Raw genomic sequence first — 72,089 nt, 5'->3', positions numbered from 1 at the left:
TGAAAATGCACAGTACCCACCACATATAATGGCTATTGCATCTCTGCAGTAATTGAAACAGAGAAAGAAAACACGAGTGGACCCAGAGCTGTAACACGTTGCTGGCAGAAGAGTTGAGGCCACACAATTTTAGCCTTGGAGAAGCCAAAATCCATCCCAGGCTACCACTGAAGTCTACTTTGATTCACATAGAAGGTATGTTACCCAGTATTGTCTTCAGACTGTTTTTTCCCCTGACTATAGCAACTCACATTAGGACACTTTCCCCGCTGTTCTTTGGTGGTTACTTACTTATAAGCTGAAGGGTCTCCTGATGAGCACATGTAGTCTATCTTGGAAGAGGTGATATACGTGTCTCTAGCCTGGATTAAACAAGCTATGCCTATCCCCCATGTTCATTCCTTTCACACTCTTCGTTAGAAACCTCTGCTGTCGCAATTATTAAGCCAAAGTAGTCCGTTTAGTTTAAGCTAATTGCACTGGCACATGAGTTCTTTTAATTTTTTTTTAATTTTTTGAGTTTAGTATATCAACATCTTGTGTGCAGAAACAGCCAAAATTAAAAAAGATTTAGCAAACCTCAGATACACCCAAGAATGGCAGAAAACATCTACAATAAGACATAAGTAGGGAACTTTCAAGCCAGAAGGGCTCTTGGAGGAGCATGACATATTGATTCAGAGCCCAGAGAGGTAAACTTATGGAAATACATTATAGTAAGTAACTATACATAGCTACTCAGCATTGCAAAGTTCCTTATGTTCCGTGAGTGCAAGGCCAAGTGGTTCACATTGCAAGGAGAGAGTCTACTTTCACGCAAGGGAAGCGTTAGTGGTTTCTGAGGTCTCCTTCAACCTTTTGGGCTTTTCATAGTCAAACAGACAAGAAAAGGTTAAAAAAAAAAAAGCGCTAATATTCTGAGGAAATCTGTTTCAGAGGATGAGACACAACACAGAAACACTTTTTCTGCAGGGTACATGGAATTAAGCATTGCAAGAACCTGCGGAGGCATGAAAGCGTTGGCTTTTGACACAAATTTAGCAACTCCTCCTGTGTCAACTTGTACTGAAAAGTGCCAATGGGCAACTTTGAGGCTTTGGGCAACGTGGTCCAGTGGAGGGTGTCCCTGCCCGCAGCAGGGGGGTTGGAACTAGATGATCTTTAAGGTCCCTTCCAAACCAAACCATTCTGTGATTCTATGATTCTATGATGCTATGAAACATTTCGAGATCCATGGAGCAGACAGACAGACTCCAGTGCTGCTTCAGGCTTCAGCGCAGCATCGTGTGGCCCCACAAGGCACAGGGAGCGATGGGCACGTCAAGAGCAGCTCTCTCGCACCTCACTCTCTGCAGCTGGGAAGACCTGCTGCCCTGGCACGGGCATTGCTGCATCCCCGAGCCATAACCACTGGGGGAGGCAGGCGTTGAAATCTGGGGTGTCTGTTCAAATCAGACATTTTCTTTTACGTTGCTCTGTAGCAGAGGAGATGTGTGCTCCACTGTGGGTGTACCTTTTGGTCACTCCTTCCTTGGTGTCTCTCCCAAAGTGGTCCTGAGGGTGTGAAGGAAGGGTTGTTCCCTTGTCATTTAAATAGGACACAGTGTCTTGGCTCGAGGTATGCACTCACCATGATGCTCAATACGGACGACTTCTGTTTGTATGCGTGTCCTTTGCCTGGCAGCCTAACCCTGCTCTGAGGAGGCTTGCTAAAACAGGTGCTTTGCTTTTTAATGTCAGGCGTGACAAGACACCATCAGAAGCAGGGATCTACTGATGTAATAAGGCAAAAAAAAGCTACCAAAAAAAAAAAAAAAAAGATTATATTGGAGAAGGAGTGAAATCAGGTCAATCCCATACGATCTTGTTTGCTAGGTCTTAGAGAATAATATCTTTTGATGAATTAGAGCACATTTACAAAAATACTTCCTCATGCCTATTTTTGATCTAAACTCATAATAAAAGTGGTCTGATTCCTTTGTAGGATCTCCATGCTGAGATGGACAGTGAACCCTGATTTAGCAAAGCCCTTACACAGAAAGGCAGTGTAATATTACAGTGCTTTGATAACGGTCATGGAGAATTTTGCCCTAAGGGAGGTAAAGGTCTGGACTTGGGAAGGGAAGATCTTTGTCATAAGAGCAATCAGTGTTTTTTCCTGCAGCAAGTATTCCCTTCAAGTACTTTGAGCAATGCAAGATGAAACATGTTTGACCTCAAAATCCTCTGGACTCCTAAAACATGAAAAATGTGAGGCTGATTGATTGTTAAGCTAGTTACCGTGCTTGAAAGACACATAGGGAGCATTGAGAGCCGTTTGAGGGAACATTTCCAGCTTTGGACTGCAAAGTAAACAAAAAGAAAATCCTGTTTGTTTCTGGGAGAAGAAGAAATTTAGTAATTCTCCCTTAACTCTAACGCTGCAGAAACGCGTTCCTGGGCAGAAGCATCACTCCACCGCAGTAACACCTACTGGGCTACTCAAAGGCCCTCAAAAGTATCTTCAAAAGAACTTTAAAATTTTTTGTGCTAGGACTAAGAAGTCGTAAGTGTGTCAAATTAATTGATGACAGGTAATTTAGATCCCCCAGACTAGTACACAGATGTAGTTGTTCTCAGCCTGACTCCTGGATAGTCTCCCTACCAATGCTTATGGGAGATCAGATTGTTGAAATTGAAAGCTGCAAAGAAGCTTAATTTCTGTCTTACATATTAAACAATAATATGTAACCAGAAGGTACCTGAATTTATCAGCATTTTAGGTTCAGTTATAATGCAAGCAAGTCTTACTTAAAAATCCATCTTAATTTTTTTTCAAATAGAAAAAAAAAACTTGCCCAATTTAAAGAGCTGATATAGAAACTGTAATAATGAACTAGTTAAAAAAACCCCACGCACACTGTCTCAAGAGCAAAGCCTCTCCAATTGCTTTTTTTCTTGGTATTACTGTACTAAGCTAAATCTCTTTTTCCAGAGAGATGAGACTATAGGGGACTATCATTAATCAGAAGCAAAAAAGATTTTTGAATAGAAGATTCAGAATAAAAAGTATCCAAATCTATTCAAAAAACAACTGGAGCACACAGACCTGAGAATCAGTTACGCTAAAAATACCGGTGCTGCAAAGCCACAGGTGAACATTTAGCATTACACTCTGCCGTAGGGTGGCAAAGTCACCACTCTGACCCTGGAATAAAAAAAGGCAGAGTAATTGCAACAGCCATGTTTTTCCTGTGAGGTTCAGGAGCCAACTTCACAAACTGTTCCCATGCAGGACAGCAGCAAAGCAGGACAGCGCAGGTTTGATGTGTCTTTCCCTGCTCAACAACAAACTAACCAGAAAAAGGTATGGTGAGCTAGTGTACTATAAATCTGCTTTTCACTGAAAAACCTCAAAGAACTGAGTGTGCAGCAAAACCAAAGTAACATGGAGGCTTTTTTCCTTAGATTTTTTTTTTTTCCATTTTTATCACCCTGTCACAAGCAGCTTATTTCACTAATGTCATTGCAGCAGAAACTTGTTTCCATGGTGCTTTACTAGTACTCAGCCACTGTAATTTTATATTTTACAATAATTCTAAGCCTACTCCTCTACCTGTGTGAGTGCATAGCAAGTCTCTTCTGGTAGCTCTGGTAACCTCTTCTAGCTCCATTAACTTTGCCCACTTTTCTATCACTTCTCCCCATGTCCTTTGCCTCTGATGCAAATAATTCCCAGCGGAAGATGGCCTATGCTCAAAACTGGCTTTTTATCACTGAATAAGGGTCCATGCAAATTAGATGCTCAGCTAAGTAAAATCCAGCTTGCCAAATACCAGTAAAATTATGTCATGGAAACAGACCCCCGTAACCTGCCTTTGCTTTTACCCACCACTTGTCAGACATGATCATAACAATAGCAAATTAACTTTAGGAGAAAAAAAAACCAAAACAACCTGACAGGGCAAAGATACTTGGGCAATATTCAAATGAACCACTTAACCTTTTGGTACTAAAAGCTTCCTGCAATAATGAAACATCAGTCATTAACTCAATGTGCTTTGTTAAATATTAGACAAGAGCGCGCATTCAATTTAGCACTCAGGAATACTTAGTGACAAAGAGCCATCTGCGTTGACTACAATCTCCAGGACGGGAAGTGTGCTGTGAATGGCACTCCAGCCGCGCAGGGCTCTGGCGTATGGGGAAAAACACACAACAGCCAGTACATCATGGGAAAAGGTGATCCAGAAAGGAGAATAATGCTGTTTATGAGGTTATTCGCCCTCCTCGGTGCTATCCATACTGTGCAAGCACGGAAGAGAACCGAAGTAGAAGAGCCCCACCTAGCTAGTGGGCGGACAAGGACAACTCTGCCCAAAGTAGCGCATCGCCCATGCTGCCTGCATGGTTTTGTGAGCGGGTGTCAGCGTCTCGCTCCTTAAACCAACAGTTACTTCTCACCTGGGTCACTGGCTGGCACAAGCACGGTAGCAGAAGCAGCGTTGGCATAAGGTCCTGAAGCGTTACCCCAGGGGCACAGGGGAGGAGGAGGTGGAGAGAATGGTGACTTTAAAATATTTGCCCAATTAAGCCTGTGGACAGAAAGGCTGCATGAATGGGACCTATATGTAAAGTGTGCCGAGTTCCTTCCCGAGTAAAGGAAAAAAAGGAAGACTAGATTTACTGTCTGTCAAAAATTCATTTTTGTCTTCTTGCGTTCAATCCAGAAAATGACTCTGTACGCCCCTTCCACACTGGGCTGTGTCAGCCCCTCTGCCTCCCCGTTCACCTCGACTGAAGCGCAGTTGGCAGTAGCCTATGTCAGTGGGGCTCCATCTATTCTCCAGCCTTTGCTATGAGGGATAAAACATCCTGACAGACCTCCGCTGGTCACCTGTCAAGGACAGATGTTAGCCCAGAGCACATTAGTAGATCCTCAAACAAAATGTCTTCAAATTATTTAATCTAACTATGAATTTCATTTACTTTATAATAAATAAATATTTCAAGATGAGCTTCTGAGCTGTAAAACACTCAATTTCATCATCTGAAATATGCACATTAATATACCCATAAATTCATGTTAAAACAAGAAACATTATTTGGCTAACATTGCAGGTATTTCAATTGCCTGAAATTTTTCTTCTTGTTCCACAAGAATTCAGAAAGTGCTTTAGACAGCTCCAGACCAATACACAGTACAAGTGTCATCTGGTTTAGCTTTAATGATATTGCTCTGGGCAAGGTCAACTATTTCATACTGTTCTGTCAAGAAAAGAAAATGTATAAGCAATAAGATCTGAAAGGTTTCAGGCCTTCTGGGAATCCTCCCTGGAAGGATCACTACAGCAGAAAGTCTCAACAGGAACAGCAACGAAAACATGCAGTGAGAGGAACAAGCTTCTCCCGCATAAATTTATATTTTCAGCTGTTTTCAAGTCCTTTAGCCTGAGAGAAATGCTTTTACAACTGCTACTGAGCCCTACAGAGGGCATCTCCTCAGCACTTGAAAATTCAGGGTGTTCTTTACCTTTACAAGTTCCTTATTTGTGACACACAATCCAAGCCCATAACGAAGTAGGTCATGTTTGGACAACAGCGCAATTAAGTTTCTGGAAGCAAACAAAATCCCTCTACTGAGAGCCATGAATTCTGTGTATTTTGGGTTTCTATGTGAGCTAGTTGCTCCCTTCTTTCCAAGCACAGGGACGGTCTCTACTAAATCTTGGAAAGTCTACTTGCAGTCTACTTGGAAAGGACACTTTGCAAAGGTGAGTTGTAGGAGTCTTCAGCTGGTGTCATCTACTGGAAGATATCAGACAGAAACATGCCCATGTTAAAAACAATTGAAAAACAGCAAGAGAAGATTTGCTGCAATTTGTCCTGAATCTCTTGCTACAAAAAATTTTTTCAACTATTCTCTACAACATTGGCTGCTTCAAGTCACCCTTGCCAGCCACAGTGAAGAGCTGAGAACACATTAAACGCCAAAATGTAAAGCTGAACAGTCCTTGTCACAGTACGTTATGATATGATGATAGTGCTTCTTCTGAATTTTTCCATTAGAAAAGCTATTCTTATGGGAAAAAAAACTGGTTAGCAGTCAAAATATTAGGAAGAGTTCTTAGTAAATGCCGCCTTTAAAAGTCTACTAGAATAGCTATGGAAATTGCACATATATGGAATAAAAAAAACCCAAACAGTTTTATACTAATATCAATCTTTAGCTGGCTTTAACTGAAAAATTCGATCTACCTTAGTAATTTATAGGCCAACAGAACACAGGGGGAAAAAGATACAGGTTTTTTAGAAGTATTCATGGTTTTGGCCAATAATAAATAGTTGTGTTAAAGGTAACTCGCAAAATGAATTGGTAATTGAGGATACATGCTTATACTGAGAAATATGAACAGGCACTAGCCTGAAGAGTAAGAGGCTCTGGAAACATCAATCCAACTTCAGTCGTAGCAGTACGATTGCATGGTGTGGAGACAGGACTTCTGACCTCAAACAAATTTTAATCCTAAAGGTTGCACTCCAGGCGAGGAACGAGCAGGGCGCCTCATACCCACAAGTTATTTGGGTTATGGTAACTGGTTTTGCAGACACGTGAGTGTCTGTATGACAACAGTGCACGGCACCGAGTTCAGAAACCCAAATGGTGAAGTTCAGAGGCATAGACAGCTCAGGTCCCAACAGATTTCTCTGCTACCTGCAGATATCCTCTCCTTTCTACAGAAAAAGAAAAGCAAAGCTGTAGGGGATGAGTCTTGCACGCAGGTATGATGCAGAGGCTGACGCCAGGATGCCTATAGAAAACGTCCCTCTGCATCGTTACCAACGATTTGATCTTTTGGCAAGCTCTCAGGGGGCACTGCCAGCCTACAGGTTAAGGTCTGCTCAGGGAGCTTCAGGAGTGCGAAATACTGAGACTCAGAATCTAAACACAGCACTGCCATGGCAGAGCGCTATTTCCACCGCTGCTGTGGGACATTGCTGGTCAGCAAACACGGCTGGTGTCCTACCATCAGCCCTCTTCAGAAGTATGTTTTTTCAAGCGAGGGGAGTTAATCAGGATTCTGGTTCATTACTTAGGTTCTGAGTATTTTCCCCATTTAACAAATAAACACTCTCCCCATTCCCCAAATCTGTGGGTTTAATGCGAGAGCAAGAAGCAGGCTGTAACTCCAGGGTGCTTCCCTTCACTCTGCCTTGCTCTACAGCAACCCCCTCCAAGTCTCCTTTTGAGGCTCCAAAATCAAGTTTTTAAGGCCACTGGCAGCTGCATAGTTAGTTACTTTTCTCACCAACTTGCAGAGCATGATCTCTGTTATTAATTCATATTCATGTATAATACTTGCAGAAGGGCCTCCCTTTATCTGCTCTCACTTAATCGGCAGGTCAGTGCTGTTTCCCTGTCCCACTGCGCTTGTCATGCAGACTGCGCCACGTATCGCTCTTGACAACCAGTTTGGGAACTGAGCCGAATTTCCACGGGGACTCTCTGTCCAACACTTCCCAGCTCCTTTCTGAAATTCTTGTTAAAAACTGCGTCTGGCATTAGATTATGGCAATTGTTACCAACAGATGCTTTAAATGTTGACGCTATAATTGCATCAGAATTGCAGTGGGGGAATAGCACACCTCGAAGAAACCAGGAGAGCTGGGCAAGGCCAGCCTGTCCTGTAAAGAAGGACACAGTCTGTGTATTCATTACGAATGAATTTGAGCAGAGGGTGAGAACCAGCTCCCGTGGCTTTTCTTTCCTCAGCACGGTCTCAGCTGGGCACTGACGGGACTGCTGACCAAGCAGAGCTCTGCTCCCACTGAGCGTGAGTGGGAGACTGGCCCTAAGCAAGGACAAGTGAAGCGTTACATCCCAAACAGGGGTCATGCTTGGATACCTCAACTCGCCAAATAGTAAATAACTCAAAAGCCTGGTCCAGGATACTGGATTTGAGATGTTTTTCAAGAGGCTGTAGAAGCCTCTCTGCACAGTTGGGAGCATCAGCAGCTTTAGAAATCGGGAATGGCATTGCCGGTTGCCTTTAGGGGTACAGGCAGCAGCAGAGCTGATGTGCCATAGCCAACATATCACTGCAGCTGAATGCTGTGATCCAAAATTCCCTGCGCTAAACTCAAATGGGCCCAGAGGAGGACTTTGAACAAGGTTTTCCATGTTGCTCATCTCTGAGCTGCTCGGAGCTGGTGTCCAGCACCAGCTGCCCCGCTGGGGACCTGCCCTCCTCTCCTCCCTGCACCGGCACCTCCGGGAGACCTGGCTGGGGGCAGCACCAGTGGCCTGCCCCATGGCCATGGGGTTTGTTGGGTGACTTCCACAATGGTCTGCCGGAGGAAAGAAAGCTTGTCTATGTACGTGCATCCATATACCTGTGTGGGACATCTGGAAAGGCTTTCGCACCTAACTTGGGACATTCCTGCTGGTTTTCAAATCACAGAATTTGTTCAACTCTTTAAAGCAGTGGGTTTCAAGTTTGGTTTAAATATGCCCTGTTTTATCAATGCATGTTGCACACATACATATGATTTTGTATTTGCATTTATGTATATACGTATACATATCCACATATATATAAGTAAATAATTGTTGTTCTTAATGACTGATGTCTATAGAGCAGCGAAATAGGCATCATGTCTCATACTATTATAACAGAGTTCTTCCAGGTTTTGGGGGTGAAAGGAGGGAGAGGAGAGGGAAGGAAGAGAGAAACTGCATGTGAACATTTTTGTTTGGGGGGATTGAAGGCATTTAAGGGATCTTTACAAAAAATCACATTTAAGAGACCTCTCGTTCATCTTGCGAATAGTACAACAACAGCTTGCAGGAAATGATAATTATCTCTTACTACCACTTGCTGGTACCCTATAAAATATTCTTTTAAAATATCTAATGTGTTGAGGTGTGTCAAGTAGCTTTTTCACCACATGATGTGTGATAAACAGGATATCTCTTGTAATCAGAAATCTAAAGCACACGGAATGTAAAGATTAAAAGAGCAGTGTTTTTCTTTAAATGAATGTAATCAATGTGCTTATTAGTTCGCTGCAGCAGAAGGAGGGAGTGGGTGGGTGTTTCAGAGTTGGCACATGTCTATTTGGCAACAGTGAATAGCCTGAGTGTTTAGAGAGAGAGCTCTGTGGAATCCCTAGATTCTGCAGATTTCCTTACCAATTTTGTCTCAGATAATTAAGGATTTTAAATAATAAAAGAAAAGTTAAAGAGGAAGTACAAGCTCCAGCTGGATCAAATAAAAAATAAATTAAAAAAAAAGAAGGGTTTTTAAATTCTCAATATTGCCTTAAAACTAAAAATCAGCACTAAAGCACAATTTGGCTCTTAAAAGTAACTATGGAAAACTGGCACCTGCTTCCTCAGATCTACTCCTTGGATGTATCCAGAGATATATCTTCTTAAACTAGTGATTAAAAAAAGTTTCTACAGCTGTTGGACCGGCAAGACACAACCCATAAATGCGACGGGATTGAGCTGGAGACTGTCTGATTCATACCTGGCAAACGGCATCACCGCAGTGACCTAAGTCCCCAGCCGCAGGTTCAGATAAAGCTCGTCGGCCATGGTGATACGCAAACAACAACCCCAATCTCTTCAAATCCCACTCTCTGCTTCAAGTAAGGCTGAAATGTTACGGCAGCCTTCCTTGTTTAAGATAAGAAATGCTTGTAGGTCTGCACAAATGCAGCCTAGTTGCGCTTTGGTCATGCCTGGCTATGACCATGGCAGACATTCCTCTCCCACCTGGTGAGCAGGACAACCTCGGCCTAGGCACAGAGAGCACATCGCCTGTGGGAGCAAACTTCTGGGTGCAACAACCTGGCCGTCGCGTGACCGCCTCTTCCGCTCACACGAGGCTCCTGGAGAGCTGGCGTGGCTGCCGCTGCTGCCATCAAGGGGGAGGTGAAGACACAGAGAAAGAAAATCACTCGTTTTCGAGGAAGGACTGCTGCCACCCCAAAGCAGCAGTCATTCATCGTACCTCTCCAGCATCGTTAATGGCAGTAGAAACAAAAGGTCTGACTTGATGTCCTGCCCCACGTTTTCTCCTTCCCGTGGCCCAGCCCAGCCTCCTATCCTAGAAACATCATTCTGCTTCATCTATAATTCCAAAAAGCCATAGGTGAGTTTTGACCAGCTGCTAAAATTTCTGTAGCCATATTAAGTTCCAAAAGCCCCAAAAGCCTGTTGAATTGAACTCTTGGAGGGCTGGTGGCCAACTCAGAGCAGATAAGGCGGCGACGCTGTTCCTCTCCGAGAGCAGCATCTCTGGTGCTACCAGACATGAGGACGTGGCTCAGGACACAGCGCGAGGGCAGCAGCACGAGCTGCAGGCTGCCTGCGAGCAGCCTAAGGATGGGCAGGCAAGGTCAGGGTGCCAGGCATTAGCACTCTCTTATTTGGATTCTCTACTGAAATTTCTTTCTGACACTGATTTCTTTCTGATGCTCTTTCTGACACTGTCAGAAAGACCAAGAGCTAAACAGACATCCAGTGCCATTCCCACCGTTCGAGTGGTACCAAATTGCTGCAGCTTGTAGTCAGGCAGTAAGCAATTTCTCTGCAGTCACGCACAAGCTCTGGAAAGGAGCAGGAGCTGAACTATCTCCCATGTCCTAGCCCAGCACCGTAAGAACTTCTTAATTGCAATATTATTCTGAATTGTTCCAGTCTTTATAGCTATATGACTTCCCAAAGTCATAACTATAGCATAGTTATCAAATTAGCTCAAGAAATATTTTTTATCAGAAAGAATAACCCATCCTCCCTAATTCTAATACATATAATATATGTGTGTAATACTTCGATGCATACGAGTGTGTGTATATATACATATATATGCCTATAATACACTTATCACATACTACTATATTATTAAGTGGTAATGTTTGGTTGACTAGAATCTGCTTCCTACTTTTACCATGACTAAAAGAGAATCATACTCTTGGGCAATATATTATTTTGCCAGTTATATGAAATTAAAAGCTAAGTTAAAACAGCAGCAATTCAGAATGGGGAAAAATCTGTATATTGTACAGATATTATAGCTGGTTTTGTCCAGTCAGTGGCTAAAGGAATTAGATAAAATAGTATTCAGGAAAAAAAATATTTTTTAAAATGCATAACTACTGGGTGCACTTTGCCCTTTTTCCTTTTTAAAATTTAAAATTCATAAAGTTACAGTGAGCCACTGAACCACAGAACACCACCATGTGCTGTATGCAATCATAATTCCCATATCAGAGCTCTGCCAGACCCCCACTGAGGAGACTCCTTCTTTCCTGTGAAGCCAGCTCCTCCTCAGAGTCTGGCACTCTCCTCCTACCCCCCACAAAAGAAAGATTATGTGCTTTTATACTCCCTCCAAGAGCCACTTCCACACACTTCTATCAGACCCAACATCCAACTCCAGTTTAAAGTAATCTTTGCTTTAAGGCCATTGTGGTGAGCCTTCTCCGTGCTTCTCCTCCTCATGTCACCTGGGGAAACAGAGGTAGGGATCCAACAAGGGACCCCCACAAGGCACGGCAAAGCTCGTGGCTCTCTCAAGGCATTTGGCATTCAATGCCTCTCTGAAAGGGGTAGTCACAGCTCCAGAGGCTTTGCCGACTTTAGGAGCATCTCCAGACCTTTCTGGTCGCAAACCTCGGAGAGTGGAGGAGCCTCTTGACTCAGGACATTTCTGTCTGGTGGGAGGGAGAGGGAGAAGGGCCGAACCTCCACCTCATTCACGCCCCGGTGGATTGGCAAATCTGAAGAAGCCATGGCAGGAGTGCAACCTATAAACTGCGCTGTGCCATCTGCATCGGTGGGATTTCACAAAGGATGAAGGTCAGATCTTAAATCCTTAAAAACATAATGGCCTGATATAAAGGTCTGTGAAGACAGTAAGATTTCTACTGACTTCAGATCAGATCCAAGACAAGAGCAAATGTCAGCTGGAAGAGTCAGGCTGAGGAAAGAGGCGTTTGCTTGTTCAGAGCTGTGAGGTACAGCCGAAGCCCCATCCTGCATCCTTTCTCTGTACACACAGTATCTGGATAGAACATTTTAAATCATATCCTTCAAAGCACTATCCCAACTATTCAGCTCTGGCAGTGACCATTTTCTCATGCAATGTGGATTACCTCTAACGTTTCATGACCATCTATCATAAATAACGGCCGTGTACAGAACCGTGTAGGTGAAGCACATTAATGGCAGTATCAATCTGCAATGGGGGCATGCGAAGCTGCTTCTACGGGAAGGTCCCTCCCCCCTCTTATTTTGATTTTTCTGCTGCTATACTTGATGACTAGCAATAAAAATGGGTAAACAGAGATCCAAGGGAAATGAAACTACATCTGCAGAATATTCAGAGCCAAAATACACAAGGTGGATAATTTGCATGCTGCATGTAAGAAGTAGTTACGCAGCTTTCTTCCTACTCTTTACATCTCCATAAAACATAATAATGGATTTCTAATTATATATCCAAATAATAGGCAAGCTGCAAGATGCTGGGAGAAAATTGGAAAAAGGGAAATAAACTAACCAAAGGTACAGATGTAACAAGGGTAGTGAAATTTCTATAAAGCTGCTTTAATGGTTGTTAAGCAGTCATTTTGAAACAGAAATTTTTTAAGTGTCCTAATAGGAGTTTTCATTTTCAGACAATTTGCTATGCAGTTAAGTGATGTCAGACTACAAGCTGTAATCTACTACAATGACCAAAGAGAAGCTGTTTTCATGCCCATTAAAAAATATAATTGATTCCTAAATTGGCTTTCCACAAAAGAAACCAATCAGATTTATGCCAGATTCAGGCAGTGGATGAAGTCTTGACTTTTGGTGATAAACATTTGATAAACTTTATGCTAAAGTAAAGCATTATATTTGTAAATTACAAGCTCCTTAAGGTAAAAACAAATTCACAGTGGATTATGAAATACAACCAGTGTCCCCTTTTTATTGGTAAACGACAGAATTTGAACCAGCCACATTGCTGCAGGTAAGAGGCACATCCTTTGCCCGTGCACAGTGCGAGAGCTCCGGCCATCGGTTCCTCCTTCCCTCGGCGAAGCCCTTCCCCACCTCTGTCCTGCCTACCTGGGGCAACCCAGCTGCTGGCCTCCGACTCACCTGCTGGCAGGGGTGTGGGTAGGGGTGACCCGGGACCCCATCCCCCGTGAATGAAGGGTGACATCCCAAATGGTCGAAGTGCGAGACACCATCACGGCATCAGTTGGTGCCGCAGCTTCCACACTGAGCAGCGATTCACTGTCTGAGCTGGCTCCTCTCCTGGGACCTCCCCAGCCTCCAGCAGCCAGCGGGGTTGGCTTGGTGCTCTACCAAGTCCAGATGTCCTTGACTCTCTGATACTACTCTGAGCTGTTCTGCCTCCTGCCTAGTATTTGCGTTGTACCTTGGGATATCCTTACAGGGCAGCTGTTTTGTGTGTTCCTGGTCTGAGGCATCTAAACGAGTCTTCCAGAGGGTCATGGGTATGCTTTGCATGCTCAGCCCATCAATATCAGCTCCATCAGCATACCTCATGCAATCAGCTATCCCCGATGAGTTAAGGCAGAGATTACCCAGTAATCTTGCTGTTGTAGAAACAAAGCAGCAAATGTTTTTCTAATGAATTTTTCTAAATATCGTTTTCCTTTCTCATTTTGCCTTAGTCAAATAAAATCATTAAGTGTTCTTCGCAACTTGAGTACAAATGAGTCCTTCAGCCTTGGAAGCACGCACTTAGAGGAGAAAATAATCTGCCTGCTTGCTTAACCTTTGAAATTAAATGGAGTTCAGAGGTAATGTTGGGGGGGGATTTAGAATAGGTCTCAAAGTGACTTTCTCACAGACAGAAACCGTATGAGGGAAGCTGACTGTTAAAGCCTACAGCTCTCATCAGGTCTCCGAGCAGAAGCAATAGCCACCAGAGAGCTGCCTCAGGTGAAAGACACAGGAGGGACCCTTGTGGCCTTGGCTCATAAACACGCAAGAGATGTCAGCACTTGTGTCAAGGTCTCACTAAAGAAGAAGTTTTTAATTCTTAGGAATTTAACTGCAGCCAGGCAAGGAGAAAAACAAATTACTCTCTACCTTGCAGGTGATGTAATCCATAAGTGAATGTATAGTAAATAACAGGGGCAAATAACAAAGGGCAGCCCTGGCTTGGGGTCCATCCCCACAAGAACTTCACAGCCTCAGCACAATCTTTCCGAGTCTCACTTCCCTCTTGCAGCAAATGCAGACTGCCCACATGCCAGCACCAAACCTGGCACTGCAACTGCATTGCACCACCGCAACAGTTGTTGGTGAGCATTTCCTCAAGCTATCCCCAAAGTTATTTGCTGAGATGGGGATGTCCAACTCAGGTTGAATGTGAAAGGCGGCACGCAGCAGAACCTTGGAAGACCCTGAAAACCCAACTGCCCTATGATTTTGTATGTAAGCTGAGTGGGGAGGATATTGTGTAACTGGATGCTTGCATTCTCTTTTCCACAATGGAGTTGAATGAAGCACGTGCTTTGTCTCCCATCGCAAGTTCAGTGTGCACGTCACAGTGTTCTCAGGCATTGGTGCTCCTGCATCAGAGCCCTCACTGGGGATGCTGCTGGCTAACCCCACGCTTGCAGAGATGGGTATGTGGTGCTCAGCCCAACTGCAAAAAGCGGTATATAAAATAAAGTCACAAGGTCCTTTACAAAGCAACGACCTCTTCGTCCTCCATTATGCAGGGTATAACGATATTCTTATCGTTTTATTGTTGACAATGAATAATCTATACCACTCTTGCTTTGCACAGCATTTTCCTCTAAAACCTCTGTTACATTACATGAACGTAACTTTAAACAAAAAATAATCCTGTTGATACCTCCAGCAGCTAAAAGGCATTACAGCTGCCACTGCCTATACACAATCCAGCACTCAAGGTATAAGGTATATAAGGTCAAAGTTTTAGAGGGGCCACCAACCCAAATCCTGCAAGGATGCTTTGAGACTTGAAAAAAGGACTGTACCAAGACATGCTGGAGTTTCTTGACTGGTGCAATAATCTTTACCTTGACATCATCCTGTCTTATGAGAAATAGCAGTTACTAATGGAAAGTGTAACCAGGCAAGCAGGAAGGTATCAGGGACCAGTCCTGGAAGAGAGAATTTGCTTTTGCTGATCTCCGAAGAAAGCATTAGTGTATCATCTTGTATCTCCTGCTAATCATTTGTTAGTCTGAAATTGCCCCCATGATGTACTAGTCTGCTCAGGACCCGTGGCAAGCACATGCCACTCTGCTTATGTCATTTATTATGTCAGTATTGTCAGCATCTAAGTATGACATTTATTGAAATGATGAAGAAAATGTTAGCACACATCCTGAATGCCTTAAAGGTTAGTGTGTTGAAATACAGACCTCCTTTGTGGAGTGCCCAAGGATTTTTTCCTTGCCCCCCCACCCCTCCTTTTTCACTTGTTTAGTGGTCGGACTTGATGATTTTAAAGGTCTTTTCCAACCAAAACGATTCTATGATTCTATGACAATGAGCAATTCCAAGCCGAGCAGAAGAGCACTGGTAACTAGGAGAGAAATGGCAGGTGGGATTGGAATTGCCCATCAGAAAGACTTCAATATTCAGTTAATTAATACTGAAAACTAACAGTGAAGGTGATTTCTGACATAGTGGTTGAGGGTGGATGCTAAGCAATATGAGGTCTAAAACCATTACTGCCCATTTGTTTGTGTTTTGTTCTTCTCCCACACTGCTTTGTTTACGTGGGCAGGTACCTGGGCAGTGATTTGTGTTCACATGTTTTGCAGGACATTTAGTAAGCTATTGCAACCAATACCCCCCGGGTGCTAGCAGAGCATAAAAAATGGATTTGCTTCCAATTCCAGCCCATGAATTTTTAGCTACATAAAATATCACAGAATACTGTGAAAATATTTGTATATGGACAAGGATTTTATGAAACTGTACAGATAAAATGCAGTTTCAATAACAAATCTCCCTCCCCTCAGCCAAAACCAATTTCTGGCATTTTATCTAAATTATAATTATTAGTTATGTATATGATTAGTATGAGATTTCTACGGGTAGGTTTAGGTTGGACATAAGGCAGAAATTTTTTTTATGATGAGGGTGGTGAAACACTGGAGCAGGTTGCCCGGAGAGGTGGTAGGTGCCCCATCCCTGGGAACATTCAAGATCAGGTTGGATGGGGTTCTGAGCAACCAGATCTAGTTGAAGATGTCCCTGCCCATGGCAGGGGCCTGGGACCAGATGGCCTTTAAAGGTCCCTTCCAACCCAAACCATTCTGTGATTCTGGGTTTTTTAACTTTGTGACAACTGGCACAATGTTACTGTACCATTTCCAAGCTTCACACATCAGCTGACATTTCTTAGCACAATATAATAATATTAATTTAAAGGTATTGAAATTAGATTGCTGAAAACTAGCATTAACTGACATTTATTATTTCTCACTAAAATTTAACTTATCAGGAGAAAAAAAAAATCTGTGGAAAGACAATCTGAATCTACCTTTTTGAAATCCAATACATTTATTTTCATAATTACCTGTTGTTATTAAAAAAAATAAAAATCAGTATTTATAAGGAACATTCATCATCATTTATTTCCCAAGTACCTACATACCACTTCTGAAAATAGTTCATTTCATTAGATTGCAAACTGCTCCATCTTGTGGTAACATAGCAGTATTAATACAAAACAAACATCCTTACAGCATTATCTTCTAACTGACTGGTTTCTGCACTAAAAGAAATGTGACAATTACCAGAAATTGATGGCATATAAGATACTTCAGCTCTGATGAATTTTAAAAACGAGTGAAAAAAATGATCGTCTCACCTTTTGATCAGCTTTAACACCACAAAAATAGTCCTTCTTAATTATTTCATCTCCTGACTCCTCAATGTTGACATGTATTGCAGATGATTGAGACGAACTTCATCCAAGTGAAAAATGCAAAAAATACGTACGATTCTGGCTTTTTGTTTTCAAAATACTTCTCTCTTTTGGCTGTTTCAGAATTAGTTGGAAGCCTGAGCAAGTAGCTACGAAGCAAGGGATGCAGTTGCACAACAACCATTTCTATGGACTCCCCTAAAAAGTTGTGATAAATTCTAAAGCTTTACCCTATCTAAAATTTTTGCTGGATCTAAACACCAAAGGTCGTGCCCATACTTTTTTGGAAGGTAAAACGTTAAGAAATCCTTTAAAACATGATAAAAGGCTTTGTATATTGTAAGTAGCGATATGCTGTTCCACTCAGCTTTACTACCTAATAATGAGGTGGGAAAATTAATATGGTTAAACTGATCAATTTTCATTTGTCTTAAGATAAAAATTCTACTATTTAATCTCCTCCGATATCATCTTCAGCTAGTGCATGCATTTAAGTTCATGTGCTTATGTACGTTTTGTTATGTAAGCATGTCAGAAGAATCCTTAGGTACCTGTCCCAGCATGGATATTTACTGAATGCTTTTGTTTCAAATCACAGCTTTTACTGAAACATGGTAAGAGTTAATTTTTCCAGACATAAACAATTCAGAGATAAATTAGCAGAAATGCTAATTAAACTATTTTGTATTTGCTTTCGTGTAAAACATGTCTCATGTAACCCCATTTGTTTTTCAAAGAGTTAGGTGAATTGCCTCAGCTGTTGAATTCAACTGAAGTCATAGAATCTTAGAATCGTTTTGGTTGATAAAGACCTTTAAGATCAGAGTCCAACCATTAACCTAGCACTGCCAAGTCCACTACTAAACCGTGTCCCTAAGCACCACATCTACGGTGTCTTTTAAATACCTCCAGGGATGGTGACTCAACCACTTCCCTGGGCAGCCTGTTCCAGTGCTTGACAACCCTTCTGGTAAAGAATTTTTCCTAATATCCAATCTAAACCTCCCCTGGCACAACTTGAAACCATTTCCTCTCATCCTTTCACTAGTTACTTGGGAGAAGAGACTGACACCCACCTCGCTACAACCTCCTTTCAGGTAGGTGCAGAGTCACGTATTTTGAATGAGACAAACTACCTCAGCAATGAGAAATCTTGCCCAAGTTTACTGAGCATTCTCATGAAACACGAGTTAAGCAGCAGCACAGAGTGCCTTTGGGGAGTGAGGAATCAGAAACACATCAGAACGTATACCCAGTTTCTGACCTCCTTTGGTTTACTCAGTTCAAGAGGTCTATTTACTTGATACCCCCCTCTTGAATGGTGCTCAGGAAAATAATGACCCATACAGATCACTTAGGTGTTTATCACCTGTGGTGACCTGCTAGCACCTTTTGTTACCTCTGAGATATAGTATTTTTGGTATAATCTACAGCAAGTAAGAAGTAGGGCAGGTACTCTAACAGAAAATCTGGCTGAGGAGGAAGAATTCCAAGTACTGAAGTCTTCTAAATTAAAAGAAAAGTTGGAAGGTGCCCTGTTGTTAAAACTACCAAGTTGAATTAATTTTTTTCTACTTTCTCCTGGTGAGATGAACCTTATAGCCTTTTTTGCTGTAGCCCAGTTCCTACAGGAAAGATGAAAGATATGCTCTTCCTTGGAAGCTCTATGTATCTGACCTTTGTTCCAGCAAGGAAGTTGGCAATAAACCAACACCTTGCACTTTTGGGTGAGTGCTGTAACCACTAATCTATTTTGGAAGGCTACAATTACAGACAGGAGGTGGGCAGCACTGTCATCACCTCCTGCTTCTGATTTTAAAAAAGAAAAGTTATGACTGTGTTTGGCAAAGAGTCCAATGCTATCTTTGTGCACTAGCCATATTCGGAACACGCCTCCTTGATCAGGCCCCTTGAGATCTAAGGGGTGGAGAAGAGCATTCTAAAAGATTAACTTTACCCTAATCCCTCCAGCTCCTTCTGCATTTGGGGGAAGAAGAGAAAAACTGACTCCTCCACAGAGTGATTCAGAGCACCTAAATTTAGGTACCTGCTCTGAATCACTCCCTACCTAACCTCCAGGAGGCATCCTGGAGACAACAGATTCCATAGGCAAAGGTTATCCTCTGTGACTGTTCCCCTCTCAACATCCCCTCAATTGTCAGTACCGTCCTCACTAGTTTCTCAACTCCACCAAAGCTTAGGCGGGAAGTTGTCACTTATCCTCAGACACCTGCCAGGCAGAAAGGGAGGCACGTCAAAGTTGTCCAAATACCTGGTGAGGAGCTGCCTAATTCCAGAATTTAGACACTCAAGTCACTGAACAAATGGATTGATTTTTAGAAGTTACAATCCACCAACAGTTTCATAAATCACTACTGACTTCAGTGGAGCAAAGATGCGAAGCTTGCACTCAAGTTGCTATTTTAGATTCAGCAATATGGCACATCACAACACAATTTTCAATAAATTTAAAGAAAGTTTTGTTGCTTTTTAAACAGAGAAAACATAGTAGTTATAATGGAAAATGTTTTTATTACCAAATATATTTATACAACAGTTTCAAATCATACATCAGTATGTTTTGAAGTTCTAGTACATTCTGTCATTCTTTAAATACTCAGACTTATCGCTTTTTCCAGGTGAATTTCCGTCTGGCTCCCTCTTGGCCAGGCTTTTTTCGTTCCTTCACACGTGGGTCAAGTGTTAGTAGTCCAGCTACAAAACACAGAAAAGCATCCATTTGTTTACTGCTATTAGTTAATATTTCAGATATACTACATGTGGGGGATTCAAGGCAGACCACAACTTTGTGTATGAATTGTAACATCTAGAAGGATAATCATTCAGTGTAAAACACACTGAAAGGAATTTCATCAGATTATCTAACATTATAACTTTTCTTTAGAAACTGAACTTTCTTCACATTTTACTTTACAAACTACTACATAAAATCCCACAGAGTTTTTATCTATATTGCTTAAGCCTTCAAAGCAGTGGTCTCCAAACTTTTTTTGATCATGCACTTCTATCAGTAAAATATTTTTGAGCGCTCCCAATATATGTGTATTTATTCATTTATAAATTATACACAATGCTGAAATTCTAAGATTTTCTTCCTGCACCCCAGTGGATGATCTTGCACAACACTGGGATGCATACACCTCAGTTTGGAGACCACGGCTTTAAAGTACACTTAGTGTTTGCAAAGTATATTTGGCAACGTCCAAATCACGTTCAGAATTATGCTGATCTCATTACAGATACCCAAATCATTATAATGCCAGTTTACAGGGGTATTTCCTAGCAAGTCACACTTGTCAGTACTGAAAAGCTATAATCAAAGAAACTTGTTGCAAAGATAGTAGCATGGAAATAGCTTTACTTCCATGGATGGCAATAGAATGAAAAAACCACAGCTGTTCTGCCAGTAACACACAGAGGTATTCTCCCTACTTGTCCAGAGAGAGCATAGTTAAAAGCACACTGTTCATAATTCTGTATGTGTTGAAACAGTATGGCATCTCATCACTGAGAAGCATCAAATACTGCAGTTATCCAAATAAGCCTATCTTGTCCTAGGTAACTTGTAAACTCTAAACAGATCAAGAGAGGAAAGAAGCTCCTTCAGTCTGGCTAGTTGCATGTAATATGTTTATGCTCATTACTATCCCGCCAAAGCTAACCCTCTAGTGTTTACGTTCAAGAATAAAACTTTATTGAACATGAACAAGATGCAACTAACCACGTAAAACAAAATACAATCTTAGTACCTTACAGCTTACTAATGCCTGATCCAGATTTATCTGTTAGTGAATACACATTCATGTTTTGTGATTCTATGTTGAGGCAATGTAAGCTGGTTACTAGACTTCAGAGAGGTCATGAACAGATGGAAAAGCACTCAAGAAGGCATCCAAAATGAACACAAAGGATGCTAGGAAACAAGTGAAAACAATTTATAAATAAGTGCAGATCCCTTTCATACAACAGACAAAGTTTCACTGGGATTATTTACTCAAATTCACACTATCTGATCCTTAATGATCCTTGTATTCATTCCGTTAATTACCAGATACACATTAAGAAACACTGAAACACTTCCAATTCCTACCTTGCCTCATGAATTCCACCTCCTTTTCCGTCACGAAACTCCGTAAGGCTTTTGCAGAGGCTAAACGTATTGCTCCAGCCTGTGTGGATCTTCCTCCACCAGAGACTGTGCAAACCATATCATGTTTTCCAACTCTGCCTAGGAACTGGAAAGGGAACAACAACTGTTCTCTAAAAATAAAAAATAATAATCATAAAAATGAAATATAAACATGTATATAAAGACACATGCTACGTACATTTCTTATCATAGCATATACAAGACCAGAGATAACTTTCAGGCAGAGATCCAGAAAGGCATTCATATCTCTAACTTCCTACTGATATCAACTAAATCAATGGGAAATGAGCAGCTAGGAGCATATTCAAACTGCCAATGTTAAAATATTTTAAGTTCAGTTTTACAATTACTTTTGTTTCACTAATTATCTATAGATGCCAAGATCTGTCAGCTCTGGATATTCAAACTGAGCAGTCTCTCACTCTATTCTTGAGCTCACAAACCACAAATAAAAATCACATAATGGAGAGAAACCTTATGTCAGCCTTATGAGAAGTCTTCTCTTTATCAGACTGTGCACATCCTCCAAAAATTTGAAGCTTTACATGCTGTGTCTCACCTTGTTTGCTTCCACAATGTTACTGTATGATAGAGTAATTACACATGCATACAATTTGCAAATTGCTCAGGAAACACTTAAAGACACCGGTTTTTTTATTTAAATTATTTATTTAAATAAACTGCAAGCCCTTTCTAAGGGGACAAAAATTTCAACTATCCAAATAGTCTGTGCTCTTGATTTTTGCATCCCTCCAGAAAGGGAGAGACAAGAAACACAGAGCAAGGCTTACCCATCAGTTCTTACAGTACTGACTCCTGAAAACTAGCAGGAAAAGCAAGAGCAATTTTCATAAAACAGGTAAGATATACAAAAATAAGAACATACCATCAACTCTGTGGAACACAGCACCAAAAGATAATTGCATGGCATGACTTTTGCTGGAATAATTCAAGTACAGTAAGAATACCACATTTCATCATGCTCTCACCTGTCCTGCAGCACTGGGAAGTAATGTAAAATGTCTATTCCATTCACTGTAATTTTTCCAGTCCCATTGTCATAAACTACTGCAGTAGCTCTTGCAGTTTTTCTTGTACCTTAAAGGAATTAAAACCAATCTGTTATGAGGCTTCAATATTCTACAGAACTTCAAGTGCCCAAGAAGTTAAGCAAATCTCAACACTTTCACAAGTACCAGCTGTTTCTCCTTGGAGGCTGAGGTAAAAAAAAAAAAATTGAAAAGGAAGTAAATACATACAATGAATAACTAGCTTTCGATATATTTTAATCTATGGCTATTAAGGGCAGAGGAAGTGTGTGTTGGGAGGAGGTAGTAGAGGTAACACTCTACCTCCTATAACTTCAGTAGGTTAGGACACTTTCTTGACCTGATGATGTCACAGTATGTGAAAATAAACAGTTTGCTGAACATATACATTTACCATAAGTACAAATTCCAGTAATATTAAAATACTTTATAAAATCATACAAAGGTACGGAAGTTTAAGAATATTCACATGGAAAAGGTTAACACTAATTATACGGGTTTAAGCAATACCTATGCATCATTTAGCATAGTTTCCTCAGAAATTATTACAGTTAGTTCTAAGTGCATTAGCTTCAAGTTAAACCGTGACAAATTCGGGTTTTTCTCCAATCTTTTGCAGCACAAAGGAAGCAATCATTCTGATAAAGGAATTATTAAAGAAATTAGACATTTTTCTTAATTTAAGGAGGTGACAGGACACAAACACGACTTCTTGAACTTACTTACTTGAATCTGATGGCTTTGCTTAAATAACATGGGTTGCAAGTTTATCAAACTTCAGTAACGACTGTTCTGAAGACACTACTGAAAACAAGTGTGGATTAAATCCCAGTTTGGTGCTTTCGCATCTCCTTGTTATCATGTCATCTTGAAGCCAACCCAGCTAGAACAGAGCTCGCTAGCCATTTTGCTCCTCAAATTCTCAGTGACCCTTGTTCGTACTGTCACCCGCTGCCTGCTGCTTAAGAATATACATCATCTTTAAGACTCCTCTTAAGTGTACAGCACGACGTGTGTGCGGGTGCACATATGCTTCATCCAGAAATCAGACTTTCCTGTCCATATTGTTGCTATGTTACTTGTTCTAGGCACTCATATCATATCATTCTTCCACTGTGTGTCCCTCCACTGTAAACGTAAATAGCCTGTATTTAGAAGATACAAGAGACCTTCATGGCTTTTCTCTAACAACCCCTCTATCTCTATACCAATGACAGATTCCCGCCTCTGTCCCATAACGCTAGCTGTGGTTCGTCCACTTGTTTGAAAAATTTAGGAATTCCCTCTTTGCATTTTCCTAGGCTGTTTGTAAACATCCAAATGCCTTGCTATTTATTCTTTGCACCTTCAGAATTCTCCTTTGCTGGACAATTCATGACAAAAATCATGGAGATGTGGCCTAAGCATGCCACTTCTATAGCAAGCAACAACACCGTTACATCCATGGAATTCTCCTATGCGTTTGTGCTCCCCCAGTCCCCCATCCTTTATGTTCAACAGTCAGCTCTTGCCAGCAATGAAGTCCTCTTGTATCCTACAACACGTAGCACAACAGGTCCTCTCTACAAAGGTGTTACTGTATAGAAATGCAGATAAAAAGCTAACAGGTTATAGCCTCTGTGACAAAAACTTCCACTTTGTTACCAGGCCACATCATAACTTAGTGTGCTATAACATAATTAACAATTATACATGCAATATACACAGAAGCATATAAAATGAAGTAGTGACACATTCAGCAGTGTTGTACATACTATAAAGCAAAGTAGTGTGAAGAGGAAAAAATTCTGCATCGTTACCAACTTGAAATTATTACCTTCACCGGTGCTGAAGGCCACTCCTTGCTCATCATACTTCAAGGGCTCAATAACTACCTTTTGCAACTGCACAGGAACTGCTTTGGAAAACTTTTGTATATACTTCTCCTCAATGTCACCACATGGAAACGTCATCAATTTTTCTAAGAGTTGAACAAATCTTGAATACTGTAGACAACAAGACTTCATTAAAGGATGCAAGTGTAATTGCATTTGCTAAAACTTTCTATTTTTATATAATTGATCTTTCCTACTTCACTTTTATTGATGATTTTTGACAAGATGACACTTTTGCACCTACATGCTGATTTAAAAACACCATGCAGATGCATCATTTTCTGTGTGACTAAAGATACCTAATTCTTTCTTCAGGCAACAATGAAACTTTGATTCAAAGCATAACCAACCCTTTGTAATACAGGATTATTGTATTAGAATGAAGTTCATCTCACTTTTGAAATGAAAACATTGAGGGCGGTCTTCATTCTTTTATTATTGTTTTATTAAAATGGCAAAAGGAAAAGATTTTCACCTCATTTTCAGTAAGTCAGCATGTTGATTGACTTGGAAATAATTTTATTTCACAAAACTGAACCTCTTAAATGATTATATTTTATAATATATACAGGAAATACCTATCTATCTATCTCTGGCTGTTCAAGCTGAGTCACTTTAATGTTTATGATTTCCTTTAAAACCGAACAATCAAGCTATTTAAAAATTCAAGAGATACTTGACTTAAAGGGCAACCTCTTGAAATAAATTATCTTTTGCTACTGTGTGGTTCTCCTTCCCCCTTACACCCCCCTCCAAAGTTCTTCAACATGTGATTAAAGAGTAAACACCATTGTGTTAACCCATTTGTGCTAAAAGCTGGGATGTCCTGGTATGAAGTGTAACTGGCAGGAGCACTAGACAGCCAGTCACTGCATATAAAGGTATGCTATCATGTATAACGACTTTTTCATATAGATATCATAACCTTATCTTTGAAGTATTCTTTACTTACAAGCTGTTATTAAAAGTATTTTTTCTTCTCTCTGTTACCAGAGTCTTCTGCACAAAATTAATACTTTACTTGTAACCTAGCAATAGTTCCTGGAATTCTGACATCACTTAGCTACTTCTGTTTAATGTTATGACACAGGTGTGTGGTAAAGCCTTTCAAGAGCAGAAATATAAAAATACAAAAATTTTAAAATTACAGAGGCTATAGATGAAGAACGTTTCCAACAGTTTTCATTTGCAGAGTGCAAAGGAAAAAAAAATCTCAATAGCTCTGATTTTCTCTAATAATGCAAACACCACAGAAAATTTTGTTGCAATGGCAAAATATAAGAATTTGAGCAGGTAAGACTGGAAGCTCATACAAAGACATTTCAAATACATGTAAACAATGTTTGTTCCTATAGGCTGAGGCTTTGTGGTTTTACATGCAAGAGGCGAGTATGTAAAAGGTTTTGGGGTTTGGTTGCATTTGGGTTTTCTGCTTACTGCAGTCTACTTTTACAGATGTTGCATGTACAAAAAGCAGGCAGTGAATAACACCAAACTGGTTGTACAACTAGACCAGCTGCTGGCACTCAGAGGAAAAACAGCCATCCCAAACGCAGGAGCTACTGCAAACACTGAAGTCGTAACTGCTTCCACCGCAAGCAAGATAGAGGAAGTCTCCTGGGTATACCAGGATGGAGAATTTACAACTGTGATTTCTAACTTATGCTTACAGACCACAATCCGCTCGAGACCTTTTCACATCGCGCATAGACAAGGAAGCCACCACACGTTACTGTGCTGGAAGACGAGCAAGCAAAGGGCATGTTTACTGCTGCTATGCTACTTTTGCAATGATGCTGTCCACAGGACAGAAGAGATTGAAGAACGCTGTTTCTAGGTGAGAAAATACTTGGAATGATCAGGCAAAGAGCATTATATTCTCTGGTACTATCACATTCAAGCTTAAACTTCCAAAAGAAAACTGAAGCTGGCCACACAGACTTAACCTGCTAATGCTATTTAGGGGACTGTAGGAAAAAGCTCTGAGTGATAAAAAAGTGTACAACTATCAGGATGAACAGTCTTACTCCCAGAGATACACGTAAAGAAGGACTGCAAATATAGACAGTGATACGGTTTGCAGGTACTGGGGAAACTGCGAAACCCTCCTCTCTCCCACCTTATTCATATCAAGGAAAATGTAATGAGAGGTATCTGTATCAGACCATGGATCTATGTAGCTTTGTATCTTGTTTCTGATATTTGATTCTGCAGCCAATCACTAAGAAAAAGGACTCCTTATTTCTGATCAGCCTTCTCTGTGATTTTTCTAACATTATCATGTCCTTCTGAAGATGAAATAATCAGAAACTCTGTGCAGGTTTACCATTACACAAATCCATCGTGCCTCCCATCTTCAACATCTACCCCTTCTCTACAAAAGGCAACAGAGGTTCTAGCCCTGTCCAGTTTTCATCTGTAACTAGAATAAATGACTATTTATTTCTATTATAAAGTGTTACTATACTCCATTCCTGACTACATAATTAGATGACAAGGAACAAGTGCTCTAAGCCTCACAACATTATCAGGAGAAAAACGAAACTATGTTAGTAACAATGGAAAACCCTTAATAGTTCTGTACTGTGCTAGATAAAAAACGTGACACAGGGCACTTTCCAAGACAACATGAATGTGATAGTGCTGTGAGCACATATAGACTTTATGAGAAGGAAGAAAATTCTTCTAAAGAGCACCTGCTTCTACACAGTACCTTTTCAGTATCCAAAAATGCACCCAGAGTCTGTATTTTTAAGACACAAGCCTCCTTAAGATTAGAAAGATTAATTACTTACATCATCATCTGACAGTTTTTCTAACAACATTTCTTCCAATTCAATCTTAGTCAGCCATCTGCTGCCAGCCAGGTTTCTGTTTAAAATATCACATATATTCTCCCTTTAATTAACCATGCAATTAGAGTTACATCACAAAGGACCACACATACAGTCAGTCTTCGTTCAGAAATACATTTTCCATTATAAATGAATCCAGATCACATTCCTATAGTAAACATGAGAAGGCCTATGTTGATTTTGAAAGGTCTTTTGAAAGGGGTGGTAACTTCACGTATTGAATTAGCCACATGAAAATTACAAGTATCAGTTATACATTATTCATATTATTGAAGTCTGAGATTGAGCTAGAATAATACTGCAATAGTAAGCTATCTTCCTCACAACTTAGGACTTCGTTTTAAAAGCCTGCTGCTAGGAAGTTTGTTTTAAGAGCAGCAAACAACAAAATTAAGAGGCAGAATGTTAAAAATCAAATTCTAAAGTAACAGAATTTTGTCTCTGGTCTTTACTTTTCTGATCAATACAAAAAACTCCACTAGCAGTAAGCATTGTCAAAGTACTAATGCAGCAATGACACCCTGTATTTTATCTACTGTGTAATCTTGACCTGCTCAGCACAGAAACTGCACTGATGATAGCAAAAGCAGAAATTTTTAAGAAAACAGCCTCATACAGAGACATAAGCACAAAGAAAAAAAACAATGCTTGAAATTAATCTTTGTGAAATATATATGATACGAAGCAACCAACAAAACAAAAAGCTACCATAAATATACATGCCAGTGTTATCAGGTAAATTTAAGGCAAAGCTGCAACCACTTTCTACCTCCTTAGGTTTTTTAGAAACAATCTTAATGAGTGTTTTCAGCAGCATTAAGGAAGCTGTGATTCAGAAAAGCACTCCTTCTGAAGGTGATTTTAAGTAGTACTTCTTCTTAAGTATGTATTTAAATGCTTTTCTGAGTCAGGGCATGAGAAACATTTATTTAGAAACAATGCTGATTTTAACAGTAATTTTTAAGTTTCCAATCCTGACAGACTCAAGTATACACTTACATTTACATATTGCTACTTCCAGTGAAGTCAATGAATTTTTTTACATATGAAAAGCTATAAACTTTAAGTAATTCAAGATCAGATCCTAACCCTACAGTTAATATTACAGAACACATCCACAATAGATTATTTTCTAGAAGAGGGGGAAACAAACAGCCATTCCCACCCATCCTCTACCTATGCTTCGGAGATAAATTATCCAGGTTAATCTCAGAGGAAGTACCATATCCAGGGTGGAAAATCCTTCTCAAAAAAAAGGTCTCAGAAATCCTTTAAATTCTCTGAGCTTTTACAAACCTAACAGGGAAAAAACCTTTCAACTCTGACTAGCTTGAGATCATTTTTCACATCAGTAAATCCACTGACTGAGCTCTGTAAGGAGTCAGGTTATTTTTCAACAGCAAACACCAGAAACTAAATTCATTTGTTCTCTTGTCTGCTCAGAAGCTAACATGATAAAACATTCTGTGGGTCATAGGACACTATTTATATCATGAAGAAACATGAACTTCTGTTATTTAAGAAATTGAAATAATCTCAGCAAATTAATCCTTTCTCTTCCTAACATAAATAACAAATGGCTGTAATTAAGAAATGACAAACCAACATGATGTGCAACTGGAACAGCATATAAATCTGGCTAGAAAATACACAGAAAGAACAGAGATAAAACCAACTTGGACAGTGAAAAAGTAACCATACAGAAAAGCAGTAAATGCCAAAAATCAAAACTTCCTAGCTGTATCCATTTCTTTTAAAGACTTGCTTCATTTAATATTTTAATGTATCATAAAATCCTTGCAAAAAAATATCTCGAAACAGAAAATCAAGAATATAGCCTAAGAGAAGCAAACAGTTCTTAAAACACAGACCCATTTCAAAGACAACCCTGACTGTATGCGTAAAGAAAATAACAACTGTAGCATCTCCCATAGCTTCTTCTGGTTGACACATATCTTTTCTGTCCAGTGGCTAATTAGCTGAAGAGCTTATGGTGCCTACCAGAAAAGTTAAAGAGGAAAAAGAAGAGAAACTAAGTTGAATTACTAATAATGTTGATATTTAAACAAATCCAACCAAATAAACTTTTCTGAAATTACTATAGTTTTTCATGACTTAGCTGTTCAAAGCCATTAGAAGAAAAACAGTGAAATTAAGTATTTTCATACTTCAAGTTAAATGCTGCTAAGCAAAAGTATTCAAGAACTGTAATTAACGAAAGACTATTAAAAAGCTTAGCTTAAGGCCTTAGGATTTTTCCAACAGATAAGCCACTCATTTGGTATTTTAAAAGGCCTTATTGTCTTATAAAGAATTTACCTCCTTTTTCAAAACCTTTAAAAAAAGAAATAATTAGAAAATTTCACATACAGCAACACACAATCCTGGATATTCTCTACTTATTTTCAAATCACGCTTCAGAATTTTTATACAGGAAAGAATATTGAAAAGAGCAGGAAGAGATCAAAGAGCAAGAGAAATAGGTAGGGTTTCCTTATTTTAGAGTGAGAAGTGAGCCCTCCGCACGTACATACTGCAGGTAAGACTTCTCAACCTGAAATTACCATACAAATATTAGACAAGGAATAGGGAAAAAGTCTGAAAATGTGTTTGTGGAATAAAAGGCTGGTAGGATGCCGAACTACAAGAAGTGCTAAACCAACATATTGAAGCATTTTAGGAAAACTAATATAAATATTCGTTCTAATTGGAAGCTTACTTTTTCTCCTTCTTAGGAGGAAGGTCTTGAGCTGTCAGTTCGTCTTGATATTTCTGAACATTCAGCAATTTTTCATATGTTTCCTAAAACATATATGGAAAAAGTACTGAAATGCATTTTCCCGTTTAGTATTTAAATTTTGTTATTTAAAACACATGTTTATGTGGTGTTACTCTCCAAACACTTAAAATCCAGAGGTCAGAAAATGAGCAGAGCTCTGCCAATTAAAAAAAAATATAGCAAGTTAAATCTAAACCAACAAACATTTAGACAGTATATATAATATTTTCATATGCTGTTCAAAGTAATTCATTTTGAATTCTGCTAGTTTTCTTCAACAGTGTTTGTTGCCTTCTTACATATGCTTGTAAAAAAAAATTCTCAAATGTATACAGAAAGGCAACTACATTTGTATAATGCATCTAACTCCAAAACATACTGCACAATAATTTCATCAGTGCATCTGCATTTTAGTTCGACTTCTTCAAAATACTGACAAGATTTAAGATTGTAAATCATTTCATGTACTTAGATTTTTGTACATTTAGAGCGTTAGCTTTATTTGGTGGTCTGTATCAGTCACAACTCCCTCCTACCCAGGCATGTCTATAGGGACACACATAAAATTGTATGGTACCATAATCAGAATTTCTGTTCTTTCAAATGTTACAGATATACTTACTCTGAATTGTCAGTATTTTTTTAAACGGTTTTCTCAAAATGCTTAGCTATGCTATTATTTTCAACCAATGCTGTGACAGTGATTTACCACTTCAGAAAAACAAAAGGAAAAATATTCCAAAAAGTCACACTAAAAATATTACAGAAGAAACACTCTTTTAATAAAGTATTGACAGGTTTTTTCCAGTTCAGAAACTTTTGGAGACTATTTGGTTCTAAAATATAACATCTAATACTCTGAATTACAACAGTGATTCAAATCACAAGTTAAATAGGAGTATCTGGAGAAATAATTACAAATTATATTGAAACAAAACAGGATTGATGTACTACAGCAAAGTACTTACATGCCAAATAATTTACTTCCATTAACAACTGAAAAAAGAAAGCTTATAATCACTTTCATATACCTTATTAATACGAGTCTGCAAACACTAGAGAAAAACTACAGTGTAAAAATTAGTGGGGACAAGGAACAACGGTTGGTTGGGGTTTTTCCTTTGCATTACTTACAAAAAACAGTAAAAGAAATGTGAGACAGCTCAGTATTGTCAGAAATAAACCAATAAAATACTAGTTCTTAACATAATACTGGGATTTGCAACAGGATGCAATGAAATTTCTGCAGCAGTTTACATTTTAAACCCCCACACACACCCTTCCTTAATTATAAACACCTACTGTTCAAGCTGATTTATCCACTAATATAAAAATACACCTCCACATATACTAAAAATATTTGTACTTAAAGTGTATGAACTAAGAACAGATTGTTATCTGAGCTGCACTCAAAGCCTTTAAATAGGGACAATACACTGAAGTCTTTGATGCAGGTCATTGGTGACATTTTTAACAGCACAGCAGAACGAAAATATCTTTGGAAAACTCCACGGTATAAAATCCTGAAGTACAAAATTGTCCACTTTTCTTAGAGACAGCATAAGAACTCATATTTCTAGCAAATATGCCTTTCAGAAACCCTTTCTTTTTCATAGAGATAACTGTAGCAGATAGGAACTAGGAAAATTTGTTCAACTTAAAAAAAGTCTATTAATCTTCAAAGAAAAGAAACACCACGTAAAAGAGCACAACAAATCATATTTGCGAATATTTCCGAACCTCACAAATATATCCGTAGATTGCCAAAATAACAACATATGGTAGCACTATGTTGGGCAAGATTCATGTCATATCACTCTAATAATCTCAATGGCTCCATTCAGAGCAAAAATTACTGACCAGAGGAAAAGTGCAGACACAGTTTGGGTTAGAGGGCATGAGATGTGCCTGACACCAAACAATTTTTATGCATCTGTAGTTGGACATGAAAAAGAATCAGTATGGAAGCTTCTGCTCTGGACTGTCGAGGAAGGGAAGAGAAGGGGAAAGAGGGCTGTGGCTGCCCCTCAGCTCTCTGGGGAGAGCTCAGCTGGAACAGGCTTAGAGATTCCTGTGAGCTCCATGAGTTTCTGCATTTGGAAGAAGTCAAACCAGGCATGAAGAAGATACTTTGGTGTTAGATGATCAGAAGTAGTACTGGGTTACCAGGTCTTCTAAATGTATAAGGAGGTTCCTCACTTTACTGCTAGCCTCTTGGCTTACCTTTTGCCTTCATAAGGCACCGAGTGTCACCTTCCTACCTGGCAAAAGGAGCCTTTAGTCTGCCTCTCACAAATACCCATCATCTTCACCACACTCTGGCATATGCATTTATCTATTGGAATGGGCAGCAAAAAATACATGAACCAGGAGCCCAACAAAAACACAACTGTATCACAGTTCTTTAAAAAATAAAAAAGGGGAAGGGGAGGGAACCACAGCTGTTACCTTAGAGCAGACTGACTACAGTCAGAGCTGCTTCTAAACAGGAACTGAGGTTATTTTCAGGTGACATGACACAAGTTAAAGGTAGACTTAAGGATTCTGTCATCATTATTCAGAAACTACTGGTGTACACAGGCAAATAAAATGAAGCGTGGGTTACCACCCACCAGTTTTTTAGCCTCAGAAATTCATTATTACAGCTACAAAGCAAGCTTTACAACAGCTGGAATGGTAAGATTTTCCTGAGGACCCTTCCTAGGCGTTCCCAAAGAACACCAACACTCCACAGCCTGTTTAAGTTCCAAGAATGTGTACTTCTAGGAATTAAAATTATCACTTTAAACTGTTCTGGTTAAATTACAGTAATCATGTCCATTCATACAAAGAACCCTTAACATAGGAGATGAAGTTAAATGACATTAAAAAGTAGTATGTTAAAATACTTCTAAGTGTTAGAGAAACACTAAATATAATTTCCTGCATATTTCTGGCAATGAAAGTGGACTTGCATCTCTTATGAAATAAAATTTTGGTCTTAAGTATTAAAAAAAATTAATGCATGAACTTCATCTCTATATAGAGATGAAGTCAACAGACTAAAAGAACCACTCATGGGTGAAAAAAGTATGCGGATGAGCCTTTGCAAAATCAGGAATCCCATGTAATGCCCAATAATTTATCTGACAAATCTTCACTCCCCAAGGGCTAAAGAAAGCTTCTGAAGACACACTTGCTTTTTCAAAGCTGGCAGGTGAAGATTTTACTAATCACTTCAGGATTCAATAGTCCAATTCATGAATGTACACATCTGTGTGTCTTGTAAAGTCAGCTATTACACAATCAAAATAGCTGATTTTACAAGATTGGCTACGTACTGAAACACTTCCATTTCTAATAGAGATCAAATTTCAGATCTCTACAAGGATGCTCTCTTTTAAAATAAAAATTAGAACTCTTATTTTATCCTGCATAAAAATTTTAGGGAAGAAATTAGCAAATGGAACCCTAGAAGAAGAGATTTTTATGTGAAAAAAAATCTTGATTTTAGTATTTTGGTTAAAATATGCTGCAGAGCCTACATCATTTTATATGACAGTTTGCATTTTTCTTTGCTTCTTACGTGTTTTTGACTTCAGCATATACTTCGGGGTATTTAAGTTTTGTTTTTAAAAGTTAAAATGCTCTATTGTTAGAGCATTTACCTCAGATCTACAGCCTCTGATATTTCTAAAGAAGTACAAGAAGCACAATTACACAAAATTACTGTTTAGCTAGACAGAATGGTATGAAGAGATCATTTTGTCTTGTTCTGCACATTACAAAGATATAACATTACTCTAAAAAACTTTTAAGTTAAATGATGATCAAATATACTATCAAACATTTCATGGTGTTTCATGCAATAAACATTCTTTTGTGTATCAGAAGAAAAAAAAAAATTGTCCTTTTCCCTCCAGCTAAACTTTATTCAACAGGCAGAACAAAGACAACAACGGGGTGTAAAGCAAATATCCTTTATGAAAGTTCATTTAATATTCAAGTCATACCAACATATATATTGGCAGTTATAATACATGTAAATATAGACTATTTTTAGTAAGTGGATAATACTATTTATTAGGATTAACTAAACAAATAATGCTGTGATCAGTTATATTACTAGCAATTAATAAAATTCAAGTTCCACTGAGTCTATATAGTAATTAATGGTGTACAAGTTTAAGTTAAATATTATGTTTATCCATTTATTAGTCTTAATGTAGCAATTTAAAGGACATCCTCAAATGGGATTGATGACTTACACTGGACTGTATTAACATATAACCTTTTTTTTTTTTGACCCTAGCCAAATTAATTAGCTTTGAGACTTAAAAATACATTTTCTTAAATACACACTAGTCTAATAAGAGGTTAAAACAATGTTGGGAATTTAATGCAAATTTCAGCTTTCATTTGGCTCACCAAAAAAAAAGCCCTATTAAACCTCACTTAACAGATTTCAGTTTAGAGAAGCCCATTTCATGAAAATACTTAGAAACAGTCAAATACTGAAGTATTCTATACTAATGAAAAATGCATTTGTCAAACTGATTTGTTTGAAGGTGGTTGCCATGCTGTTTGAAACAAGATGCACACTATTCTTTTAGAGATTTCCAAGGCAAGCTTGCACACTCTTCCTAACTGCTAGGAAGAGCTAAAAATAAACTTGTGCTCCTTGTAAAATTTGTAATTTCTTCATTATGATGGAATGCAACAAAACATCTTGCCCTTGGGTTGCTCTGTTTCAGCCAAAACAAATGCAAATGGCTTGTCAGATGACAGCTGTTTGATAAGGCTCCTCTACAAGACCTGCATGCTTTACTTTTTTCCGTGAAACTTGGGATGAAAGGCAGAAGGCAGGAAGAGAATTAATGTAGCATACAGTCTAAAGGCAATGCTACAACCGTGATTAAGTAGAAAAGTTAAAAGGCACAGATTTTCCACAGCCTCGCTGCGTGCAACCCATCCGTGTAACAAGTTGACAGGCCTAGCGCGTCAGCTCCATCATCCTCTCCGACAGCTAAAACGCAGCATTGCATCCCTTTTCAGAGAAAATTTGCGTCTGCACCATGAAGCGTTGTACATTATTTCTTAGCACTGCAGGGGGCTCAAGTCCATATGGAACCTTCACAAATATTACCACAGATCAAACCAGCGGCGTTTCGAGGCAGATTTGACATACCTATTTAAATGAACAGCAGGGGTCCTCGGGCTGCCTCAGGCTGTGCAGGAGAAAACCTCTGTGGAAAGCCTATGCTGCAGCTCCATTACTCAGCAAAGACACACTCTACATTTATCATTCATTTCATTTCTGCCAGGGCAAGAAGCTCATTTGCCCAAGGTCAACAACAACAACAACAAAAAAACCCAAACCAAAAAAAAAAACCCACACCAAGAGGGGAAGGGTGTTTTTTATTCTCCCAAAGAAATAAATGTACCTGACAAGCGGAGATTTTGTCCTTTGGGTACACAGAACGCAAATAAATATCAGATAATTCTAATAAAAACACTACACTCAGTAAAGCTGTGCACTGAATTTGATAACATAAAATGTACTTTTTTTGACAACAGACTAACCATAGAAATAAATTTTTAAGACTACCTAATGACAAAACAAAATCTGACACAATTGTCCAATTAAATATTTCTGCATGTGTTACTAATGCTTTTGTCTTCTGTAAGTACAGGTAAGAAACGTGCACATCTTTCTATAAAGTCTTCTAAAGAGGTAGATACTACTTGCTTCATTGATGGTCATACATATGAAATATCTGCTCATAATCCATGTTAAGACTCAGGGTCTAGTGATGTTCTATTAGATACAGCTTTTTTCATAAAGGTAAACAGATGCAGATCCTTTACTCCTGGAACCATACCAATCAGAAAAAGCCTTAAGTTTGCATGAATGGAACAGTTTTAGAAAAAAATCAATTAAGCAGTTTAAATGCAAATTTTCTTCACACTAAATGTCAGCACAAATAACATTTCCTATAGCTTTGCCCTTCAAGGGGGGAAAAAAAAAAAAACCAACACCAAAACCAAACTATTTTTTATTCTACAATGAATTTTCCTAGAACTAGCCATTTTTGTTGTATATGCATTGTCCACTACTAACCTTATGCCACTAAGCAGATACAGCCTACAGTAAAGCGTTCAGACTATTTAAACCCAGCCCATAGCCAAAACTGTAAAATAAACCAAAAATTAAAGCAAGAACTATTAAGAGAGCCGACTGCGTAAATGTGACATAAAAATGCCCCTAATAACAGATATTGTGACATAAAAATACACATTGTATTTAGCTTCAGTAGTGATATTATGGCCTACCGTGAAAACATGAGTAAACTCGGGAGCTCCTGATACACATCTCTAGAATAACATGTACTTGACTAGGAGCTAACATTATTTCTTACAGATTATAACATACTTACATGCATTAATGAATAATATGCTTGCTTGCCAGTATAAAAAAGAAAGTGAAGTGGTCGGCCATCTTCTCCCCACTGGATTTCTAATGAAAAGCAAGATTAGACAAGAAAGCAATATACACTTACTAAAAAAAGACCTCTTGTATTTAATTGCAGTTATAAACCTCTTTCATAATACTGATTACCTTTTTAAATATCAGGGAACAAAGACATTTTACATGTATTCAACCTGTCTGGAAGCCTAATGATTTAGACTACCTTGTTAAAAACTAATCTCCATCTGCAATTATAACCAAATATTAAATATAATATTTCTAAATAGCATTTAACATGAGAGAATCCCTCGTGTACATCTTAAATAAACTTTCAAAGACTGTATAGTTGGTATTACAGATAGAAATATCCATTTTAGAATAGGAAGAAGTACATATGAAGAGACAACTGAAATCTACATAATGACTGTGAAAGATGAATGATTAACAGCACCAGAAAACAGTACTTTAAACCCAGAGCAAATTTTTTGTTAGTATATGTCTAAACTAAATTAAGTATTCATACAATTGACTTTTGCAGGTAACAATTGTATTCAGAACTTGGGTGATTTTAGGACTTGTTCATGTTAATACATTTGGGATATTTAAATACAAAAGACCTATGCTATAGTTTACATAATTAGCTCAGCAAGAAAACATACATTCCATATCATTCAACACATCCAGTTTTACTCATTTAAAATGTTATTTAAAGACAAATAAATATCAACTTCAGAAAAAAATCAGCTTAAATATATATAACATGACAAAGAACTTTTCCAAATAAAGAAGTGACAAAAATAAAAACCTCAGAGGTTTTTTACAAATTGAACTGTGAAGAAACTGCCAGCCATTTTATCCAGTGAAGTTCAAATGAAGCAATCTATAAGCTGTAGACAAGATAAGACTCCAAGAACCTAATATGCACAATATGTACTGCATTGGAACGTAAAGACATAATACGGCAGGAGTTGAATGGAAGGACGCAAAACTTACTAGAACAGAAGGAATATAGGGGGCTTTTACCCACGCATACTGCTAGTGGAATGTGTGAATTTCCACGTACGCAGCTGTGAAAGCATATTTTGTTGAAATTACAGTTCAGGGAACATTCTGAAGCATAAATTTACATTTTTGTACTTCAAAGTTATCAAAGACATAATGCATAGACAAGACAAAGCTGCTTTACAAGAGATACTTAATGAAAGTGTTATTTTTAGAAGTAAATATAAAGATATCCATTTATACTAATTAGTTCTTACACTTCTCAGGACATAGCTAGCATTTTAAAAAAATTCTTTAGTCCTGGAAGTATATAGAATAGTAGCTTAGTTCTTCCATAAAACAGCCCTTCGATTTTAAAACTGCATAATGATTAACTCACCTTCATGCTTTCTAGTTTGTACTTGACAATACTGTGAAGTTAAAAAATAATGCATGATACCATTTGAAAGCTGAAATTCCACAATTTCAGATAATTTAGACAGCTTTCTAAAATACACACAAAGCCCCAAAAACATCAAGTATCAATTAGTTCCAGGAACAGTAAAAGGAAGGAAAATGATAAGCTTTTGCTGATAATCAGAAGTGTCCATTTCAGACGTGATAGCTCAGTGAATGTAGAATTTCACACCCATGCTACTAGTTCATACTAAACGTGAGTCAGAAGTGGACAGCAAGTTTTAACATATCTTTTAAATATTCTACACAAAACTAATTAGGTGATTTCAGTGAAGTTCCCACTGACCAACATACTACCATATCAATGACAACTGGGACTTCATATGGCATCTCAGGAGCAAGACCAGACACAGTATGGACGTTAAGTGCAGAGTTAGGACTTTCGGGTCAAAACTGAGATATGATTGGGAGAGTTTCCACTCTCCCTATTCTTTCCACTGGCAATTTCAAAGCTGTAATTTCTGCGCTTTTAGAGCAATGAAGTTACCAGGAAAACTTTTGGTTTAAAATAGTATTAATGAATATTTTATGGCTGTGATAGACAGCTCTGACAAAAAGCTACTGAATTCAACAAAAGGTTTTCCCGTGACTTCAACGGATTCTGCACGTCACCCTATCCATTGTTTATTTTTAAACAATGAAAAACATTTCTCTATAGTCAGTTAAGAAGATGTCTGAAAAGACCTCTTGTATTCCAGAATCCAGTAGAACTTTTTATCCTAAAAACTCAAATATCAGATCAGGCTTTTATTGCTCATGTCTTAGCAGTTATTAGGAACAGAGGGGAAAAAAGAAAATCTGAAAATAAGGAATTTTACATATGCAAAAATTCTAATACATAGAAAAAATAATAAAAAAGAAAAAATCTATAAACACTTACTCCTCTGCTCTGGAAAAATTTCAGTAGGATGCTGTAAATAAACAAACAAATATCAGCAAAAGGAAAAAGTTACTTAAATATCATGCTAGAGTTATTCAGAAATGCAACAAAAAAATCCTACCTTCATCATGGGCCTGGCTTGTTTGTCAAATAAGCCAGAAGGAAAGAGATAGGCAATAGCTTTCTGAAAACAAAAAAAGAGATCATATATGTAATTTTTTTTCACAAAAGCATTATCGAAACACTTCTTAGGTACTTTCTTGTAGAGAAAAATAGCATAGTACAGTAGGCAACCAAATCAGTAAGAAAGAGTGCCGCATATGTGCTGCGTTGAAAAGAAAAGCAGATCATTTCCTCAGGAAAAATAAAGCCTCATTCTGAAGGCTGTACTTTACTATATCAGGATAAGTGAATGTTCTGCAAAGTTTAGTTTTTATGGTATGCATTTATCGTAACTTACCAGAACTACTCAAGTGCAAAGACCACTTTTATACACAGTGATTTTCCCCTAAAATTTCAAGTGCTGCGACTTCTACAGGAAATCATAACATTTAATTTATCTTTCTGAAAATATCAATGTTTGTTAACAGTGCTTACTGACAGACCAAGCATGGAAATTTTATTTAAAGCAACTGGACAAAGCAAAGTTTTACACATTTAGAATCCCAGTTTCTACAGATGTCATTTCCTCAAGTCTAATAGCATGTTTGTTGTGGCAGTAGAAGATATTTTACATAGCCTAAATAAGCATTTCATTGATCACTGCATTTGGAAACAACCGTGAATCACTACAACCTTTGCTGAACTTGAACTAATTGCTCAGAGAAGACTCTTAAAAGCCATCTATCTTCTCCTCAGATACCTAAAGGTTTGCTAAAATAATGTAAAAAAAGTCTGACATTCATTACACACTCATTGTTTACCACTGTTTTCACTAAATACAAGATATATCATTTGCTTTTACTTAACTAATATCTACCACTATTCATGTGATGTATACAGTTCGTGTTATTTGCCTCCAACAAAGTACATATACCAATATTCCAAATCATTATGGCAAAATGTAAGGCAAAGCACCTTACAAGGTTGAGCCCAATGACACGCATTTCTGTCCAACATCATCTTACTCTCCTGCTTCAATGTGACTAAAACATAATTTAATACAGCAAAAATATGCATTTATGAGAGCTGCTTATTTCCATTTGTTTTTAAAAACAAACCAGAAAATGGTAGCCATCAAAAAAACCCAGATGCAGGGGTCTGGCCAGTGTAGCCAACTTCAGACAGTGGGTAGTAGAGCTTGACATAGAAATCTCATGCTTGTACAGTAACATGGACTAACCAAATAAATCCCTCTGGCAGTGGTCTCATTTATACTTCCATCAAAGAGTACGGAAAAGAAGAATTACAACAAAAATCAGAGTTTAAAATCTTCTCTTAAGAAGCATGGCTCTTTGTTGCTTAGGCTACCTCAGGGCTACGACTTGCTGCTAATTTTTTCCATGGACATGGAGTGGTTTGTCAGTGCTTCAACTGATTTAATATGCATGGAGTGTAATAAGACCTAACCTATTACTTTCATTAATCCCCTACCGGCATTCTGAACAGAAATTTTGAGAATTCTGAAGCAAACAAAAGGCTTAACTTGATTTTATGAAATGGTAATTTTGTTTCTCTTAGTGACTACTGTATTCCCATTTGTTAGTCAATGGGCATTTTATGCATACACACAGTAGGTGAACACCTATTTATGAACAAATGGGGATTAATTATGATGACAATAGAGAAATCTGCTGTGAGCCAAATGATGTTAAACAAACACCTTATATAATATATTAAAATAATTTATTACACGATGACTGTGTGTGTACTTAAGACGTAGTCTTTATACAAGCATTTCCAGAATCTCAGTCAAAACAGTTACTGTAACTATGACACCTTAATAAATGTCAAACATAACAATTTAACATTTATAATGAAGAGAGTGACTGCCATCTGAGACCTTTTACTTCTAGAAAGTTTATTTTATATTGCTTGAGTGTATCCTCGTGTCTTTCCCACTAAAGCATAAACAAACCCTGCATTAAGAAATCCTAACATCTACTTTCAGCTCCCCACACAAGTCAGAGAATAATAGCCCACTTAATAAGTTGGCTTTTTTGTTGTTCTAAAGTAGAAAGAAATAGAATCTTCCTACCTTCACCCTTTTTATGGAAATGTAATCAAGGATGGGGTATTTGTCTTTACATCCCATTAGGAACTATCCTGAGATGCAACAGACTACAGTTCAACTCTGTTCAAAAATTTCTTCTTAATTTTAAATAGCTGTGTCCTCAGACTGTACTTCTAGCAACTACATAACAAATCTTGGAAGCTTCATATATAGAAGCTGATTTTGTCTATGCAAATGTTTCTGTTTCATAGAAAAGGGGTATTTCAGAAAAACTGTAATTCTCAATACCCATGTGTACTAGCATTAAAATAAAACGGTGGATCAACCTCAGGAATGAGAGAATGCAGCTGGAGCACATAAAAAAACCCCACGAAATACTTTCCTGAAATCTTTTGACAATGTCTTCAGATTTGGAACACAGGCCTCCTTTCAGAAATCTCCATGTCTCAAGTCAAAATTTTGTAGAGACTTCACTGCACATTCTGCATTTTCCTGAACATACAAAAAGCAGGTGAACGTCCCTCTTAAAACTTTACAATCAAGGTTTAAATGCTAGCAGTAAAGTTCCCAAGAAAGCTTTTAGATTTAACTGCAGCTTTCCATTCCAGGAGGGGTTTTCAGCTTAAGGGTCATGGCTCATATCCTTCTTCTAGTGCTTCATTTGACTTGAACTCTAGATGAGAAAGGAAATGTGCTGAATATGACCAAGAACTACTTTCTTCAGGTCATCATTTCAACTACAGAAGATTCATCCACCCCACTCTAGCCTTCACAGGTTCTAGGCTGCTACTTCACAATTCTGTATGTTAAATCACAATGTTGCCACTGTCTTTCTAAAAAGGAAATATTAATAATTATTTTCAGCAGAAGCAAAACTGAAAATCCTGGTATCTAGTAACACAATGGTGTTTCCAAAAATAATTACATAAACTACTGGAAGAAGGTGGAATGGGTACAGCCTGCTTCTTCTATGAGTTACTAAAAAAAATTTTAGCCATTTCCTTTCAGGATTTTAAATTGTTTGTTTTTAAACCCCACCATTGATCCATGCAGAAAAAAAAAATAATAATGCCCTGTAGTCACACCTTTAAAAATAGCAGATCCTAATGAATACATGTTAGTAACCAGATGGTTTACATCAGACATTTCTTAAACTGCCTTGGTAAACTTAACATTCCTGTCACAAATTAAAAGGAATCCTGTTATATCATCACATGTTGAGTGACCAGATGATTCAATATACTGCCCACAAAACCACAATGTCTTTCACTTGCAGCTATAAGTTTGAATTTAAGCCAGTTGGAATAATGAGAACAACCTATTTAAAAAAATCATGTCTGGTAGTCCTTCAAACATGCAAACCAATTCATTAAATAATCTGTCCAGCACTGCACACGGCATGTCATGCAAATTCAGTATCCCTGCCATGATCGCAGTTTCTGTCTTTATTGTGCACGTTGCACATGCTGACTTCTCATCCTCCTTCCCTTCCTCTCCATCTACAAGCCAAGAAGTTTTGTTTGCTCACTCTCTCAAATGTCAGAGACTAACTCTGAATCAAATAAGTTCAGCTGGGTCAGTAAGGGTTACTTTATTTTTATTTTTTTTTAATGTCTTGAGAAGTTGAGAATTTAATACTTTAATTCAAACAGAGTTGCCCGAGTCATACTGGGATAGGGGAAAGAGACTGAGACAGTTCAGTCCTTAAATAACCTGCCAGAAATAGGAGAGGTTTGGCAGGGCAAATTGATCTTGCCCAAGCGTCTTCCCACACTTTTGTTGAATCTACAGCTCAAAACTAAAACATTTCACTAATCTGCATTGCTCAAATCACCTGCAAAGACAGTTATCTAAGTAACATCCAGTGAGAAAAGTTATTTTGTAGAAAACAAGGAAAGAAGAAGAAAAAAAATAAAAATCCAAAAACCTCCACCCTGATGTTCCCTTGCAGCAGCATCCATTTTTAGCAGAGGGCTCACGAATCCAGCTCATTCCTTTTTAAATATACGCAAAACACTGAGGTGAGAAGTGACACTTCATGCTGCAACGTTTTAATGACACACCTGAGCAATAGCTGTTTCAGCTTCTACTCCTCAACTTGATCACATGAGAGCCACTTCCCTTCTGAAACCCTGACTCTTGAATCACATTATTTAGCCACTGTACTTCAGCATTTTTCAGACTGAGATGTTTGCTAGAACAGCTGTTTTTCCTGCTAACAACACTAGCAGTATTCTTTAAAAGTTTTCAGCATCCAAAATGCAGAATATTTGGGGTAGAATCAGGAATGAATGAAACAAAAATGGGATGTGAAATGTTAACTCTGAAATAGTTTTTTTTCATTTAACAAGACAGAACAGGTTAACCAGGGGAAAAAAAAAAAGAAAAAAAAATCAGTGACACACCTAAGTTTACCTTGTAAAACAAAATCCTCCTCTAACAACTAACTACTGAAATGTATTAAAACCACTCCGATCATTTGTCACTATTTATCTAAAGCTGAATTCTAGCTTGGACAAAAAGAAATTTCAAGTTCACAGTGATATATCATTTTAGCCTCATCAATTAAAAAAAAAAAAAAACCCAAAAAAAACCCCACACCACAACCACCCACTAGCATTATATGGAAAAAAACCCACCTTCTTTTCATATTACATTATTTTTACACTAACTAATCATTTTCAAAACAAAAATTACTGTCTTGTCCAGAGCTTGCTGAGAAAAATAAAAAGCCAAAAACCTGTTGAAAGAAACAGTCATAATTTCTATCTTCATTACAACTTGTCAAAACACTGAACAATACTAAAAAAGAAAAAAAAATACAGCAGTCTTCAGTTCAGATGGACTTTGATACAGAAGTAAGAAAATATCAATGCAGAGTTTGGCTCCACCGGAAAAAAAAAACTAGAAGAAAACATTCTAGCTTCAACTATTTATAAAACAATACAAAATCCAATATTTCTTATAAGGATAATGCTAGACAACACACTCTACTTGCAGACAAAGTTCAGAAACGCATTTTGTTCCAAATAATGTTTTTGACATTTCACATATGCCAACATTCACTCATTTCTAAAACTTTGTGTTGCTAAAATTGGAATGTTATTTAGAAATCAGATGTGCTGAGCCACTTTTTTATAAGCAACTGAATACAACCTGTTTTTATTAAAAGAAGTCTTAATTCATTGAAAGAAACTATACCCTATAAGGAATGAAGTTTTTACACATTTAATATTTTCATAGTTAACAACCTTACAATATATATGCTAGTGAAGATAAACGTATATTTTAGATTCGAATTATTCCATCTGCTTGACAACAATCTATTAGGTCAATAGGCAGACAACAAGAGAAAAAGAACACAGATCTCTAGCTTTTGAGTTTTACTAACTCTTATGGGGAAAGACTATTGCTTTATGATGAGCTCATATCTGCAAGAGCATTTACTGACTGCATAAAACTGAATAATAAAAATACTGGCATATAAATAGGTCATGAAGATTAATACAATTTTCTTATATTAATCTTACTTAGATTTCCGGGCTTTAAAGTAGAATATCATAGAACTGACAGTGGAAAATGAAGGTGGGCTGTTTACTACAACCATAAGTTAGTTAAATCACAAAATAAAAGGATTACAGACTCAATCGGGGAAAAGCACTAGGTCAGGACTGCAATCTCTATTAATTAGGTATCCCAGCTGGGCAGTGGGTATGCAGCTGTTAACTTGATCAATGACTTACCTAAATGTCATCTCTACTGATTCGCTTATAAATTACCAGCAAGTGAGACTAATGTACAGGTGCTAATTTATTTAAACTGTTCTCTGCAGTTCTACATAGCTTTATAAACTGCATCTGGCACCTAATGTTAGCTGTCAGTTGTACTTAGACATGCCTGTCCTAACGACTCTGTTCATTAGAAATGAGCACAAATTATGAAATATTGTGAAAAATGATACATCAAATGGAATGGGCAAAGCAAATCAATTAGAAAAACTTCATAGCACATATTCACACATAGGAGAATAAAACATCCTAGCTTCAGAGTGAGGTCTACAATACCAATTAAAAAGCAATTGGTAGACTTCTGCAGAGTTATATATCAATTTGCTGCGTTTTTTTCTCCTCCAGAAATACAGTTGTAATGCACAGCTTAACTTTTCATTCCTAAATAAAAGCATCAGTAAGAGGCAATTCTGCTTCCACAACATCCAGAAGGATTAGCAAGTAAGTCAACTTATTTTCGTGTTTAAAACTTCACAAGGTTTATCTTTTATTAAACTATACGTAAAATTCCAGTGAAGGGCAGAATCCTATGATGTCTACTTTTGAAATACACTGCACAGACTGATTAATAGTAGAAGACATGGAGGTATATAAGCACTCATCAGAAAGAATTATTACCGTTCGAAATGTAAAGCTTGATAATTCTCCTGCCAGTGCTTAAGCAGCTTTTATATTTTTGTAACAGAAATTTAATTATGCATAGCAGACACTATTACACACTCTAAGTATTTCCCAATACCTGATGGAATATGAAGAAATCAAACATGTACCACAGATACTTGGTATCACCAAAACACTACTCTTTTGGCTCCATTTCTCCATCTTTTCAGAAACGGAGTCTGCAAAGCAGTCCCATACTTGTCACCTGCACTGCATTTGTAAAAGCTAATTTCCAGAATGAATCTGCTTTTACTATTGATGGAGCTTAGTTAATTTTGTGCAAATGATTATAGTGCTGTGGATTCATAAAGAAGAAATCACTTCTGATATGGTCACTTTCCATTTCTTGCAGTCTTGCTGTCTGTAAGCCTTCACCCCTACACCCTATCAAGGAAGGAAGCCAGACTGCAGATTAATGCATTCTCCTACCATTAACCTTTTGGGCAAACAAACTGAACTATTAGGATCATCATCATACTGCACTAACATGGGAGGTATTCTGGTGGCAGGTGTGTGCATGAATACTTTACAAGAAAGTAACTCAAAAACGTAAAGGTCATTAAAGGTGAAGATCTGAAAAATACAGGCAAAGGAAATTTTGTAGCCTGTACAAAAATAATAAAGCCAATGTAAAGAACCAGTCTGCTATTACTGCTGATACAGATGCCTCCATGAACACTTTTACAGTTGACAGGACCTTATCCACTCTACACTGAAACTGGAAGGGTCTCTGCATTGGCATTTGTCTGTAGAAGAGCAAAGCGATATCTATGATTCTGAATTAAAGTTGTTACAGTATTGGTGCATAGCTTTGTACTCATAGAGCTTGACTTCCTCCAGATTTGTGACTTGAAGTCAAGCTTCCCTTATGGATTTTCTGATACCCAATAAAACTCAAGTCTCATTTCAGCCTTTTTCTCAGCAGGCCATTAACCGTGTGTCTCTTCTCTACTTTGCTGTCTATTTTCAGAACTTAGTTTTGAAACCTGTCAGATGTCTTTGAAATCAGCTTGTATCACCACCTATAGATGTAGTTCTTTCTTGGCACAAGCATGCTGTCAAGACCTCTTATGTGGACACAGCTATGCTGACAGAATTTTGCCACTGAGAGAGGCAACAAACAATCTCCTCGCCCAGAAAAAACTAAACCACACACACCTCTCTTTTGGCATGTACCACATTACTATGTCTACCCTAAGGGCTCTGCTGATATACTGTGCTGCCATGGCTATAGCAACAGTGCTGCTGCTGTGTAAAGAAAGCTTCAGCCATGAGACTTCATACAGCTTCACCTGAGAGTGAATGTCACCAAATGACATTTCTCCTCCCTACCTCTGATGTGTGACAAAATAAGACAGAAACGACGGAACTGAAGACCAGGTGGGACATTTTAAAAAAAAAATAAATCCATGCAACAAAACATTTTTTCTGAGTGAAAGGGAGCGTATCTATACATGAGCCGAAATGACACAGAGAAAGAGGAGGCCACCCATCTGTCAGTTGTCAGAGGGAATGGCAATAAAATAGTATGTTTGAAGCTACTGATATGAGCTTAAATTCATGTCTATATTAAAATCCCAAAGCTAAATCAGAGTGTTAGTTGTAAAACATCCTATAAAATTTAATTTGCATTACCAGCAACCACAATATCGTACAAGAAAACCTGACCTAAATATACACAGCAGGTCAAATTGTGGGTAAACGTTTCGAAGTGCTACATAAACCTTTACAGTGCCTCTTACAACCTCAGATCAAGGGGATTATCCATTAGTACTTTTAAAAAGAACCTACTGTGCTTTAGCAAGATATGGTATACAGCTCTATACTGTGATGTCTGACCTCACATGGTAGCAGGGGTAGAATCTCTATTCACAGTCACAGTTGCAATGTTTGCAATGTATAGTAGTGTTCTTTCTTATTCTGACAGTTTGATTAAAATTCACAGAGAGCTGAGGGGCTCATGCTGAAGTAAAGTGCTTTCAATATCTGAAACTCTACGGTAAATTACTTCTCCAACAGAGCAACTGTACTTACATCAATATCCTCTTGGGTAAAAGTTTCTGGATCTTCTCCCATCATGTTGGCTAAATGTCTCTTTCCTAGGTTGAACTCTTCAATCTGTTTTTTAATAAATGCCTCCGTGTACTTCTCAGGTCCTGAGGCTCCTACATTTTTCCTCTGCACTGCTGTAGTGGTATAGATTAGCCTTAACGTCTAACAAAAAGAAGAAAAGTGAGAGATTTATTTTATATTTTTGACACAGTGAGTTCTAAATAAAATGAGTAGTATAACAAGCCATTCATACCTATAACAAGATTCAACATGTTATTGTAGTAAGTTAGAAAAAGCAGCATTACTCATGAAACAACTTTCTTCCAATTATTTAATGCTATAAACAGATAAACACATTCTAAAAGTTGAACATTTTCACACATTACAATTAATTCAGAAGATTTTTCTGATGGATTTTTCTGTAGTATCATATGTCAGGAACATCCCGCAAAAGCAACACACAGCACTAATCAACAGATGCAGTCTTAAAAGAAAATAAAAATCGATGAGTAAATAAGCAGGTTTTGCCTTCACCTAAAGGCATCCCATACCGAAGTATGAAAAGAATCTGCAGGGCAGCACTCTCGTGGCTTTCAAAAGCATGTGGCTGCACAAATACTGCTAAATACAAATACTGGAAAGGCTATGGAGCTCCCTTGTTCACAGTGCCAGAATGGTTTTTAAGCTCTTTCACTGTCTCAGAATAATCAGAAAACTAGTAGGGTAGTTGTCACCAGCAAACACTACTGAGCATCGCTCCAGCTCAGAAGTCATAACTCGGGACAGTTATCTTTTGATCTTTGTGGGATACGGGTTTGGGTTTTCTTCTATCAAGACAATCAGTAGTTAAGATGATTGATTTCAACCAAGCTGTCTGCCAGACGAACAAGAGCTTCGCTGACAGAGCTGTAATGTCCCAATTCTGGTCTAGTGCCAACATTACGCACTATTTTGTCTCTCCAACATTAGTATTAAAGTCCTCTGCAGCTTAATTATGCCACAAACTGAATGAGAACTGATTGTTTGTGTGGTCTTCTGTGGGCAGAGGGAGGGAGGGATCCACAAGAAAAGAAAAAAGAGCATGTGGGACAGAAAAGCAAAGACAGAAAAAGAATCACTTCTGAATCAGAAAAATGCCCAGTTCTGTTCAGCAGACAGTACCCTGAAACACTTCTCTCTAGCCCCTTCAGCATGCCACGGCTTGGCTTTGTGAGCAGACAGTGCAGTTTCACAAGGCAAAGCGAGCCCACCTCACAGCCCACCCCTGCTCCCATTCTTTCCTCCAGTGCCAGCTCTGGCACTCGGACTCTTCCACAAGCCAGCTCAGCTCCCTAAACGTGGCAGAACACTAACTTCTGCTTCCGCCTAACAAGCGGGCAGTTCTCTGCAGAGCTGGCAAATCCAAGCAATTCAGAGAAGACTGAAAAGGGCCAAAGTTGACATGAGAAAGTAGCTGAACTGCACAACCAGGAGCAAGGAAGAAGAGGGGGAGTCCTCTCTCTACCTTCATTTCTTTGAGCAAATTATTAAATTGCCTCTGCTGCTCCTGGAGCTGCAGCCTCAGTCTGCTTTTAGCCAAATATTAAAACCCAAACATGCACAATGAAGTGAGCTAGTTAGGGTTCTTATTATGAGGAACAGAATAAAGCTAGTATTTTAAATGATTAAATGTTCTCCTACTCACAAGAATTGTCTTCTCAAGATCACAGTTTAGACATGCTGACCATTTTGACAGATTTTACCATTCTGAGTTAATCTAATATGAATAACATAAAATACTTGCTATCTTCCTGTAACTAATACAAATACAACAGTAATATTCAAACCCATTTATAACCACAATGATACAAACACACACACGTCTCACCAGAACAAGATTACATGGATATATTTGCAAGACAAACACAAAAGCAAATCAAAGTTCCACCTTCTGTTAGTAAAACCAGTTAGCTTACATGAACTTCTCCTGTGACTTGAAGCTTTGGGTGTTCTGTATTACATGGCCAAGTCCTACATGAACTGGAAACAAAACACAGCTTTTCTTGTACAATTTTCTTGTTATAAATTGTCACAGAGCCCAGTTGGTATTCTCGACATCTGGCAGTCCAGGATGGACTGGTCCAATGCATCCAATTTGCTGCACATATGTAAACAGCTATTCACGATCAATTTACCTGTCCATGACTGAATAAGGCTTCAATATACAAAAACTAACCACCTCACTTAAAATTTCAATTTGGAATAAAGACTATAATACCCTGCCTTAAACCTCCACATGCCTGTGCTGCAGGATAGGTCCTATAAATTCAGTAAGGTTTGATATAAAAGGTAAAGTAATCTTTGAATAACAAGGTCACACCAGATGGAAAGAACAGACCTTCTATGCTTTTACAACCTGACATAAAGATATGCCCCCGGGGTATGTACCTCAGAAAAGTAACCAATACCTCTGCCAGAAAAGAGTTAAAAACAGCTCCAAGACAGAATTTGGTGCTGAAGAACCTGTTGTTGCTTTGTTTTCTCCACAGCCTATGTGTATCATACACAATGCTAGTCCTGGTTTGCCTCTTTTTTTTATATTCATGTTTTCTGTAAGGTTACATTGATATATACAGAATTAAAAGAATAATAATCAAAATTTCAAACGTACACATTTTCCATGGGCAAGGGCCTTGTGACTTCCTTCGAAAGCAGAGGTATCTCTCCATATTCCCTATTCTTCTCTCCTAGTCACTCCTCGGGAAAGAATTCAATTCATCTTCTGTCTTACTTGTCTTAATAATAACTAATTATTTGTAATTCTTGTTAATGAACATATGATTCCTTATTACTTGGCCCAAAATTGCTTTCCCTCTCCTATGCTTTAAACAGAATACTTTAAAAAAGATTGCTTTCATCTTATTCCTGTCAATTTCTATTGTAATTTTCTCATTTTTGTCCTCCTTCCCTCAAGCTATTCATATTCTTCCCTAGTTTCAATTCGTCACTAATCAAAAATCCCTGGACACACAAACTGTTCATAATTAGAAAACAGCCTCTTATGCAAATTAATATCTATTGTATAGGGTACCTCTTCTGGGATAAGAATACTATTTCATGGGTGGTACAGGCAAGAGCTGCAAAGCACAGCTAAATGCTTCTGGCATTTCAGTCAAACAAGAAAGCAGGCTCCTCTGCTTTCTAGAGGAAACCACAGAGGTTTGCATTCACTTCTTACACATTTCATAAATCATTACTGCAGACAGCAGCCTCATCATTTTATAAATAAAAATAGTTATTAACAGTTCTCCTGAAATAATAGGCTCTTCCACCAGGACAGGGGAGAAGGGAAAGCCTTTACTTCTGGACACAATTCCTTGGTATTAACCCTCCCCTCCTGACTCCTTCCGAAGCAACCCAGTATTAAAACACTTTGGCAAATCCTGATTTTCCAGGGAGACCGTAAATTTATAGAAAATCAGCTTATATAAAATTTGCCTTAGGAAAAAACCAAGCATTTTCAGACAACTTCAATTTCTCTGGCCTATTTTTTCCAAGAAGAGAAATAACCAGGAACTGTCTGCTTACTCGTCCCATTCATTCTGCTTTACTGACTTATATGGATAAAAAAAATCAACACTTATCACTAACAGAGGAATCAAGCTTCCCATACTTTTGGAATGGAAGGACAGAGGAATCTGAGACAGAAGGCTTGAATTCAAGAAAAAACATTGTCCATTTTACAACATGACATAGTTACAGAAACAGAAGACACCAAACGATGTGGCATGCAAGCAGTTGCACTATTTTCATGCTGCTTCCATGCTCTAAGCTGGCAGACTTCAACCATGTCCTTTTCCAAAACCATCCAGTGCACAAACAAGTCTGTACTAAAAAGTTATCTTTGGGATACAACTTCACTAGGAGATGTGGAGCTGGAGCCTTATAACCCCATCAGCATGCAGGACCAAAGCTGCCCTGTGTCCATAGCTCCGATTACTGGCACAGCGAGTGCTGCTGAACCCAGCAGACATACAAGATACCCACAGCAGTCCTCTGGTCACTTGTTGCACAAGAAAACACATCTATTACGTCGCAATCATATAGAATGTCAGTGTTCAGATCCCGAGTTTCTAAAGAATTACTTATTGTTCAACAGGCAAGTTTTGGCTTTCTAATGTGCTGTTTTACAAAAATGTGTTTTAATTAATTTTCTTAAACAATATTTACATCAGCTCAGATTTCAGTTAGCCTACAAACTACTTAGGTGTACCAGTATCAGGTTTATGTTTTAAGATGCATTTTGTAAAACACATCAGAAAGTATCACAAGGTGTCAGCAAATATGCATAAGTGATTTTATATTTCTTTTTTATTCCTGATTTCACAAAGTATTTAATCAGGAGAAACTTTTTCTCAGAATGAAGCCTCTTGACAGGTAACTGTAAAACTCCATCTCCCCCACTCAGAAAAATCTCCTTTCTGCCCGTATTTGACCAAATCTACGTATTAAGTTTTGCTTATACTGTGTACTATGGAACTAAAAGATAACTCTAAATGTATAGATACATGGCAAGTGTTATATGTGCATAATGGAGAACAGAATTTAGATCCGGTTGTCTTGAGGCACAAGTTATCAAACACTAACAAGCTCTTCAACCCTAATTTAGTTCCCAACTGCAGAAAAAGCCACTCTATTCCAAGTATGCAGTTCTGAAAGACTGTCACCAAAGTGCTATCATCTCTTTCTGATATCAGTACCTACACCATCCACAGTGATTTAGATAAGGTATCTGACCCAATCAAATTAAATAGCCCATATGGCACTCTGAACTCTTCTGTTGAGAACAGCTATTCAATCACATTGGAAGTGACAGACAATAACTAAGATAGATATTTTTCTTCTTTGTAAATTATGCTAAATCTCTGTGGTTTGCTTATTAGAAGAACACGAAACTAAACTTGTTGTTTAGTCAAAGCTAAGGGAACTGGAATTACAAAGTTTCTCTCCTATTTCCTCTCTCAACGCAAGATACTTTCAAATACAAAAAAAATCCCAAGAAATTAAACTGTTTCCCTCACTAAGATAGACAAGAAGTAATGAACATAAATAAAATATTTATAAATTATAATAAACTTATGAATTATCATAGAATCACAGAAGGACAGCAGTTGGAAGGGACCTCTGCAGATCATCTAGTCCAGCCCCCCTGCTAGAACAGGATCGCACAAAGAGGTTGCACAGGATCACGTCCAGGTGAGTTTTCAACATCTCCAGGGAAGGAGACTCCACAACCTCTCTGGGCAGCCTGTTCTAGTGCTCTGTCACCCTCAAAGTAAACAAGTTTTTTCCTCATATTGAGATGGAACTTCCTGTGTCCCAGTTTGTGCCCGTTGCCCCTTGTCCTGTCGCTGGGCACCACCGAAGAGAGTCTGGCCCCTTCCTCTAGACATCCACCCTGTAGATATTTATAAGCATTGATCAGATCCCCTCTCAGTCTTCTCCTCTCCAGACTAAACAGCCCCAGCTCTCTCAGCCTCTCCTCATACGAGAGATGTTCAAGTCCCCTCATCATCTTCGTAGCCCTCCGCTGGACTCTCTCCAGTAGTTCCCTGTCTCTCTTGGACTGGGGAGCCCAGAACTGGACCCAGGACTCCAGATGTGGCCTCACCAGGGCAGAGCAGAGGGGGAGGATAACCTCCCTTGACCTGCTGGCCACACTCTTCTGAATGCACCCCAGGATACCATTGGCCTTCTTGGCCACGAGGGCACGCTGCTGGCTCATGGAGAGCTTGTTGTCCACCAGGACTCCCAGGTCCTTCTCTGCAACGCTGCTTCCCAGCAGGTCAACCCCTAACCTGTACTGGTGCTTGGGGTTAGTCCTCCCTAGGTGCAGGACCCTACACTTGGCTTTGTTGAATTTCATTTGGCTCCTCTCCGCCCAACACTCTAGCCTGTCCAGGTCTCACGGAATGGCAGCGCAGCCTTCTGCTGAGTCGGCCACTCCTCCCAGTTTTGTATCATCAGCAAACTTGCTGAGGGTACGCTGTGTCCCCTCGTCCAGGTCATTGATAAATATGTTGAACAAGACCGGACCCAGCACTGACCCCTGGGGCACCCTGCCAGCTACCCGCCTCCAACTGGATTCTGTGCCGCTTATCACAACCCTCTGGGCCCTGCCATGCAGCCAGTTCTCAGCCCACCTCACTGTCCACCCATCCAACCCACACTTCCTAAGCTTGCCTGTGAGGCTGTTATGGGAGATGGTGTCAAAAGCCTTACTGAAGTCGAGGTAGACAACATCCACTGCTCTTCCCATCATGCCATCCTGGAAAGCTATCAGATTGGTCAAGCACGATTTCCCACCCAGTGAATCCATGTTGACCACTCCCAATAGCCTTTTTTTCTTCCACATGTGTAGAGATGACATCCAGAATGAGCTGTTCCGTCACCTTTCCAGGGATGGAAGTGAGGCTGACTGGCCTGTAGTTTCCTGGGCCCTCCTCCTTACCCTTTTTGAAGATCAGGGTGACACTGGCTTTCTTCCAGTCCTCAGGCACCTCTCCTGTTCTCCATGACCTTTAAAGATGGTGGAGAGCAGCTCAGCAAAAACATCTGCCAGGTCCCTCAGCGCTCATGGGTACATCCCATTGGGATCCATGGATTTGTGGGTCTTGAGTTTGCGTAAATGATCTCTAACCCAATCTTCCTTGACCAAGGGAAAGTCTTTGCTGCTCATTCAGCAGCGAGCCGACATTTTCCCTAGTCTTCCTTTTGCTACTGATGTACTTCATTATATAAAAATAAGAAACATAAATAAATAAAAATCCCTCCAGCAAGTGATTTTTAGGATAGGCGTCATAAAAAAGTTCCCTAACAGTAAGGACAGATGTAAGAAATGGTCATACCAGATCAGAACAATGGTACATCAACTTATTACCCTGCCCTCAACAGTACCTTGTATCAGAGGCACAAGGAAAGGACAAACAAGTACTCATAGTTTTCCCAGGACACTTCACCAGTTTCCAGCAATCTGCAGTTCAAAGACATGCTAATATCTTGTTTCTAACAGTCCTCAGTGGAATTTCTTCCAAGTTTCTTAAGTTGCTTTTTGTATTCACATAAATGCTTAGTATCCTGAACATCCTCATCAAACAGTTCCACAGGTTAACTACACCTAACGGAAAGAAGAGTCTCTTAAGTTTCCTGGGCCCTGCCTCCAATTAGTTCCCTTCATATCCTTTGGTACACAGACAGTTAGATGATTTGTATATACCTATAGGCTCAGGTACTGAACCCATCTCTGGAGGTGAGAGGAATAGACAGATGATCTCCCCAAGGCCCCTTCTACAGTGACTCCTCCTTTGAGATCATTTCCTTGTTTACAATACAAAGAATTTTCAGCTCAAACTCAAGCAGGTGCCTGGACAGGAAAACTAAGTTACTGTCATAATCATACTTTTGACATAGGATAATCAGAGCAACACAAACTATTCCAACTGAGAACAAAATCAAGTCTTTGAGTATTTTCACCCTCTTTCTCATTCCTTGCACAACTTAAGCACCTGTATTTCTGACTGCTGCATAAAAAACTAACAACACGGGAATCAGGTCTTTTCTCATTATGGGCAAAGTTAATCTAGAAGTAACCTATATAAACAGTTCAAATTGCTCCTTCCAGTATTTCCTTTCATTTCCTTACTGCATCTATCTTCTGTTACCCCATGGTTTGGTTTAGTTCAGTTACCAAACAGTTCTTCAGCCCTTATTATCCTAAGTTACTCTGTAACTTGAAAGCGTTACCAGCATGCCTTTTTATCCACTTGCTAGTCGCTCATTAAATATATATACAGGTGTATCAAATACCACTGCACAGACACAGTTGCTGTCCTCAACGCTGACAGCAGCTAAGCTTTTTAACTAAACAGCAGTCACCTAAACACTTGTATCTCTCAAAACAAACGGGTAATTCTGTGTAATCAGAAGTCACCGCACTTGTGGAACGCATTTCTCTCTCCACTGCAGGAACTGGGAGACTTCATTATCTACTGACCTGCAGACCAAACACTATTCAAGATGATCAACACAAAAAACTACCACCTTAAAGTACTTCACTTTTGTGTATGGCTTTGGCCTATACATGGTTCTGTTAATTCCAGTAGGATTTATAATAAGTCAAGGTTTAACTACGCTTTTTCTCTACATTCGCACTCCCCGCCCCAACGCTGCCTCCTCTCGGCGCCAGCGCCGCGCACACACCGCCAGCGCCCCGTAGGCCGCAGGCCCGCCGGCCGGGCTGCCCAGGGACAGCGGCAGCCCCACACCCCAGCCCAGCCGGGGCCTCCGAAACGAGCGCGGTGTCACCCTGGCAGGGACAGCCCCGCTCCGCACCGCCCCCTCCCGTAGCCGCGCCGGGGACGCGATGCCCGCCCGCCGCCCCCCCCCCGCCGCCACCACCACCACCACCTTCATGCTCGCCCCCTGACACCGCACAGAGCCCCCTCCCGCCCCCAAGCAGAACCCGGAGGAACCGAAGCACGAAGCAGGCGACCTCCGCACGCTGGGCGGCGAGGAAAGGGCCCAGCCCGGCCCGGCTCTCACCTGGGCGCACGGCCCACCCGGCGCCGCCGCGCTCCAACGGCCGCCCAGCCGCAGCACGCGCCCAACGGCCGCCGCCATGCCCGCGGCACCCCGCCCCGGCTGCCGGGGGAGGGCACAGCACGGCGCCGCGACTCTCCGCTGCAGGTCCTGGCGCCACCGATTGGCGGGCGGGGCTGGGGGGCGGGGCCAAATCTGCGCCTGCGCACTGCACCCCCCCTTCCCCCGGGTGTGCCGTGTGCTGCCCTGGTCCCTCAGTTGGGATGGCTCTTGAGCCGTGGGGCCGTGTTTCGGGCAGGTTGTCAAAATCTATTTGAAATGTAAAACATATCGGCATTATTAAAATTCAGACTGATGTTTAAAATGATGGTTTATAACTTGCGTCATGGTCGCGCTGGGGACCAGGTCAGCCATGGGTCCCGGGTGTGTGCCTGTCGCCTGAGGTGGACTCTGCCCTGGCGATACCCACCTCTGAAGGAAAAGGCTAAAATCGAGACTCTCGCTTAAGCAGGTAGCATTGGAAATTACAGCATATCTAGTGCAACACCACTGGTCTGGAGAGTTATACCAAAAAGTATATTTCACCCTAGCACTGGGGTTTTTTCCATGGAAAAAAAATGGCATTTTTTAGAGATGCAGCAGCTGTCTTTTGCTGAGGGGGATGTTGGTGTCAATACTGTCACCTCCCAACATGACATTAATCTGGATGCTGAACCTTGAGAGCTTGAGAGTTTTTATGGTTTCTCCAAGTTACTTAGTGTATACCCTTAGAGGTGATTGGATTTTAGCAGTAGTGTTTCCTACCACAGGAAAAGTGGAAATTAAGTAAAAACTTAATATAAAAAATCTCTACTTTAGACTTTTTTGGACCTTCTCTTTAGGAGCAGTTTTTACTTGAGAGCGAATTCTGGAAGGGAATCTCTGCTTTTCCAGGATTGTTTTTCTTTTCACTTTTTCACAGGTGGCTCTTGCCTCCCCCCATGCAGATGTAAATATGATTTCCTCCCTGGGATATAAAAGACGGTTTAAGAAAACTGCCCGTGGGCAAGGGAAATCACCCATAGAGGGACGTCAAGGAGAAGCCGCCTGGAAAGGTGCATTTATTTTTACGGTTACCAACTGCGAAAATGAAAACGTCAGTAGTTTTGTTGACATGGATACATGCAAGTGAATGCAAGGAATGCTACACCGAAGGACAGTGGTGGAGTGTCTCTCCTGTGCACACCTGGCCAAGCACTGGGAGCTGCAGCCGTGCTTTCAATCACAGGGTGCACAGAGATGGCATTTGGTTACCAGCTGTTTCTCCAAAAGAGAAAAAAAGGGGGTAGAGTTAGGGGCAAAGTCCCACTGACTCAGCTCCTGGAGCAGCCAGCAAAGCTGAAGGGGTGGAGAAAGCTTGAGATGGTCTGGCCTCTTCAAGGTCTGTGGTGAATCTCATCTGCTATCTGTCGCCCTGTGGCTTGGCTTTGTTCAGTGGCAGAGGAGCTCTGCGGTCCTCACCGCACTGAGCAGTTGTCACCTCTCGTCCCTGTCAGCTCTACAGAAACAGAGCCACTGGAGTGAGCAGTTTTCATTCCCCACATATTATTAATTGTCAATTAAACTGAAAGAGCAGGGCCATCTATAAAATATTACCCACTTGGAAACTGGTTGATGTAAATCCAACTCCCTTGACTCCCTAAAACTATCGACTCCTATACCCACTGTGAAAAAAATCCTAAATGCTTTTGGCAGTCTGGAGCATGTTTTCAATGACATGAGAGTTCATACAGTCCATGGTTTCCATCTGAGGTCACAAAATTGTTCTCATGAACAATGCTCTCAAATGTGAAGGAGTAGTATGTGGTATATGTGGAGTCCAGCATTTAATGACAAGGGCCATGTTGTGTCTCTCTTCAATCTTTAAAGCAGTCAGCCCTTAGAAATTAATGACTGCCCTTTTGAGGTGGAAGACTTTTGCACAAATTTCAGGTATGTCTCCCAACCATCCTGCTGCTGCCAAGGAGTTTACCTGGGCTTGCTTCTGCCTGGAAGACACTTCTACAGAGATGCCTGGGTAACCGGTTTCTAGACTGATCGTAGAGCTAAATGCGAGTGCACATAGTTATTACTTGGGATGCTTTGAAGAAAATGTACTTCCGTGGCGGGCATGGCTATTGTGCCCAAAAAGATTCCTTCTAGTGGAAGTATTGCCACTTCTGCTCAAATGGCAGGAGTCTGGGTTTGCCAATTCAAAATCAGTTTTTAGCACAAGCCAAGGTAAGATAAAAATGAGAAGATGTTATTTACATGCTCAACCCGCTGCAACCCCATCCCTCTGTCAAAAGTTTATTAAGACGGAGGTGGAGGGAAATGCAAGAAAACCGTGTTTAATCTACTTATCCCAGGATTAACTCCAAAGGGCTTCTCTTTCTATCTCTGCATTTAGCTGACAGAGTGTAGATGCTTACCTAATCCATGCAAACTACCCTGATGCTTTGCTAAGTCCTCTGCAGATCTTTAGTCTCTTGTGTGGCAGGAATGTCCTTTTTTGAGTCCAGCTGGGCAATGTTCAACTCTGGGGGCTTGTTTAAATTGTGAACCTGATTACTCATTGTGTTTTAGCCCCAGCCGGCAGCTGAGCACCACGAGGCAGCTCGCTCACCCTTCTCCCCTGCCCCAGTGGGATGGCGAGGAGAATTGAAAGAAAAAGGTAAAACTCATGAGTTGGGCTAAGGACAGTTTACTGGGACAGCAAAGGAAGAGGAAAATAACAACAACAATACTTATAAAAGAATATACAAAGCGGGTGATACACAACATAATTTGCTCACTACCTGCAACCCAATGCCCAGCCAATCCCAAGCAGCTGCCCCTCCTCCCTGGCCAGCTCCCCCCTTATATACTGAGCATGATGCCATATGGTATGGAATACCCCTTTGGCTAGTTTGGCTGAGCTATCCTGGCTGTGTCCCCTCCCTGCTTCTTCTGAAAATTAACTCTATCCTAGCCAAAAACCAGGACACCCGTATACTCCTGTAACTTGCTAATCATGCTCTGTCCAATCACAAAACTGGGGACTGTTGCCCACAATGCATTACCTGCTTTTGTTTTCAGAGTGGGTAATGAGAGTAAGCATATTATTTAGAATGATAAAAGCTTTGGAGTGCTGTCTTTCAGGGACAGCCTGACATTAAGAAAACAGTGCTTCTGTATGGGGCTTGAAGTTTCTGAAATGAAAAATCACTGAGTGCAAAATAAGGAAAACAGGCTGAGCCTGCCACATGCATGGGTCAGGGGACAGCCTGAGGGGCACATCTGTACCCTATGCAAATTCTTGAGCACAAACGTAAGGCTGAGCTTCAGTCCAAATTTGCTGATTGCTTACATTACCAGCCTACATGCAGACAGTCCTGCAGTGAGATTTAGAGTGTCCTTTTGTAATCAGAGATTGGATTTTTAGATAGCGTGAGTTCAGGTTACTGGTATGGATAGAGCGAAAACCAGCCACTTGAGGAACGGGTATCCCAGTGTGTTGGTTTTGCATGGCAAGGTTTTGGTAGTGGGGGGGCTACAGGGGTGGCTTCTGTGAGAAGCTGCCAGAAGCTTCCCCTGTGTCTGATAGAGCCAATGCCAGCCGGCTCCAAGACGGACCCGCCGCTGGCCAAGGCCAAGCCCATTAGCGCCTCTGTGATAACATATTTAAGAAAGACAAAAACAGTTAGAGAGGGCTTTTGCAGCCAGAGAGAGGAGTGAGAAGATGTAAGAAACTCTGCAGACACCCAGGTCAGTGCAGAAGGAGGGGCAGGAGGTGCTCCAGGTGCTGGAGCAAGATCCCCCTGCAGCCCGTGGTGAAGACCATGGTGAGGCAGGCTGTCCCCCTGCAGCCCATGGAGGGAGGATGAGGGGGTGTAGAGATTCCACCTGCAGCCCGTGGAGGACCCCACGCCGGAGCAGGTGGAGGCACCTGAAGGAGGCTGTGGCCCCGTGGGAAGCCCAGGCTGGAGCAAGCTCCTGGCAGGACCTGTGGATCCGTGGAGAGAGGAGCCCACGCCAGAGCAGGTTTGCTGACAGGACTTGTGACCCCGTGGGGGACCCACGCTGGAGCAGTCTGCTCCTGAAGGTCTGCACCCCGTGAAGGAGACTCACGTTGGAGAAGGTCATGAAGGACTGTCTCCCGTGAGAGGGACCCCACACTGGAGCAGGGGAACGATGAGTCCTCCCCCTGAGGATGAAGAAGCGGCAGAAACACCACGTGATGAACTGACCGTAACCCCCATTCCCTGTCCCCCTGTGCCGCTGGGGGGGGCGGAGGTTGAAGCCGGGGGTGAAGTTGAGCCGGCGAAGATGGGAGGGGTGGGGGGAGGTGTTTTTAAGATTTGGTTTTATTTCTCATTCCTCTGCTCTGTTTTGCTTGGTAATAAATAAGATGTCCCTCTCTAAGTTCGGTCTGTTTTGCTCGTGATGATAATTAGAGAATGATCTCTCCCTGTCCTTATCTCGACCCACAAGTTTTTTTTCATTGTACCTTTTCTCCCCTGTCTAATGAATGAGGGGAGTGATAGAGCGGCTCTGGTGGGCACCTGGCCCTCAGCCAGGGTCAACCCACCACAGTCTTTTTTGGTGCCCAACGTGGGGCTCGAGAAAATCGAGATAAGGATAGTAATTGGAAGAGGTAACGGGCAAAACATTGACTGAACGTAACTTGAGAGTGATATAGTGGTGAAGGGACTAGAGGTAGATTTTGTGTGTAGATTGTCCACTCTTGTTTGGTGTTGTGATAGTGTTGTTTTGATTTTGGTGTGGGGAATTCTTTTTCTTTTTCTTTGTTGATGTGATTAGTGTTTGTGAAGTTTTGTGTTGAATGTATATTTTAATGATAATTCTTAAATATGTGATTCACAGAGGTGAGGGGTGGAAGGGGTCCCTCTCAAGTGGCCGGACATCGCCTGCTGATGGGAAGTAGAGAATAATCTTTGCTTTTTGCTTTGCTTCCGCGCGCGGCTTTTTGCTTTAGCTACATTAAACTGCCTTTATCTCGACCCACGAGTTTGGGGTTGTTTTTCTCCATCTTCCTTTCTCCCCTCCCTGCCTTGCTGAGGAGGCGAGTGATAGAGCGGCTCTGGTGGGCACCTGGCCCCCAGCCAGGGTCAACCCATCACACCCAGTGGCATTGATGGAGACGTATGGATCTCCAGCTCACTGCCTCATAGGTGAAAACGAGAAGATGGCAGGGATGGCAGTACTGGGTCAGACCAAAGGTCCGTTGAGCCTGATGGCTTCACTCTAGCAGAGGCCAATGATAGATGCTTACAGAAGAGTAGAAAGACAGGGCAAATATACAGAGGCACTTCCCTGATGCAGTGTCCTGACCTGCTGTGAGCTGAAGGCAGTATCGTAGGCTTAGATACACAAGAAACTTATGCAGGAGAAGAAGGCAGGACTTCATGGAGGATGTAGCAGGATCTGCTGCCGTGCAACAGAACAAGCTAACCTGCAGCAGGGAAGGTGGGACACATGAATCAGAAGACAAAGCAAATAGTTGTAGGAGGATGCCATAATCTAAATCCACTTCTGCAGAGATACCCGAGTTTTTTAGGGTTTTCCCTAAACAGAAATAAAAGAGTAGATTTGTTTTCGAATTCTGAACAAATGTTGTTATTTTTATGAACTATTTTCTGTTCTCTTTCCCCTGTGCCTTTCTTCCTTAGGCTGTAAGTATTTTGGCTGAAGTTCTGGGCACATGTGCCAAGAGGGACAGCAATCAGCTGTGCTCGTCCAGGGACTGCCTGGTTGGGTGGCAGAGTCTGAGGATGCGAGACAGAGCATCTGCATGCTGAGAACATTCCTCAGAGCCTAACCAGGGACACTTTTTGGTGTTAAGGAACACCCAGGTCCAGCATTCAACAAAAAAACTAAGTTTTTGACTAGGGAGAGCCCTGGAGAAAGGTGGCTTGCCAGAAAGCTTTGTGTTTCAGAAGCTGATCAGTATGTGTTTGAAAAAAACAAAATGCATGTTAAAAATGCAGAAAATTCAGCAGTATTTTAACTTCGTTCCAGTTAAGTAATTTCTAGATATTTTATGGCAGGTGTGTTCTTTTTGACATAGAAATTGTTTTGCATTGATCTTTTTCATCACTATTGAAAGGCTTGAGGCTGATCTTTCCAGAAATCATGCTTTCTTAAATGCAAACACATAAATTTTATTTTAAAAAGCTAATAATAAGAACAACTATTTAATTGCACCTACTTTTCTTCAAACGTGGAATGAGCATACTCCTTTTCGTAGACTGCATACGCTAGCTACCTAAGGGTTGTCAATTATGTTACGCTATAAAAGGCACAGCGCTTAGGGGGCTGTCAATCAAGTCTGTTGTGAGAGAGATTTCAAGAATCATTATTCCAACAGTATTTATCAAATATAAAAATAAAACAAATTTACATGACAACACCAAATACAGGGATATTACATTTCATTTTTATAGTCCAAGTGGTTTGGATTGAGCACAGAATTAGTAAAGGTGAATCAAAACCAGCCGGAGATCTTTGCTTGTAAAGCAGTGCCCTCTGTTTTGTTCCTTCCTACAGCTTTCCTTCTCTGTGAAAGAAGGTGTTACCCAGATCTTCACTGCACTTTGGATCACAGCCCCGCATCTGTTTCATCTTTTCTTCACAGTTCAAGGGTTGTTGGTTGAGGTTTTTTTCCCACAGCTTATGGGTATCATCGAGCACTGCAAGGCATTTTGGGGAGCGTTCTTTTCTGCAGTATTATGTTCCAGCTCTGCCGTAATTTATGTGCTTGAGTAGCCCTCATTGAATTTACAAACAGTTCTCAAAAAGAAAGAGAACTTGTATGGGTGTAATTTGGAGGCATCTGAAGATAGTTTTATTCCACATGGATGCCAGAGTCAGCCCAAAGAGATCCAAATGCAGTGTCTGGGCCTATTTTTAGTTGGCAAGTGTTTTTAGACTACGTAATATGTCTTTGTCATTTGTCTACCATACGCTTTGCCTCCATATGTTTATCACTGTTGCTATTGCTGATTCAGTATTTCAATAATAGAATCGTTTGGAGCTGTTCTTTAGACTAGGGTTTGCATCAGACTTTTTTGTCTCTATATAATTAGACTAATGTCATTACTGATCCTAGCAGCAACTTTGAGTCAGAGCTGACATTATATCCAGAAGCTGTGCCTATACTGCTAAATAAAATTGGCCTAAGGACTGTCCTAGAGACGAAGTGACCTTGATCGAGTCACATCAGCACTGATTAGGGCCACCTTCCCTGTACAGCAGAGCTGCTTGGAACAGCCCAAAATAGAACCAGAAATACAAATAATCTCTTCCATCCATAGACACAGAGCAGTAGTAGCTTTATCTCTTCATCACACAGAAGGAAATTTATTGCTATTCCCATTACTGAACCTATTCAGATTTATAAACTTTTCATTATTGATTTTTCTAAGTATTAGAGACATACATATATTCAGAATAAATAGAAGAAAACAGTAGTTTTTCAAATTGTATATGCTTCCCAAGATTCATTTATAGATAGGGAGTTGACACTCTAAGTCCTGTCTGCCTCACCAGATAACCAGAAAATACATCTCAGAGCGTGCCCTCCTGGGACAAAACGAGGGATTTGCCAATGGACAGTTTATGGATGCTGCTGGAGGTTGTGAACTCCTTCTGTAGCTTTGTCAGACTGCAAGCTCCATTTTGGTTTTAAGGCTGGGATGCGCCTTCCTGTGGCCTCACGTCTTTCTTGCTGGATTAAAATTCACGCAGGGTATGTGATGGTCAATGACCAAGCGCTATCCCATAGAGTGCTGTGGTCCCAGCCACCAAGTTACGCCTGCTGAGGAGACCAGGTTGTGGAGGATGTGGTCGCCTTGGCCACGAACTAATCTGGCAGGAGACTGTGTTCACCTGTTGACAGCTGGATGGGATCTGAAAGGTTGTAGAATAAAAGTGGTCCTCTCGGTGTCTTTGGAGCTTGGGAAATGGCAGATCCAGCACCTAACACTTTTCTGTGCTTCTTGGAGATGCTCTAAAGAGGACAACATGGTTATTCAAAATTAAATTTCTTCTCCTCTCAAAATGAAAATTATGACCAAAATACCAGCTAATTCAGAGCTGAAAAGGAAGCTTTAACTTTATTTTGACAGGCTTTGGACCAGTCTCTGAAGTAACAAAGCACAAGAAAGTATGACTTAAAAGATTTCATGTTTTAAAACAGCCGTAGCAGCAGAAACTTCTGAGTCATCAGGGCTTCCACAGAAAGTCTAAAGAAATACATACGATGCATCTTTCACAGAAATAACAAGGAAGGAGAATGACAGATTGGATCTGAATTAAGAAATAATTTTTAAAAAAGCACCAAGTACTGCTGTTACTTTCTGACCATTATATTCAAATAATAAAGAAAATAATCTGCAGTTTTCTGCTGTAGAACTCTTTACAGAAACAAGGAATTCATGTGCCTGTATTGAATCTGTCAAGGCTGTAAAGTGTCCAGCAAAACCAGGTATCTAACATAATACAGATGTCTTCCCCAGATGTTCTGAGAAAAGAATTGATCATTCTTTTTGGCTTCTCTCCTGTTGCAGCAACGAGGCACTACCTACTGTGGGTGCCAGTACCTGAAGACCCAGTCAGCACGACACGTGGAAAAGATCCCTTCCTGTCATTCTGCTGCACAAGTAGAAGAGCTTAGTCCACAGTAATGCTGTGTGGGTATGGTTGGAGGGGGAGGTAAGCACAGGAAGCTTCTTTAGAATTCGAACATCAGTGCAAGAGCTAACCCAAATGCAGAAGTAGTATTCTGCTCTCCAAGAGCTAGGCTGGCACCTGGAAAATAGTTTTGCCTCCAGGCATTTTATGCTAGCCTGGAGAACCTGTCAGCCATTGACCACTTTGGGCCAAGTTCCACCTGCAGGAAATAATCCTGAGGAGAAAAGTAGGAAGCACTGTTGAATGCTTTCTCTTCTCAGCCATCTGACCTGCAGGTAGAAAGGCAGTCTCTGTTTTGACATCTCTTGCTCTTCCATCATCAACCATCAAAGAAAGCACTTAAGAGGGCAAATGATGCAGTCTGGAGCTAACTCATGAAATAGCATGCATAATTAAGATTATTATAGGGATCAGTAGAAACTGCCTGAATCATCACCTCCTTACATGTGAGAATCTGATACTGCATGTCAGCCTAAATCTGAACATCTGCAGCAAGCAACTGTATTTCTCAGATTATGATAGTTCTGTTTCAAAATGGGAGGCAAAATAGGGGAGAGAAAGTTTGCAGATGTTGGGGGGGGGAAAGTGAAGGAATCTCCAACTTCCATGAGCATACTCACAAACTGACTGAATTACTTGTGGTGATATAAGTCATGTGTCATTTATAATGTGCTGCCACAATCCAGCTGAACATGGTTGGCCGGCAGCAAACTATCCTGAACCTTGTGGAGGTAAGTAGGCTCCTGCTTATTTTAAAGGATGCCAGACATTTTGTCTCTTTGGCCAAGCCTTCTCAGTCATTTATAAAGTTACATGGAAAGGTCAATCTGTACTTAGATATACAATATCATTAAAACAGATCACATTACATTATTTCAGTTTACTTAAATAGAAGCAAAGCAAAATGAAAAAGCTTGTTAAATATCTCTTGGGAGAGGACTTCACTGTCCCCCAGGATGTGATTGCTAGTTTTCCATTCTTCTGGATACATTAAAAAAAAAAGAGAGAATCAAACAGGAGTTTCATTAAGAGTTTCTGTTGGAGTCTAGAGTTTCTGAGCAAATATGGGAAGAAATTTACATTTTTTTATGCAAGGAACCTTCAGAAAAAAAATCTTTTTTAGAGTGGAGTTGTCAGGGAAAATGTGATACTATTCAAAATAAAACCCTACAGTTTCAAATACTAAAAATAAAAGGGGAGAGTTACTACACGTAACTTTTTTAAGATCAATAGGATAGACATTTTTTCTCTTTGCCTCTCTTCTGTGTTTCTGTGTGACTCTCCTGTCAGCACTCTTTCCTCTACATTCCAATAAATCTAGCACTGAACCAGAACTTGAAGGCAAGACTAGCTTACTTGTCCACAATAGATGACATCGTTTGGTATTTTGCTCTTTCATATACTTCAGGGAGAGCTCCATACCTTACTGATCCTGTCTATACAGGCTTGACCTTACTGATCTCATTTGCCTGAGTCTACAGAAGGTATGACACTGATCTTGTGGCTGCTGGATCAGATCCTGACTAGATAGCTTTTATGTGCTCATTTTCCTTGGATTTGCATTCTGCTAAAATAGGAGAACAAAAGATGACCATGTGTTTAGCTGTTCTGGGACCAGCAACTTTTGAGAGCAGGACTTCAATCCCACTACAGGCAAATGTCTTTGCATGTGTGAAGACTAAACAGTAGAACGATTAAGAAAGGTTACTTTGGTTTTTAAAAGTGCTTTCCTGACAAACTGCCAGTATTGTCACTCTTCAGGGGGAAAATGTTGCTTTTAGATGCATTTTACGAATGAGTAACTTTACTCCTGTGAATAATATTTAAAGAGTTCTTTCATGGTTAAGCATTTGGTTATTGTTCCTGTATTAGAAGTACTTTCTCTTGACATCTGAGTAAGTAAAGGATTGAGAGATACAGCTGGCAGGGATATTGCTTACACACCTGGATCTATCCTTTTCCCACCACTTTTCTTGATAGGGCAATTATTCTTGTCTTGATATGGACTTTTCCGCTCCTATCTTGTCAAGGCTATTCCTTCATATTGACCTGATAATGATACCTCTTACTAAAGCTGTTAGAGTCTTTTAAGAAATACAGATGCGTACTTTACTTATAAATAAGAAACCTTTCTGGTGAGGGGTTTTTCTCAGTGCCATTTCATCCAATGGACAATACATTGAAGAACATTAAATTAAATGAGGAATTATTTGGTAAAGTACACTCAGGATAGTGTTCCAGTCATTTTTTAAACACATTATTGGAGCCTACAAGCACTTGGCCTCACAATGAGGACCAGGCTTGAGGAAACAAAATTTTTTTTTGCCCTTTTCTGTTTTAAATTTTCTGCAAATGGTTATTGTTACTTTAAACTGGGTTTTTCTGGTTTATTGAAAGACTCTGCCAACACTCTGCCAACATATGATAGTCAAGCACCTTCTAATTATTTTGAGAATGTTCGCAAACACACATTGGTCTTCAGATTTTTTCTCAGAATAATGCAAATATTTGATGTACAAAATTGGAATTGTTTGAAATTCTTAAGAGAAAACAAATTTTCATCTTCTCATGTTCATGCTGGAAATTAGATGATAAATATTTTGCTTCTTCACTCCAGTAGTAGAACAAATCTGGCAAACTAAATCAACATATCTGAGTGAGTCTTCTCTTTTCAAATATTAGAGGACCCTCATGAATTCTCAAACCTTATCTGCAATATTCAGTAAATGTCTCCATTAAGGTTTAGTTCTAGATGATGGTAATGTATGTGTTTTATCTGTTAGAATACGTAGAACAGCTTGTCACTATCGCTGAGTAATGGCACTGCTGTTACTGGCAGTGAATATAGTATTCAGAAAAATGTAAAATTTAGGAATCTTCAGAAGTTAAGTTTAAGGTCAGTGAAGCAAATTAGCAGAAATGTAGAGTAGAAGATTATAACAAAATTGAACATAAATAGCACTGCATTTTTTGAACCTGAAGAGTCTGAATTGGGAACAGAAACTATAGAACAGTTATCTCCTCTGGGACAAACAGATACCGGCAACGAAGGCAGAGAATTATTGACTGAACATATTTGCAAAACTGGGGGGATTCTGTTCTCTTGAAATTCCTATTAGAACTGACTCAAGACCAGGATTCTGCTGCCAGATTTCTTTAAAGAGCTTCTTACAAGGTGAACAAAGCTGTTGCCATTAATGGCACGCTATTCAATGCCATTCACCCCAAGAAGGGATTTCAAAACCAGGTCCTAAGCATTTCCAGGATCAATTAATGGGTGGGTTTTTTTCAGGCCAGGGACTTTCAGCTTGCAGTAGAAGATGGCAGCTCTGCCACACTGAAGGACCATCCTCAGGAGCTCTGGAGATCAGCCCTTCCCTCCGCAACTGATGCCTGCCTGGCCAGCAGAGAGTCATCAGGTGCCTTGTCAGGGTGACGAGCACACTAATGCTTAAATGTTAACTCCTAGCTACTTTTTGTGGGTGCTGGCCAATGAATAGTTGATTTACACTTTGAAGTTATGTATATGCAGCTTGCAGCCTACTGAACCCTGCTGAAGATGTCTGAACAAGCTGACCCAAAAAAGGGAGTAAAAAGGAGTGGGCAGGGAAGTATCTTCTTTCTACTTAAAAATATACTCATTACACCAACATATATAGTGTTCATTTATGCTAACACAAGATCATATCCATAAATCAAAGACAAGAATAAAAAGAGTAATTAATATTCTTTCTTTTGTACCTATTCTGTGCTTGCTTTATAATTTGTAGCAGATGGAAGCCAAATGTTTTCAAAGAATCAAAACCAATTTTATAAGATGGTTCATCTTCTCTAAATAACTTCTTCTTAGATTGCCAGTTATACTTATGATTTTAATCTATTAAAAAACATTACTGTTGGAATATGATAATATTTTGAGCAGCTCCAAGTGAAGCCACATTCTTGAACCTTCCTCCATATTCCATGTCTGAAGAATCTTCCTTTTAATATCACGATCTCATTGTTTTACTTGTCTTTGGAAAAATCTAGAAACCTTTGTGCCACAGCAATATTCTCACTCTCTGCTAACAAGCTGTTATGATCCTATTTGTGGTAGATTTTCTTGATTTAGATCAAAATCTGTTTTTTAAATTTATTTTATTGCAATGGCATATATAGTACATTATGAGTAATTCTAACACAAACCAATAAAGATGTCTGTCTTTTTTCTTAGTTAAGATTTAAAGAATTTCTAAGTCAATATTTAAAGAAATTAAGGCAAAGATATGGAAATAAAACAGAACTGCGTGAAGTAGAACAGAGAAGGACGTTGACAAAACAGGCTTTCTCTTAAGTGACAATTCCAAATATGCATTTAGGAGTAAAAATAAACAGATTATGGGACAGAAGCCTGTGGCAGAAAGGAAGCTTTAGTCTGTGTCCAAAACACCTGAATAAACAAGACTGAGAATAAAAGCTCTTACTCATAAATGCAGAGAAACAATTTCTTAAATGCATCCTTAGGTTGCTTAACCAGAGCTTCAAAGCATCTAATATCAAAAGTACAAAATACAGATGAATTATATTTCATTAAAAAATGCAATCCAATGTTTCAAGTGGCAAGATTATCTTAAAATTTCCAACAATGATCTATTCTGATCTTTCCTCAAGTAAATGTCTAGAAAAAACTTCTGTAAGAAAAGCCAGGAGAGTATGTATGTTCAGAAAGTGAATTTCTTTAATAACTCATTGCCAAGTAGGCTACCACTTAGAAGCTGCAGAGAAACCATTCTTTCTTGGAAAGCATCTAATACATTACTATTGCTGGGAGCAGTCCTGGTATGTCAGTGCCATTGTAACAGAGATAGCTCCTACCTCTGAAAAATAAATGAGAAGAAAGTCAGACAAGTTGAATGGATGTGTCTATAGACAGAAGACTTTTGTCTGAGAAGTTTTTATACATCAGAAAAAGAAAAGTTCACAAACTAACCTGTTACGATGACTTCAGGAATTTCATTGGGAATTTTTTCTAAAAATCGAGTGTACAGTTTTTGAATGGTTACCACAGTGAAGGAATGGTTTATAGCAACTGTTTCTGAAGCAAACGAATGCTTTCTCTTATTTTGGTAACAGAGAAGAATGGCTAGTTTTTGCATAATTCCATGTCAGAAGTACAAAAAGTGTGCAAAGCTAGGAAGTAGGTAATGCTACTGTTCAGTTGTGCAGGCAGGCACATCATGTGTACTTTGCACTTCACATTTTACGATGCCAAAAGTTAAATGCATAATATAAAATTTGCAGAAGCTGAACTCTATGATAATTATGATAATTGGGGATATTTCTCTCCAGGGAGTGAGCTCTAATATGTAAGGAGTGACTTGATATTAAAATAAAAATCTCCCTATACATTGATTAATTAAACAAAAGGAAACCAGGAGGTTTATTGCATAGTAGTAAGGCACATGATTTGTACTTTCTACGGGCCACAGTACATATTTATTAACAACCATATCTGTGTTTACTGGAAGTTAAGACTGCAGCAGGATATACGCTTTCATCTGAAAATTACAACTATGGAAATGAACACCTAAGTGAGAAGATGTATAATCCTTTTCATTTTCATATTGCCTGTAACAGCAATCCCATGCCCCGTGGTGCTTCCATTGCCATTTCTGGTAGCCACCAAAAGCAATATTTACCTTGCTTCCATCAACAAATGTAACACAGGGTAACAGCAGCACGCACAGATGAGGTATTATGTCAGAGAGTGCCCTGGAGTTCTGAGGGCGAATGAAGTGGTCTGGCTCATCATCCACCCTCTCAGTGTCTCCAGACCTCTGGGGAATAACGTCTCACATCTGGTCCTGAATTTCTGCAAAGGCCAAGTACGTCTTCAGTTGGCAGGCGCGTAGGCGACGTTTGGTGGCAGGCGAAGCACCCTGGGGCCCTGTGCTGGCACCAAGGCCAACTGTCACAAAGTGGCTTGCAACTGTATTAATATAAAGCTCTTACCCTTCAGCAAAGGGCAGCCAAATCCAAACCACCTGCTGGACGTGGGGCCAGGGCTGTACTAATTCTTGAACTGTGCTTGGCGAAGTCCTATTTGGCACAGACCAAAGCTGGGCCTGGAACTATTCTAACAGTGTAATTTTACAGTATAGCTGATGGGCTTCCCCTGCCCAGGAACTTTCCCTGACACTGTTTAATTTATTAGCATATAGCCCTAGAGACTGGCTCAATAACAGAGTCCCAAGAATCACTTGCGTCACTGAAACCAGCAGCAGCTTCTGAAACAGCATAGCAGGTGAACCCTTCTGTCAGGGCTGCATGCAGCGTAGCAAGGCACCGTCGCATAACCTGACATTGCGTCAGCCCCAAGATGCAGCCGAGGTTTAAGTTGCCTGCTGCTCTGCTAGAGGATCAGAGGGCTGGAGCACCTCTCCTGTGAGGACAGGCTGAGAGAGTTGGGGTTGTTTAGCCTGGAGAAGAGAAGGCTCCGGGGAGAACTTATAGCAGCCTTCCAGTACCTGAAGGGGGCCTACAGGAAAGATGGTGAGGGACTGTTTATCAGGGAGTGTAATGACAGGACAAGGGGTAATGGGTTTAAGCTGAAGGAGGGTCGATTAGATATTAGGAAGAAATTCTTTACTGTGGGGGTGGTGAGGCACTGGAACAGGCTGCCCAGAGAAGCTGTGGATGCCCCCTCCCTGGAAGTGTTCAAGGCCAGGTTGGATGGGGCTTTGGGCAACCTGGTCTAGTGGAGGGTGTCCCTGCCCATGGCAGGGGGGTTGGAACTAGATGATCTTTGAGGTCCCTTCCAACCCAAACCATTCTAAGATTCTATGATTCTATAGGATGAGTACTGGCAGAACCAAACCGTGCGGTCATGTGGTCTGCACGGCAAAGAGCGGTGCTTCCTTCTCTAGTTCCCTCAGGCATTCTGCTTTCCTTTCTTCTCAGTCCCAGTCCAGACCTTCCTTGCCTTCTGCCTGCTTCTCTCCTGCCCTCTGCTGAAGCAGACGTAGGCCAAGGAGTGTGATCTTCTATGCCATGGCTTCAGGCATATTTAGGAGAAAACCTCTACTGGCTTTAAGATTCCCTTTGATGATGACACTGAGGTCCCTGTGCACAGGTATTGCCTCTGCTGGGAGATGTCTCCCTTGGGGTGCAGAGGTGGTTAACGCTAGGTGAGGTGGCATTTGCCCCATGGGGAGCTGGGTGGCAGCACACTCTTCCAGAGCTCATCTTATTCAGAGGAGATCTGAGTTATTTTCTTGGGATACAGCTACTAGACACTTTGGCTCTTGAGCTCAATCCTTTCATTGGTATGTTTAAGTAGAACACTACAGATTTAGAGTTAGATGAATTAAGCTCTTTCTCCTCAGGAACCAATGGTGTTTTGGTCACTGCTGAGCCACCTTAGCTAGCAGGTCAGAGTGGCTTCCTCATGACCTTTGGAGTAAGGACATTGCTAGGGTTTTTATGTTCTGGATGCATCAGGTGATGTTTGGAGTTAAAAAGGGGCTTTTTCAGACCCTTGTTGTCAGGCCTGGTAGAACAACTAGCTTCTGAAAGCTGTAAGGACAGACTCAAACAAAAAAGGCCTGAATAAACCAATTGGTACAGGGAATGCTTTCCAAACTTAGGGAAACTCCTCTGAAACTCACCCCCTGCCAAAGACCTCCTTTTTAAAGAAGAGACTTCTA

The 72,089-nt window shown here is 39.9% G+C and overlaps 1 protein-coding gene across 2 annotated transcripts; it reads right to left on the bottom strand.

Annotated features, from left to right (window-relative positions):
• Positions 1-15,942: 15,942 nt before the first annotated feature.
• On the bottom strand, positions 15,943-55,857 carry MRPS9 (mitochondrial ribosomal protein S9). 2 transcript variants are annotated; one of them, XM_075738824.1, is made up of 11 exons: positions 55,696-55,857; positions 47,098-47,277; positions 38,564-38,626; positions 38,443-38,473; positions 36,073-36,152; positions 29,597-29,679; positions 26,818-26,893; positions 23,965-24,133; positions 22,089-22,197; positions 21,040-21,209; positions 15,943-19,643 (listed from the first exon to the last, which is right to left on the bottom strand). In XM_075738824.1, the coding sequence occupies exons 1-11, from the start codon at positions 55,771-55,773 to the stop codon at positions 19,552-19,554; spliced, it is 1,131 nt and encodes a 376-aa protein (XP_075594939.1). In that variant the 5' UTR covers positions 55,774-55,857; the 3' UTR covers positions 15,943-19,551. The 2 variants fall into 2 exon arrangements, with proteins under 2 accessions (XP_075594939.1, XP_075594928.1); XM_075738813.1 differs by lacking the exon at positions 55,696-55,857 and adding an exon at positions 49,543-49,695.
• Between the last annotated feature and the right edge of the window lie 16,232 nt (positions 55,858-72,089).

Source organism: Balearica regulorum, chromosome 1 (genome assembly GCF_011004875.1).
Source record: "Balearica regulorum gibbericeps isolate bBalReg1 chromosome 1, bBalReg1.pri, whole genome shotgun sequence".
NCBI lineage: Eukaryota > Metazoa > Chordata > Aves > Gruiformes > Gruidae > Balearica > Balearica regulorum.
This window is presented reverse-complemented; position numbering and strand designations above follow the sequence as displayed.

What these genes read in the sequence shown, in the direction of transcription:
- MRPS9 (XM_075738824.1), bottom strand. Translation starts at nt 55,773, where the DNA reads ATGGCGGCGGCCGTTGGGCGCGTGCTGCGGCTGGGCGGCCGTTGGAGC. An exon ending in AATTTTTCCAGAGCAGAGGA is followed by an intron (nt 36,153 to 38,442) that starts GTAAGTGTTTAT and finishes GCTTTTCATTAG; the next exon opens with AAATCCAGTGGGGAGAAGAT. An exon ending in AAAAACTGTCAGATGATGAT is followed by an intron (nt 24,134 to 26,817) that starts GTAAGTAATTAA and finishes TGTTGTCTACAG; the next exon opens with TATTCAAGATTTGTTCAACT.